We start from the raw sequence: 69201 nt of genomic DNA, 5'->3' as shown, positions 1-69201 counted from the left end.
TGAATGAATTAAAGGAGCGGATACATTAGGAGGAGCCGAAGCTCCGTTCTGCTGTTCTCCTCCTGAACAAAGGCTTCGGGACCAGCCTCACCCTCCGCTCCAACGGCGAGAGCATCACTGGAGAGACGACTGGCTGATGCCTCGACTCTTCTGGAGAGCAAATCCGCCCTCCGTCTCCGGTTGAGGCTAAGCGGCACGGGCCTGATGCAAGGCAACGGGATACACAACGCGAAGTTGCATTTTTAGATTCCCATCGGGTGCAATAATGACGGGTATGGAGTAGCAGCAGCATCTCTCCTTAAGGCTGTTAATAAAGTTCCCCTTCACCAGCTAAGCCCATTCCTCTTTCCTAAAGACTGGAAGAGATTTTATAGCAGATTCATCATCTCCACCCTTTAATTCTATTTTTGGAGTCTATTGAACTTTTGCATATGTTGAAATAAAAAGAGTCTATATTAACACAACCACTTTTTTGTTACTGTAATGAGAGCCTTGAAACCACCACAAAGAGAAACATGCCTTTTAGCAGCTGAAACAAATTATTACAGCAACTGAGTCTTAAAAGGAATTTCAAGTAAAAATATAGTATTGCATGAAGTTGTTATGGCAACTGATGTTGTGGAGTAACTGCACTGGGGCAAGTTTTCCTCCTTCATCCTGCTCAGCAAAGTCTGGGAAAAACTTTGCGATAAAAATGTGCCTTAATTAGCCAAATAAGTCATAAATATAGGTTATCCCAAAATCCTTAACATTCCAGCCTCATGCAGTGTGTGCAGTTAGTCTACTAATGAGAAAATATATCTACTAAAGCCCCACTTACCATTAAAAATCCTATCCAATATTTTTCTAATACAATTTATCAATTTAAACACATTGCACAATGTAATATTCTGCAGCATTCCATTAAAATGATAAATAGCTACGAAAAAAAACAAGGGATTAAACATACTGTAATGTAATCTAACAGTATTTAAACATAAATAAAAACTTAAACGTGGACGGGGAAGCGTACCGTATTTGAGAGCAAAAAGAGCGCAAGTCCAGCTACGGCTCTCTGGATCGGAGCGTTAATAGGACAGAGATGAGAAATGACAGTCAACTTCAGAGGATATAAAATTTCCATTAGGCTTTGTTATAAGATTACATCAAAGCAGTTCATATGTTTTAATCTGGGGAAAGAGAAAGAAACTACTTGGGGTCTGTGCCTGGGGGCTGCCTCTGTGTACCGAACCAGACAGTTTGCATAATGAACGATTTTTATTCAATCAGGATTTCAGCACAGATAGCTCCCACTCAATGGGCTCTAGCACAAAGGGGGTTGGAAATTGATGCTATTCTTCAAGCTCCACCTGCTGGCTCCGGAAGAAGCGCCGGTGGCTTTCCGAAGGGCCAGTTTTTGGAGGGACACCAAGTTAAAATCCCCGCATTAAGTTATCGGGATTAAAAAACGACAAAAAAAAAAAACCCCAAGCTCAGCTTCTACACTTCTTGCTTTTCTGAGTTTAAAAAAAAAACCAACAAAACCTCCCCCAAACCTCCAAAAAAAAAAAAAAATTAAGAAAAGCCAACAAACTCACAAACTCTAAGCTCATGATTTTTGGGGGTTGTGCCAATAGTTTAGCTGATTTAAGTTTGTTTAGGCAGACCTCCAGCAGCAACTGCTCCGAGAGCAAAGGGGCGCGAGCTGCCAAAACGCGCCTGTTGGAGCCCACCCGGTGACGGTGGGAGTCGTCCCGTGCCCCGAGCGCAGCCAAAGGGGCAGAGCAGCCGGCCGAACCGTCCCACCCAGCCTGCGCCTTCTGCAGGACAGTTACTTATTTAAATTTCACGCTGCTGGTTGAGCCGGTAGAAAACGCGCTGTGAACAAAGGTGCTGTTACGCAGACAATAGCTGAGCCGGTCACTTTTGAAGACAGGCGCAACAGTGACTTTTCTCCCAGGATGAAGAGCTCTTATGAGATAGCTGAAACGAGGTTTATAGCCTAAACCCTATTTCCAAGGGTTATTCCAGTGGCTGCGCTGCCGGATCACCTTCAGCTGTAGCAGCAGCGCAGAGCTCGCTTGCCCCGCTGCCGCAAACCGGGGTCGCTAACAGCTTTAGGGAGAGGAAGAGCCCAGACAGCACTCGGCTGCACGAAGCCGTTTGCCGAATCCTTGGGTGATGGTTTAGGGGTTGGAAATACACACCTGGTAATTCAGAGTTAATTACCGCCGGCATATTTGCGGCATTTCTGTCAGCACCTCTGGATTCTGCCTATTGATTAGGCACTGCGGCTGCTCTCCGGCTCTTAGAGAGGCTGTTGCAGTGAATTTAGCTTCCTGCCGGAATCGGGTAGGCTTTGCTTCTGACTGGCACCAAATCCCTTCTTCCTATTTCCAGGAGAAAAATAGCTACATTTTAATCTAGACCTTCCAAGCTCCTGCCATGCCTGTGACGTCCTGAATGCAGAATTATTGCTTTCCCTGGTTTTTGCTCATTTGTCTGGTGGTTGTATCTCACCCTCAGTACTTTTTGGCTCAATCCAGAAATATTCTTTTATCAATTTTCCTGACAGCGATCCAACAAGAAGGGCACGTTGGAAGATGACGCTAATCCAGACAGACTATTCTTCAGTCGGAGCATTCATGAAGTTTAATGAACTATTGGCAGAAAGGGACTTCTGGAGCTCAATTAAAACTAGCTTCTGCGAGAGACAAAAATACCACAACTAAAAGTTAACTGCGCCCAGCAAGGGAGGTGCATTAGCTCAGGGAACACAAATTGGTGAGAGAAGCCACTTCCTCCCCGCCCCAAGCCTTATGCGTTAAGCAAAGCCGAAATAATGAATATGCATCGCAAGGTGTTTGCTAGGAGCCTACTTAGAAAGCGCAGAGCCAGGAACTCCTGGAAGGGGGATTTATGGGTGCAGTCACACACCGCTGGCACGCTACGTTCTGCAAGCTTCAACTGGGACGAATGCCACCTCCCCCCCTCAAGCACTTAGCACCCACCGCGACAAACTACGGTGTAGAAGCGGAGTCTAAAGTTTATTTGCAGGAGCATCCCTTGGGGGCAATGCTAAATTTCCCACCGAAGGTTTGGCAAATTCAATGAGAAGCCTCATCTGGGAGAGGGGATGTGGCGCATCTCCCAGATGAGGTACCAAAAGTCCTCAAACTGCTCAAAAGAATCGCAGGCAAAGCATGGGAATAGGTTGCTGCCTGGGGACCGGACCTGTCATTAACACCAGATGACATCTCATTAATCACAGGAAACGACACTAACAGGGATCATTAAAATGTTGTGATCTTTTACCCGTTTTGTTAACTGGGGGAGAAAAAAAATGTTTAAAAAATACATCAGAAACTAAGTATTAAAGTTTCAAAAAGCAATTCACATTCATTGCTTTATCTTTTTGTATTTGTCTCCAAACACGGGAATTAAAATTCTAATCAAAATACAGTTACTCCTCTTCTTAAAAAGAAGAAAAAAAAAAAAAAAGTTGCTCTTTTTCGTAACTTTTGCTTAGTAATGAGCGTGCTCTCTCCGCAGTCCCATACAAGAGTAAAGTATAACGAGAGCAACTCGAGCAAAGCTTCCTACAAGGTGAGGGCAGCTCCCGCAGCTTCGGCATCAGCAAGAGCGGCGGTGATAGGGGCTTCCTACCGCAAAGGCGTAAGGACTGATGCTCAAGGCCACATCCACTGACGGGTGGTATATTAATGCCGGTTCTTTCTTCAAACCCTGTAAATCTGTATTGCTTGGTGGGAGAGGTTTGAAAATTAAGAATTTTTTTTTTTTTTGGTCTTCTTAATCTCTTTGCAGAAGCTGTACACTTGGCGACAGCAGAGAAAATAGGTTAAGGCTCACAATAAGCTGAATGAGTTAAATCAGAATCGGGCAAGTACGCTGACAGCCAGCTACTGCGACTCTTAAGCTTACGGGCCAAGGTATGAGTACGAAGGAAACTGCCGTATCAAGTCAGATAAAATGACTACGTCGGTTTTGACTAGTCTATAAGGAAGGGTCAAGTATCGGCTTGCTGGCGGGACCTATTGCCACCAGGGAATGACTGGCTGAAGCAAAGGAGGACTGACATTACTTCTCCAAATTATAAATTCTGCTTCCCAATCTATCCGAATGGATTAACCTCAAAACATGAGATCCGGAATTTAAAGATTCAGAATTCAGAAGCTATTATGAGTCAAGAGCAGGAATTAGCATTCGAGTTATAAATATGCTCTAACAAACTGACAGGAGTCGGCTTGCTGTTCCTTCCCTTCCTTGAAGATGGTGGCATCAGGCTCGCAATATTTAGAGGTACAAACCTAGAAGTGATTTTCACATCCCAGCTGGATGTTAACAACACGGCTTGTTGGAAGAGCACTGCTCCTCGTCGTCTAACCAGTGCTACTGTGCACAAGCCGTTACGGCGAGGGAGGGTGTTCCTTCCCAGCACAGGGGATGGGGTTTGGCCGAAGAAAAAGCACTTTCCCGGGACGTGAGGCCGTGGGATGCCGCCGTGAGCTCCTACAGGTCCTCACCTACCCGACAGACAGGCAGAAGAGAGGCAGACACAGGCACGCCCTGAATAAACAGGAGCCACTAACATCAGAGAAAGTCTCCAGGCAGTAAGTAATGAAGGCACTAAATAACTGTACCCGCTATTCGGGTTTTCTGCCAAACATTAGCCAATTTAAAAGGCAGCAAGAGGCCTTTTACACAGAGAGAATTTCTTTGAGCGCCGACTTAAAAGCTGAAGTTTGGCAGGAGAGTGTCTGAGAAGGATGGGGGAGAGGTAAAAGCCAATTTTACCTGGTAATCTGCTACACTATTTGTGTCCTACCCAGACCACACTTCATGCATTACGAATACGCCGCGGCTCTCCCCTGCGCCGGGGTAGCGCAGGAGCTAATGGTTTCTATTACAGGCGGGCGCGGAGGGCGGCTGTGGCATGCACATCTGTCTGCAAAATAGATGTTAGCTTTGGAAAGCGCCGAAACACCTTCGTTCCCCGGCAAACGGGGACGGCGGCGGAGCTTTTCGGGCCCCCTCCCGGTGACAGGCAGGTGATTGACAGGGCTCGGAGCTGGAAGCCGGCACGTGCTCCCACTGTAAATAGTGATGCTTAAAAGCAGCAGCCCTAACAGACTATTTCGCAGACTTAAACTCAGTTACTCTAATGAGGATTTCCACACACACACACACAAAAAAAAAAAAAAAAAAAAGTCTACACATTCTCAGTGCAGGGAAAAAAAAAAAAAAAACACCACCACAAACCCCACAAAACAGCTAAATAAACAGCTGGTGAAGTGAAATACGAGGTTAGAGCCCTCTCTGATTCAAGAGAAGATTATTAAAACAGCTATAAAGATGGTGTTGGCATCTCTTGAAATGAGTTTGTTACATTCAGAAGAGGCAGTTACACATGACAAACCATTTTCTGTTTAATTAGAGGGCTCTGTGTGGAACACTTCCAGGCGGAGGAGGGGAGCAGATTGCTACCCAGCATCTCAATTATGGGACAGCGCCTTAACGATTCGACATGCAAATGTTTTTAACTGACCGCAGAGGAAAAAAAATAAATAATTAAATTTTAAATAATTAAAAAAAAAAAAAGGCTTTGTTTGATCAGCAGGGTTAAGGAATAGGAGCTTTCTGCTAACGTTCAGCAAAGTTGGGCTTTCTTGCAATACGTATTGTTGCGTAAGGTTTATTTCTGCCCAAAGAATGGCTCCTACTCGTTGGCTGAAAGAAGTGGCTGTGGGGGAAACCACGAGAGCGATACCCGGCTGTCCAGCCCCGCTTCAAAGCTTTCAATTCTTCCGAACAGGTAAAATAATACGCGGCTCGTGAATAGAGAAGGGACCTCAGGAGTCGCACCGAAGCTCTGAAAGTAAGCAAGCGTGGAAAGGAAATTCTAGCTAATACAAGTTAAATATAGGTTATGTTAGCTGCATTTTACAAGCACTAAGAATGTTATTGGAGAAAGCTGTCATTTTTAATGACAGCACAAGCTCCAATTACCAGATAGCTGATACACTTGGGATTTGGAAGTTTTTTTTAAATCACTTGAAATCTAAAAAAACCTTCATTATCAGCTTCTGAGTTCGATGTAAATAACTTCACCTGGTGCTAAGAAGTTTAACATTTCACAGGGCACATGAACAACTTAAAGCCATTTATAAATGTAGCTTCAGCTTCCTGGCAATTTAAACACAGTTTATGGCAACTTAAGCAGCAGCAGCGACCGCGGGGCCGGGCTGCGAGCAGAACCAGGCGTGGGAGACGAGCCAGGCTAAGGGAGAGGTGGTGGGCTACCAGCCGGGGGGGTCAGCCAAAACGACGGGGATGCAGCCCCGCCGAACCCTGGAATAAGGCAGGAACACAGGCTGGGCTGCGGACCATCTGTCAGATGAAGAAGGCTGGAGCACGCTGCTCGGCTTAAGAAAGGACGTTTGAGCTTAGAACGAAACCACGTTATCACCCTGAGCCTCAACCGGAGCGTACGCTCCCCAATACACAAGTGCTGCTTTAAAAAACACAAACGCGGCCGTGCCGATGGGAAATCCTCCGCCTGACAGTACCTTCCCCGGGTCTACCGAGGTGGCCCTTGGATTTCCCACGTTTCCTTCGCCCGCCAAAGTTGGCAAAACCAAAAGCGAGTCGGAAAAAGCCAGAAGCTGCTTGGAAAAGTCGGGATTTCCCAGCCGTGAGAAAGAGCGCCGCGCGCAGGGACGGCCCCAGCTCCTGAATCTAACGCGGTAGGCAGCGGCGCTAAATGCTGAAAGCGTTATTCCCCCCCCCCCCGATAACGTGAAAGCCTTACAGTCAGCAAGAAGAACGGCAGCCTTCTAGCTTGTGGCAAGCAGAAAGGGGGGTTGAATCACTCCTTGCAGGAGAACGTGTTTCGATGTCTATAAATAAAAACCTGCGAGGCACGTTGCCAAAGAAGCGCAAGTCAATATAGCTTTTCTATATGCGCTGTCAAACTTTACTTTCAGACAGTATATTAATTACATAGTCGATAATTGTGGGTTTCATTAGTGTATTAAATACCTCAATCAATAATATTTATCCTTCTCAGAGACAGCCTTCACCCAAAAAAAAAAAAAAAAAAAAAAAAAAAAAAGAAAGAAAAGAAAGGGAGGAGTATTTTTTGATCCTGCAGTTCAAAAAGGCAGCGGAGCGTACCAGCAAGGCTTTAATGGAAAACATAAAACACTAGAAATGGACAAAAATCAGATTATTTCTCTTATTTTTCAGGCTTTTGTACAATAAGCCATGAGGGAATTCCAAGAGCTAAACCGATGGCAAAAAAATTAGATTTCTTTCTCTTAATTGCTCAGTGGTGATGTCAGAGTGGACATGACAAATGTTCACATCTTTCATTTCTCCATCAGATAAACCCAACTCTGCTCAGCCAACTTTCCGAGGATAAACTCTCCGAACAAAGAACCCATTTCTGGTGTATCTCCGCGCAGTCGTCTGCTGCAGTGCAGCTTTCGAGGTGCCTTTATCACCATCCGGACCATCCCGGGAAAATACATCCCTGGGAGAAGTTACAGACTTACGGTGGGACTTTACCGAGCTCAGACAGGCTGAGCCCAAAGAAAATCCCATCAGCCAGCAGAAAATGAGCTCAGGAGGACTTTTTTTTTTTTCCCCCCTTTTAAAAATCTCCCTTTAAAGGGCAAGAGGTTTGGGACAAATTTAAAAAAACCAAACACCTTTGCAAGTATCCAGTTTATTTTAAATAACTTGCAAGAAGGGTTGTGTATGAGGATGGAAAAAGAAAAGTACTAGAAGGAGCCGAGAAACACTCCCAAAGGCACGCTTCTGGCATGGCAGAGAGGCTGAATTTAACAACAAATCAATGCACTATAAACAGGAAAAAAACCTGAAAACAAACACCACCCCACCCCCCAAACACAGACACCTAAGTATTCAAATAAAATACACAGAAAAATACATAACAGTCCTCATGAAAAATCCATCTGGCAAGTCAAACCACCTTTTGGGTTTGTTTGTGTTTTTGTTTTTTTTTTTTTTAAATGTGCATATGAATGAAATGTAAAAACGTAAACATGAAAAAACAGACTAAAAAAACTTGAGAGAAGGTCTGTGGGCCTCTTGCATCCTTACAGATAATATATTAAAGAGAATTTCCACTCCCTGTAATAAGATTACTGATATTTACTGCGCCACTCCAACATTTATAATGCATAATACGCCACAGAACACTCCCTTCCCTCGACACAGGCTTTGGAAGTAGGCAGCCAGCTCCATTTCACGTTTTTGTCAGCCTTTTATATAAAAGCCATATAAAATTTCTCTTTCTTTCCCATCCGAGTCACCTAAGCAGCCCCACGGCTGCCTGAGAGGCAACTCCTCCAGCCGCCGAGGCCGGCCGCGGTGAGGATGAAGCCCTGCTGGGGGGGACCCCTCTTTTCCAAAACGGCCAAGAAAAAAAAAAAAAAAAAAAAAAAAAAAAAAAAGGAAGGCAAAAGGAAAGGAAAGATGACGAAAGAGGACACGGAAGGAAAGTACGTCTTCCTCCCCCCTCAAGATGTTATGCTGTATCTTGGGCAGCAAATGCCAAGATCACCGAGAATCAAAAACATCGGACTCATCAACTTCCACACTCACACCCGGTGCACGAAAAGCACAATCCCACCGCGCTGGAACAGGGAAGCCCACACACACACACACCCCCCCCCAAGCTGCCAGGCGTAGCATCCAGAGCGTAAAGCAACCAGCCACCACCAAACACACACGGAGCGGCCGCTTCTCATCTGTGCAAGACCACTGTTCCTTTTTTTTTTTTTTTTTCAACCACTCTTAGAATATACAACTGCTCAAACCTTTAACTGGGGGGGGGGAAGCCCCCAGCAAACCCCACCTGATGCATCTTAAAAAGCAGATGTGACTCGAGTGGCATCTCCCCACCAGAGACTCGTGAGGGTCACTCACAATTAATTTAAAATTCACGTACAGTGAAAACATAGTTAAACCGTAACAGTGGGAATTAACACAAGCGACAAACTACCTGAACGCGGCACGTCAGAGCACCGCTCCAGATCGTCCCTCGGCCGTGCAGAACTCGCTGTTCTCATGTAATTGCCCTTGCACCCGCCTGCTCAAAACCAGCGGTCTCCCCATTTCATCTTCGCTTTGTACATTTAATTTAAAGCGAAACATTAGCAGCCACGGGAATCTTCACCTCACAGAGATCTAGTTATGAAGCGTTCCAGCTTCCTTTCAATTGAGCAAACACATGTTCAGCCATCCTGCCTGGATAACGGTTGAAGCCATCCAGCGATAACCTGGACACTCGCAGGGGGAAGAGTTGTGACGAAGGGAAGGAAGACACAGGCTTGTTTGCCAATAAGCCCAATTAGCATTGTGAGCCCACTCGCTTCTCCTCAATTAGCACAGTGAAAGAAGCCCAGAGTCCCGTTTCCCATAGCCGGTCTCAGCGCCGACAGGGACCTGCCAGGGTTTGGGTGGCCGCGGCCACTTGGCAATGAGGCACGAGATGAGAAGGGAGACACCTCCACAGCTTCCCTGCCCTCGCTCCGCAGCCAGGTGGCTGCTTCAGAACCTCACTTTCTTCCCTCCGACAAACTATTTATTAACCAATTATCTTCCACAGTTCTAGCCTGCGATCAGGGGAAGGAAGCAAGATAGATAGATACATGCATAGATATTTTATGTAAGTGGGAAATCATATCCCCCCCCCCCGCCCCCCCCAGGATTCATTTTGCTAAATTAGCTCTTCTAGGCCCCTCCTAAAAAAGATCTTCATTCTCCTACTCAGCGATGTCGTCCTCCTCTGTACTCGCCCCAGCTGAGATTCTTTTTTGCATCTATACGTAGCAGACCAGAACCGTACATAGCATCCGAGATGAGATCTCACAGCAGAGGCTTATATAATCCTATGGTACTTGTATAGCTATACTAGAAATACCTTGCCTTACATAGCTTGATGTTTTCATCATATACTAGCTGATTAAAGCATGATTAAAACCCTCCAACTCTTCAGTCACTAATGAGCATCCACTTTATAGCAGAGGGTGTTGGTTTGGGTTTTTTTTTTTTTTATTAGTCCTCAAATAAATGACTTTTCTCACAAACTGTTTTAAGTTGATTTTCTGTTCCAGCTCTCAAGGTCATTCAGCCGATCCTGTAAGATACCTTAATACTCTGGAGTATTGATACCTTCCATCTCTAGTGCTCTGGCTGATGGCGCAGTAAACCCAGCCACATGGATGCACAGGCGCTCCCTTGGGGAGAACGAGCCGCCCCGACAGAGGTGGGTGTGCGAAGGCGCCCCATAAAGCTGCGATGCCAACAAATACACACGAACACAAACGCCCATAAAACCACCTCCTAGCGTATACGGGCCCCGAGAACTGGAAATAGCCTCAAGGAACATTTCGCGTTACCACTTGCTACCAGTCCCCTCAAACCGGGAAGGAGGGACAGGAAGAGAGGAACAGAACTAAACGACTCGTTAGCAGAGTGGAAAGATAGATTATCACCACTAACCTACCATTTGTCAATCCAGACCCGTGCGGAAGACTGTAATTTTCTAGTCAACGCTTTATAAGCAAGGTCAGAGGGAACAAACACTTCAATAAAAAATTCAAGACATCAGCAGAACCCAGTCATGATCCTCTGAATGCAAAAGAAAAAAAAGAAAAAAAAAAAAAGAGGAAGGGATTGTTTGTACAATTAATGGGCCCAGAATAACGTCCTTCATGTCCATCCATGGAAATGGCATTTGCAGTTCTTAAACATAAAGACTTAAGACGACAAACAGGAAATCACAGGAAATAAAGGGCACCAACTGAATGCATGAAGAAACAGTGCTCTACAGAGCAAAATAAATAAATAAATGTCAGTTTTGCTACCAGAGACCCACTGCAGTATTGCCTGGATGCTTGGAGCTGTGCAGCAAATGCCAAGCTGTGAGCTGCAGCCAGGGAACACATAATTAATGTGATTAGGAGCACACAGAGCTAGCATGCTCTGCTGACTGAAAAGCCCAGTAGCATAATTACTGTTTTCTGTACTAGCTCTATGTCTGAACAAATCTCAAAGCCTGGTTAGTTTTAGACTGCTGTGTAAACGTCAATAAAAATCCCAGAAGTGCCAGCTCATCAGCATTCTCAGGCACAGAAACAGTGAAAATATCACTGCATTTCCATGCTGTTAACATCAGGCAAAGAAGTCTCCATTCTTCAGTCTAACCTTAAGAGTTTGTAATAAGGTAACATCTCCCCCAAGTGAATGCTTATTATGAAAGCTAATTAATTGCTTTCCGGTAATGAGAAGTCTTTGGTGTTCAAAGAAAGCAAAATTCACTACACAGGAATTAAACAGTGTTTATTGAAACAAAGCTCCCCCCATTTAAAGACCTGTTTCTGATTAACAGCGTTACGAATAAAACCAAAGAAACTGAACATACAAACATACAAAACATGTATAGGCAGGAAATGTATGCTCAGAGTAGTCAAAAACCTATAGTATTAATTGAAGAGAAAACTAAAGCAATGCTTTGTAGTTGCCTAGATTTCCCTGGGGGATGGAGAGTCAATGCTTATCTGCCTTCCTCAGAAGAGACAATTTTGATTAATATCAGACCCATCTGACTCAGTCTATTAAACCCTGAAGGAAGGATATTCTTCAGATATAAGAGATAGGTCTTTGATTAATAATTCAACCATATTGCCATTCCAAGCATTAACAACTGCATGGCACCTGTGGAAAGCGAAAACCTTTGAATTCTACGGAAAGGAACTAACTTGCGCTAATAGACCTGTTCTCCTTCGTCCATAGCTGAAAGCCGCCTGACACTCTTCCTCCTACCCTCTGCCGAACAAGTCAAAGTGTCAAGGTTGTCACTACTTTCTTGCAAAGAAGACACAACGGGTATATAATTCAGCTTTACATAGAGTAAGAAAGCAAAGTTACTTCAGACATGCTGAATGCTTTGTCTAAAGATCCTGGCAATCTGTCTAGAGACTCCTCTTCAGTGCCGCAACAGCTTAATAGAACACAACAGTCTACAATATAGTGGCCGTTAGGGTTCACTGTCACCTACCAGAGGCGTAGCTTCAGAGAAGGGCATTAAATCACTTAGCCCACTACACTGGACTACCATGCATGGTGTAACTAATGCCAAATGGTCATACAAGGGGCAGGGAAAACATCAATGTAGGATCATCCATTGAGTTTTTCCTGGAAGTTCTGGCTTCTGTCAGTCAGCACCAGCCTCCTCACTGTAGTTGAGCATTTCTCCTGATGCTTGCGATCAACCTCTTGCTGTATTCTCTGTAGTTCACGGGTTTGATGTCCACTGCTGTAGCCTTAATACGAGATTCATCCTGTGAAAGAGAAATACGGCATGTAAAAGAAGAACGCTAAGCACTCCAGGCATTTGGTCCTAACCTGCTTCTGCCCCAATAACTTACTGCTCTCGGTATCGGGGTTGGCTGGGGGCGCAAAGTTGCCTCCCAGAGCGGCTGTGTTGTTTTCATTTGAAACAAGCCAGGCTTGATGAACCTGAGAGGCAGCAGTGTTAACAACAGTGGACCCCCTCCTTCAGTGCTCAAGACTGACAGTATTTGTGTGAGCAAGTATCTTTGGAAACTTCTCCCCAAAAACATAAGAGGAGGAAGCCACCTTCTATGGAGACAAGTAAAACTACAAGAGACACATGCTACATTATTTTCTTTTTGGGGAACACTTACGTTGTAAGTCTCCTGTTTTACTCGGATCCTGAACTCATATGTGTTGAAGTTTGCATTTTGGAACACTTCTTCAAATGCCTGCTCGTTCTGTGAGAAGGACAAAGACAGGTATCAGCTGCAGACACGCCAGGCTTCCAGTAGTACCGTAAACTTTCAGAACAGCTCATCTTTTGGTGATGTTGGCAAAATGGTGGAACTAACTGGATCACGTAGGCAGACCTGAATCTTCCAACAAATTTTAGATGCCAAAACCATAATTTAAAGTTTTTAAGAAGTTTAGTTCAAGGTGAAAACTTTTCAGCTAGCTCAACAAAATAACCTACAGTGGCACCGAGTCCGCAGCCAAGTGCACAGAATGAAAATACTACAAGTCTACACGAGATTCTCTTCTGCTGCTTCACTGCCTAATTCTGATGTTCTGCCAGGATCACAGACCCTGACAGAGGTAACTATTTCCCTGTTGACTGTCTTATTAGGCATTCTGGTTCTCTGCTTATCCATCAAGGCTATACGTATCCTTCACATCCTGACACAGACCTGTTTAAGAGGATGTTCTATAAAAAAAAAAGTGGATGCATGTTTTGAACATACTTTTATAACCATTAGAAGACTGTCATATTTATAACATAAGCGGCTTCTAATTACCATACGAACACTAATCATCATCATAATTTATAACAGACAATTTGTCAAAACAGTGTAAGAGAAGCAGACAAGTTGTGGAGACTGTGGAAAAAAAGTTTGTTTTTGTAAAAATACTGTTTTTTACAAAAAGGTAAAAACCTTTGCTGACATTCCACAAAAATCCTGCAGCCCCACGAGGTTACAGACAAGTAATTATTAATGCATTTATCTACCAGATGCACTTGACTTGATCAGTCACTCCAGCAGCAGACAGAGCATCTGATCTGGAATTGAACCCACCTCGGTTTCACTCCTATTCCAAGTGGTACATCTGCTGTTTTTAAATGCGCACAGCACTATTTTACACTACACAGTGATTCTCCCAAGGTTTAGAAAAGCACAACAAATGAAGGTGAACAGGAGTAGCTAGTTTCAGAGACCGCAGAATTTAGGCATATCCTTCCTGAATATTAAAAAACACCTTCTTCGGACCATCGTATGGATTAGAGGATAAGTAAACTCGCTTAATAAAGCATTTGGCTTCTGTTTCCATCTCTGCCACAAACTATGCTAACCATTAGTGAGTGGAAAATGCTGTTAGCATACCAGTCACTTCTACCCTACGTTATCTCCTTTGGTAACAAACACAGTGGAGAAGTAGATGAAAAACCGTGCATGCACATCTACACTTAGCATGGTCACTGGCTGTACGTGGACTCAATACATACTGTGAGCAGAGGAAAGACTCCCACCCTCTTCACAGGACACTGCATTAGGTCTTCAGAGAAAAAACACTAAGAAAAGCTTACTGAAAATGCATCAAGTACCATTTTTAAAGGCTCATAAAAGTGTCAAATCAAAACCAATTTCTCCCGGAACACAAAGCATTCCGGCTGAAGGGCTCATTCCATATTATGTTCCATTTTCTATCCTCAGCCATTTCCATTAGGCAGCTCTTCAAAAGACATTACATGTTTGTACAGTTACATAGGATCTGCTGTATCTCCTTCTCCATCCAGTTCTCTTCAGTATTAAAAGTGACTAAGAAATTTTGTTTGAGCTCTAGCAGAGATTAAGCGTGAATGAAGTAAGAAAATATTGACAAGTTAAGAATGTCTGAAAATGGAAATGCAAAAGCGCAAGCACATCTAATCAGAATGCCCTAGCAATGCATCTTCCTGCAGAACAGAGGCGTCCAGCCTTCACAATAGCACAAAAACTTTTAGCATCCCAGAACTGCAAGCTTCGTACCACTTACCTTACACAGCCAAAATGCAGGAAATTTCAAAAATGAACATTATTGTATGTAAATTACAGGAAAACTAGCCCTGCTTTGCAGAAGTGGCTCACAACAGTGTCTCTGGACAACCAGGACTACAGCCTCAACCACCCTCCTGCTTCATTTCCCTCCCACAGCCAAGCAATGTGTTAACCAACAGCTGCTGTATCTATGGAGCCCTAGCATCAACCAGCCTTAGCCTGGGAGCACAGCAATGCTCATACACAATTCAAGAACTTATGCTTTCTAGATCATCATTAAAAAAACCCACAACAAAACCACACAGTTAGTATGGCAGACGACTTAAAAACCAAAAACAAACAAAAAAACCCCTCCAAAACAAAACAAAAAAAGTCAAGATTATTTTAAAAATCAAGATTATTTTGGTATGAAGAAAAGAAAATGCAGCAGAGCACATAGTGACAAAGGGAAGAAAATACCGTCTGTCAGTCTTTAATGGCTTACAACCTTAAAAACCATTCTAATCTGCCGAAGAAATATCACTTAAGCATCTCTGCCAATGACCCATTTTACAAGTCATAGTCTTCATATGACCCACAAAGTTTCTGATTATATTTGGTGGGAAAAAAGAGCCTTCAGAAGTGGGCTGACACTTCTGAAGTGTCAGCTTCACCCATTAAAACACCCATTAGTTCAAAAAGCTTCCTGCCTACTTATAAAGATACATACAAAGTGTTCTGGGACTTTTCGGTTTTGTAAACAAATTTTTGGAACACATTAAGGATAATGTTGTTAGCATTCCTGGCTAAAACAGTTTTATTGCAGATTCTTCCAATCTAGGTACAATGATAAAACAGCCTGTCCTTTCTATTGGAGTCAACACTTGTTAAAGCTGTCAGCCCTCTAAAGCCTGTAGTACTATCGACAAGTAATCAGCTGTCTCTGGAGGTCCAGGGGATAAGGACAGGCTGATCTCCAACTTTTAACAGCCAAAAGAGCTCAGAGGTAGACAGACTGACTGTGGGAGCAAACTATGGGGGAAACCAGGCAAATCTCTGTTCTCCAGGCAGATGGCCCGTGGAAAATAATTCCAAGGAGAGTAAACAAGTCCCTGCCAAGAACTTCAGGCTAGAGAGAAGCACCAATTTGTGAACTTGTAAAAGATACTGAAGTTCAACATCTGGAGAATTATCCTGGGCTGCCGGCCCCTGAGCTGGCCTATCACTCAGAGAATGGGCAAGATCAGTTCTTGCCAAATGAAGGAAAATATCCCTTCCTTTCACTTTTGTACTTATTTTTAATAATACTGTTAATTTCCACAGCCACTACATGAACACAGCCCACTGCCTTTGCCACCTCTGCTGACTTAGGAGCTTTATATGTGCACATATGAGATCGTGCTCTCTGATGGGTCAGCACTGGTGTTCCACACGTACCTTACATCTTTCTCCGAGTTGCCTTCAAAGTCAACATTACAAGAATATTTCCTTACTAGGAGGATCAAAAAAAAAAAGCAAGACACTTCAGAGCAGCCCAACAACAAGGTGTGTGAAACATAGCTCAACTTCTAGACATTTACTAAAAATACAGTAAGCTAATTGACTGACCTTTTCCTTCAGTTCTCCCAGGAAAGCTGCGTTTTGCCCAAGAATGAATTCCGCTGTCTCTTGGAAACAGGTCAACCACTGATACTCTAGACTGTCTGCAATGGTCACCTAAAAAAAAAAAAAAAACAAAAAAAAACAGCCAACCAAAAAAACCAAGAGGTCATTTCATTCAGTTGCCTGTTCCTCAAGGAAGACAGTACAAAAGAAAAAATTATTTCACAGCTATATAGAGTTTTAAATTTCTGATAATTATCAGAGAGACCTATGCACCATAGGTACTTTCCGTCACTGAGGGTGGAAGGCAGTGACTTGCTACCTTTTTTGGTTTTTTTAAGCTCCATAGAATGTCACAGTTAATGCAAGTTAATGTCGACAGTACATTGTGTCACAGGAAAAGGCCGACAAGATCACAGCAGTATCCACTGATGGATATTCAGCTCTGTTCCGCTGTCACTGATGAGCTGTGAGCAAGAACAAGTAGCCCAGAACAACCACCAACGGGGGACACCAGCAAGACTGCAAACTACATTTACTTTGTACATACCCAAGTACTTGAGCATAAGCACATGTAATACTATGTTATGAGGAAATTATCAAAACATTCAAGGAAAGACAGAGCAGTAAGACCATCAAGTACTAGCCTCACATGGATTTCCTGGCATCTTTGATAATTAGGGATGAGAAAATAGGAGCGACACTGCTCTGAGGGCCTTGATTGTACCCTCAGTATACCCTTCATATTCTACAAGAATGATTCCGCTATGTAAAGTGCATTCCTAGAAGTTATCTGCTAGAAATTATTCAGAAGCAGTTTGTGTTTTAGTGAGACTGCAGGGATAGTTCCCTTCTCTCTGCATGCCCACCTGGCACAGCATTTCCAAGCAGCAGATACAACTCTAACTGATAATGTAAAACAGACGAAGGCTCAATGCTTATAGTGTAAGTGGGCATCACAATAATAAGCCTCAAACAACTTTCTGAAGCAGGCTCCATTAAAGCATGAGACAGAACAATACCTACCAAAAAAAAAAATGTACTAAATATAGGTAGCAGCTGTAAAAGTGCAATTACTGCTCTCCAGAAATGCCATTTTACTTCAGTTTATCTTCACTACTGAAGAGGCGTAGGCCATCTGTACTCTGCACTGCATAGTACACTTGGAAACCAGAATCAACTGAGCTAGCATCAACTTTTTGGCAAAGAGAAAAGCTTTTAATTGGAGCACTAGGAAAACAAACTGCTAATCAGCTCAATGAAACATCCCTCACTCAGGTACAGCATACAAGCCATTTAAATATCCTCTAACCCACAGGCACCACAGAGAGACAAACAGCACTCTAACACCCCATTCTCTCAAAAGATTTCTGTTTGGACTGTACAGGGAAAAGAGCGAGAAACACACTCTCCTCTAATCCATTTACTTACCAGAAGCATCATGCGGTACTTGAAGTTGGGGAATTCACGATCACACTTTTCACACCGATACAGTCCATTTTGCTGGTCTATCACTTTCTTATTGCAATCCTGAGAGGGACATGCCTGGTACATACAGTTCTCCTTGCGCAGATGTACTACGGTGGCCACACAGCTGAAATAATCCGCCTAGGAAAGCCAGTGTGCAACATTAGCCTCAAAATACTCAACGTTTTCCAATTCTGAATTAACTACAAAGCAAGGCACCCATACTTGGATATTTAGGATTAGAAAGCTTAACAGCTATGGATTATTGGGAAACTGTAAATCAACCCCTCTGTTGCAATCATTTTCAGGCTTCCATTATGTTAAATAAAGCCCCTACAGCAAGATTATTTTGTGTTTCCATTGCAGGAAACTCCAATTGCTAGGTTTTCTTTAGATAAAGCATATTTGCTTCTCCATTGTGTCTGTTCAAATCTCTACTTTTTCACAGGATTAAGATTCTGCACTTTCCTATGCTTCTTTTGGGAGCCAATACAAAAAACAGAAAGCCTACTGTGTAGTATTACAGATAAGCATTTGATTAAACTATAGCCTACAGAACAAAATACCCACTCACCATACTAAAATAATCATCCTAATGGTTTAAGACTACAGTCAAGTCTTTCAACAGATAAGCAGAGGTTGCTTAAGAAGCACGTGCAAAAATTCTCATAGAAAATAGCTGAATTACAGGTAAAGTTTTTTCCCTTGGATAGAAGTTCTTGCGTATCCCAAATGGCTTAGCACTTAAGTTGGGGGGAAAAAAAAAGATAATTAAAAATAGATCAAGAAGCAGTATAAGCCTAGAGAGGTTACTGGACTGGGATGCCAGAGAACTGGGTTTTAGTGCTAGCTTTTCTATTGACCAAGTGTGCAGTACTTGCTTGAAAACCACTTCCTCCTAATGCACCCATTTCTCCTTAGAACGCTTTGTGCTATTTACATAAACATCTTTGGGGTGAACTACCACCACCCCCCATTTATACAAGGCTTAGAATTCTCTTGCAAACACAGTATCACGTTGCAACATCAGCAAGAAGCTTGAAATTATTTTCAAAAAGAAAAATTAATTGCATGAATTCTGAGAGATTAAGCACATACTGCTCAACAACTGGACTACTTCAATAAGCAGAATGCCTGCATAAAGTCTAGCTTTTTATTTTCTCCCCAGTACCCAAGGCTTGTACTCAGTGGCCATGCTCTACCTTATCTCCTTGTCCCAAGTTCTCAGATTTGGCTTCAAACAAAGTTTTCCAATTGGTATTCGCCCCAGCTGCTGGCCCACCCCTGACATCAGAGATGGAGGCACATTCCAGAAGCTGCCCCTCGGAGTCAAACCTGGAACCACAGAGATACACTTCTATTTTTGGATAGCAGACCATACAGACTTATCAAAAGCTTACATTTAGTTTCATGTACTTAATACGTGAGGGATTTTTTATCAATGATTGCAAAGGAAACAATTAGGGTAATTTGTGTATATTGCAAACAAAAATAGCATTTCAGAATAAGTTAATAGTCCGACTTAATTAGCACAGTATTTTATAAACCCACAAAAGGAGGACAGCTTTGTTCTATATAACTGCAATTTGTTTGCCAGCTAGTGGTCAAAGCACGCACTGCATGCTTCTTAAAGGCAGTCAGATAACAAGATTTAAGGGCATCAAGATATTTCCATAATTAAAATTAAATTACATGGTACCATTATCTTCGCAGCAGCTTCAAAAGGAAAAGCAAATAGCATTGAACAGATTATGTTTCCTCTGTTGAAATAAGAAAGCACTGCTTTTCAGCAAAAGGTTGTACTGCCATCCCATTCTGGTGTTTTTTGTGATTTGAGAAACACACCAACAACACTCAAAAACTGAACTTAATTAAAGTGTGACAGTAATAGCTAAGACCCAAAATCAATTTTATCTTCAAGAATCCTCTGAAGTATGGGAGAACCACAGCTCAATGAAAAATGCAGAACGCCATTATATTTTATCCACGTTTGGATGATTTAACTAGAACCTGAAAACCCAGGACTTAAAAATCTGATGCTGCCAGCACTTCACCCTGTTCGTACATACGCCACATCTCACCGTATTAGTAGCTAGAGCAGACAATTTAGCAACTATCTACAGTAGAAGCAAACCACCAAGAAACCACTTTGTTCACTTTGCTTTCCTGACAACAACAAAAATGTTACTTTGCTATCTGAAAAATATCAGATAAGGAATAGACACTGGAAGAAGTCAACATCGTTCCTCCAGTCCATACTAACAGAGTGTATATCAGATTGCACACAATGGAAAAAGCCTGTGAAAAAAATACGGTTCTCTCAGATAATGCCTCAGAAAGTGGAGCTGGTCAAGCCTGATTTCATGCTGCCTTCCAAGGCTTTGGGTCAGCATGCACTACTCCTATTTCAATTTTTCAAGGTCTGTCATGGAATTATAAGTTTTTGAATTGAACAAGTTAAAAAGGACAGCCTTTCAGGCTCTAGTGCTTTCAAGGAAGAGAAGTTTCTATAACCCCAGAACCCATATCCTCTGCTACCTTTCTTCAGTAAATACAGAGTGCTCAAGTACAGAGAAACAGAATAAAACAAATACTCCGCAACAGACTGTAATGAATCAACATAAACACACACTCCTACCATCCTCGGAGCTTAAAAGCCTCTGGGCTATCAGGGTTGATGACAACTGTACTCGAGGACAGGACAGACAGGCTTCTACCACCGAAATCAGAGACTCGGGCTCCTTTGATGGCTATCACAGGTTGTCTAGAACCATCAAATTGTTCAGCCTGCATGTGTGAAAAAACAGAATACATTAGTAGCACACTACAGTAAAGGTACTGAACTTGCGATCATAATTCACAGGTCGTGACAAGAGACCAAACCTGAACCAAACCATCTTACAATATTTAGAAGGTAAGGTTTTAAACAGTATCACTAGGAGTTTATGAAAAGGCAGCTAAGAATTAAAGCTGTAATCCTAACACCCCATTTCCTGAGGAACCAGAGAACCCTTAAGTCACACCCCTGGTTTGGAAGAGAAAAGCATTGGTCCCCTCCATTAGGAGTTTTACACAAGGATTTTAGAAAAAGAGAGATGGGTTATGGGAATGGAGGTTTCTCCAAACAGGAGAAATTATTTGGTCAGATTAGGCTCTTCAGGAGAAGAAACGACACACTCAGCTTGACTGAGCCAATCATGTCTGTTCTACCATAACTTAAAAAGCAGAAGTGTAGGTATGCCAACCAAACGGTTTTCCTCTACTTTCCATTTTCTGTTTTTAATCTCATAAAGCTGCTTTAATGCTGTTCGATTGCCATCAGTTTGTTATCTAAGTCAAATCTGACAATAACAGAACCTCTTGGCTTGAGAGAGGTTTTGAAAAGTATAGATTTTCTGGACCCACACCACTTAGCAAGCAAGGGGAGGATCATGCGCTTAAAGATTACAAATGAGCTGGAGTTTGCAATAGCATTCACTGTATCCATGAGATGCAAAAAACAAAAAAAACCCAAAACATATCCCAGCCATTAGGGCAATGACTATTATAAAGGAGATACAGATTCTAACCCTAACGGTGCCAGCTGCAAGCCATGTCACTTCCCCTCAATGCTTGTTGCTGTCTCTGTTCTACAAGCAAGCAAACAGATTTAACTTTGTAAAATGCAGACCCTGATCTCCGTTGGAAGAGTTATACCAGGAATTGATTACCAGTAGCCTCTCCTGTAACAACTTGGTTCAACGTCAGAACTTTGTGATATTGAACTTCAGTTTACTTCATTTATATCAGCAGATGGTTAATGGTGTTTAGCTACCTACATTATCAGTGCACTTGATCATTTAGCCATAAAGCATCACTGTCAAGCTGGCAGGATCACTCCCATTTTATAGACTGGAACATAAATCCCTAAGTATCTACAACATCGCTGGAAAACAAAGTAGCCTGTTAAAAGGATAAAGCAGCAGTTTACCACAACTACTCTAACTTTCAATCCAAGGCTCTAATGCTTCAAACTCCTAGTCTGAGATACAGCCTCTCAGCCCCCTAGTTAAGCAACAATTTATGCAGGGTAACATGCATCCCACCTTACAAATAAAATTCATCTCAAATGAGACAGCCGTAGCCAACGGGCTTTTCCATAATCAAACTGCAACTCATATACTTTCCTAAACTAGAAGCCTGTTATCTTCAGTCTTTGGGCTTGAGACATAATGTCTGCAGTTGTTCAGAACGCATTAGTCAGATCATGTCAGCAGTTTGTCAGAGAAAGGTTAAGAACATCACACCTGAATGAAACCAGACAGTCTTTCACCTTCTTTCTGCCCCTGATCCTTAAACACCCAGGACTCTGTCTCAGTGCTATACCCATCTCAGATGACAACAGCACACTCATTTCCTCACCCTACACAAAGGAACCTTGGCTTAAGAACAGGTAAGAGCACATACCTCGTGTCCCCACAGCGTAGCTGTCACCAGTTTCCCTGATGTATCCATCAGATGCACGTTCCTCTTTGATACCTCCCTATTGTTAGCTTTCACTATAATTTTAGTGACATCTTCATAGCTCTTACAAATTCCAATTACATCTGAAAAACAGTCACAATTTCCTTAGTTACTCAAGGGTCACAATTGGGGAATACAAGATCACAAGAAAAGAATTCAATCCTAGTGTCAGATTTTTACCTTGTATCCTAGCTCCCTATTCAAATCAAATCTGATATGGAAATTAAGCGTATTATGGTAGGAATGCTCCACTACTGAACTCTTCAGTGCTTTAATTTTGTTGACGAATTCATTAAGGTATTCATAAATGCAAGCCTCACCACAGAGATCAAGGCATTGTACTATCTTTGCCCATCGCGTTCTGTCAAAGGACTTTAGCCCTGATACTGTAACACACACACACACTTGCTGTTTAAGCCCAAGTCTTTCAGGCAAGGGGTTTCAAAGCGCCTGTAACACAATGAAGCAACTGGCTAGTGCCTTCACTGTAGCTCCGCAATTGTAACCTCCAACTTAAACAAGTCTGCATATTCAGGTAGTAAGAGTAACACAATCCCCTTTGCACTCACTAAAAATATACCATTTTTTAATATTACAGATCTACCTTTAAAATTCCTAGCTGAATGCCTCTGAATCACAGGCATCTTGTGCCTGTGAAACCTGAGAACCCTCGCCCCCACCCAAGCCTCTGATTTTTCCGGAGTACTCTGCCCAACAAATTACAGAAAAACAAACCTCCAATACTTCACAAAGCAAGCCAAAACAGTCATGCAACTTGGACTTGAATGCAATGAATTATGCCAAAATCACTACAGAGATAATTAGATAGTGAAAGAAAGCGAGACCACGAAAGGTATGAAGTGCACACGTGCTGAGCAAGGACATTTTTCTTTCAGCCCTTTTCTGTGGAAAACAATGATCATAGTACAATAAACAAATATCATTTACTGACTTTAGTTTGAGGCACAGGTTTGAAGAAAAATCACTATATGTTGTTAGCAGAACAGAGCAAAGACATCTTAACAGGGAAGCTGCCTGAGGTATTTTTAATGGCAACCATCCCTGCATAACTTCATTTAAGCGATCATAACACTTGAAGCACTGCATGCTTACTACCTCCCCAATATTCAGGACACAAAAGTAAAACTTTAGAGCTCTAGAGCATGCCATTTTGCTACTTAGACTGACCGACGATCGAGTCTTTGGGTGTGTTCTCCAAGTCAGAGATGGATACAAACTCAAACTGAACAGATGGAAGATGCTGGGCATCATCACAGGGCACAACTGAAGTCTCATTAGTGAATGTAATCTCATAGTCATTCTTAACAGCTGTATATTGCTTGTTAGCAGTCTTCAAATTGCCTTTGGTAAAATAATATACCTACAGGAGAAAGCAATGAAACAGAGGATATTATCAGAAGTCAGACAGAGAAAATAAATGTGTTCACCTTTAAAAATCCTTGCTATGCTGAAGTTCCTCTTTTCTAGCTCACATCAGTCTATGAAAGCACAATGCTACCATACCTTGTTCAATTCAATGAGTGGAAAGAACTTGTCTGCTTGATCATTGAATGCAGTAGCTCTAATCTCGCCCTGCAGGAAAATAGGAGAGCTGGTCAAAACTGAAATTCGGCATAAAGAAAAAATAAATAAAAAGAAATCTTTGCAATGTTAAGTGGCATCAGTTCTACAGACACAGCGTGCTCTGCCAGGCTAGCTCCAGGCACGTGAGAAACAAGCAACATTCTCCTCACGTTTGTAGTTATAGCTAAAACAACGTATTGTATACCTGACCATCAAATCTCATATTCAAGTCTCATTAGTATACCTACAGCTTCAGAATGAAACGCATTAAGAACTACATATATCATATATACACCTCTGAAAAGGTACTCGTAAAAATGGCAGTAATTGCCATTACATGCAAAAAAAAAAAAAATTCAATTATATCATGCAGCTTGACAAGTCAGCAAACAGTGATACCTCCTGCTCATACATGTCAAGTCTTTAAGTAACAATTATAAAATCACTAGATATAAATATTGGGTTTTTAAAAAATTTGAATACAGACTGTATGCAGAGAAAACAAATGGCTGATGACAACATGTTACATTATTAACCTCACATTTTATACTAAACATAATCTAGCAGAATCTTGTTTGTTTTCACGACAGAAGGCTGTAATTTGATAAGAGGTTTGACAAACTGCAAGTTTAGTTAGATTAACCAGATACCATTCCCCAAACAAACCACAGATGAAATTTCCTAGTATTACAATAATTTGTACTTCGATTTCCTCACGAAAATGAAAGCTTGTAACTTGGAGGCGATGCTCCACGTTACAAAATAACATGTATCTAAGCAAGGATGAGACCTCATTCTCAATCTACAGGAAACCACCACAAACCTCAGTATTAGGTTGTCAGTTTCCATAAACAACTATATTTTGAAGCAGCAGAAATTTATTCACACACTATAGACCTTGATGAAAAATAATCAGTAATGCCATACATTTAAGACTTCATTCTGGATAAAAACTGCGTCGTTGATGCTCAACTTAATGAATACAGGAATCCAAGCTTCAGTCGTAATAAAAACAAAATTTCCTATAATACACTTTATTTCCTCTATTCTGTCTTTATGAAGGATTCATCAACATCTGGCATACATTATGTTTTTCTCAACGTGACACTTACGCTTTCATCAACTAGCTCTACAGAAAAGAGCTTTCCTTCACCACGGGAGTTGCTCCACGTGCGGATCTGGCCTTTTTGGGTAACACGAGCACAAATGGTCCACCTGAAATTGTGCAAGAAATCACTGTTCTGTGTTTTGTTTTGGGTTTTTTGTTTGTTGTTTTTTTGTTTGTTTGTTTTTTTTAAAAAGAGATTGAATTGACAAACCTTTGGAACTGGAACGTCACTATTTAAAAGCCAGAATCTTCCCACAGCACCTCAGCAACTCTACCTGCTTTTCTGCTGCTTTCTATTTTAATGGCCTAGACCATTAAAGGCAGAAAGTTGTAGAGAAAGCAACAAAGCCAGCCATAAAGCATCTAGTATGATAATAGTAGTGAACAATCCTTCTGTATAGAAGCAGGCCTCAAATCTTTTACTCTTCTAGGGTACATTTCTCATACAGCAGTTTGCCTGCTCTGAAAAGCCATGCTAGAACTCAAGAGCTCAATTATAGGATTCGCATTTAACTTGGGTAATCAAATCAGTTTGCATAACTTAAAAATGTCATTCACGAAATAATTACATCCTCATGCTTTTCAACAGAACAGTAGCCGAAGTGAATAGCTTACTGAGCTATTTTGTCATTAAGTTACCAAAAAGCAGGTTGCTTTAAGAAAAAAAGAGAAGTCAATTGATTTTCAACTAAAATATTAAAAACCTATCAAGCTCAGCAGGGTAACTTCACCAAGACAACACAAAGGCAAATCTCAGATTGTCAGTGTTGATATGAAACTAGGAAAAAAAAAAAAAAAGAAAAGAAAAAAATTACACCCACAAAAAAAAACACCAAAAAACACAAACAAGAAACAACAAAAAAACAAATGAAAACCTGTACAGCTGGTTTTATGGAGGGTCTTTTTTGTTTGTAATTTGGGGGTGGTTTTGTTGTTATCGTTGGTTTTGTTTGTTTGAAGTTAACCAATAAACTCAAAAGAATTTAAAGAATGATTTGACAGAGAATTCATACATGAGAAAGCAAAATGAAGCTGTTGTTCCTTCATGCCTGTGACATTGAGGCATGACCTGGCAAACCACGATAACTCACTTCGATTGGTACGGGTTCAAGCTGGCAATCGGCACTACTTTGGCCTGCGATCCCCCTGGTGTCTTCACAGAGCTCACGGCACTCGCTTTACCAAACTGGTTTGAGGGAGCATGGTACTTTGGGGCAGCAGGACCTTTCAAAAACCACAACGAAGCATAAAGAATTTCAGCCATGCAGACAAAACTCGGTTAAAATGAACTCGTGGTGCAAGGTCAGGCAGAACTTTTCCCACCACGCTATGGGGAGCTGCATAGAAGGCAAATACTAAACACTGGGTAGGCACGTAAAGCTCCATTCGCTGTGCTATGTGGGCACCACACAGCGGCTAAAGTTTGTTGAATCACTTCTGCTCTTGGTCACAATTATTTTCTAGGCTGCAAACTGCTGCAGAAGAGACACTCTCAGAACTTTAGAGCACTTACACTGGAAGCGAAGATGCGTCAGGAGTCAAACACTTAAACCCGGTCTAAGTGGGAAACAACTAGTTAGCAGTAAATTCTCTAAAATATGGCACATCAAACTTTAGATCTACACCATTTGGGGAAACAACTAAGGAATGGTACCTCTGCAATCAAATAAATTCCTGACATGAAGCAATATTGCTAATTCTACACTGAATTTCATTAACGTATAAATGTAGAACTCATGATCAGTTTTAAGTACAGGAAGGAAGAGCTTGTTTTCTGCTGCAGTAAGCAAGTGTCAAAATCTTGCTATTTCAAAATGCTTCTTAGGCACTGGAGTAAAGAATACAGACAGGTTAAAGCAGTACCGAGAGCTAGGACTTTGACAACTTTTTTGCTTTAAAAAAAAAAAAAATAGTCTACAGGCTGACATTTAAATTGACTACCTTCTTCAGCATCTCACTATTTCAAGTCTTGATCAAAAAACTGTATTTATAGATGTACTACCAAATTATTTCAGTCCTGTACCAGCTAAACTGTTTGGCCTCAATATCTCAGCACCAATAACACACCTGTTGGTCAGCTCCAAACTGTAGCCTACTTGGGTGTCCACAGAGCACTGCTTCAAGAATGCAAAATTGCATCAGACTGGACATTCAGTTCACAATGCTTTGTCAAAGTTGTTTCCTATTTTTTTGCCTTGGGGAAGAGGGACAGACTCCCCTCTGCCCCCTTTTTTTATTATTAAATCCAAGCATACAGTAGCCTCTTAAGAGAATTCACTTTTTTAACCTATGGTGTAGTCTTCAATGTAGTGCTTCTCGTGCACCACCATTATAGAAGGGATCCTTTTTAAATCTAAGCTGCAGCTTTGTACTGCAAAAATGGAAACCCGAATTCCCGCCCAGGATTACTCTTACCTGCTACTGACAAATTGCCATTTTGTTGCTGTGGTTTGCTGGGTGCTGGATTTGCTGCTGGAGCTGAAGAACGTTGCTGCCCTTGCCCTGGTAATGAAATGGAAAGAGACTGTGTAGTGTAGTAGGGAGCACAGTAATTAAAGCTACCCTAAAGCCGTTTTAGGAAATAAGGCCTGCACCAAAAAAAATATAATTTAAAACACAGAAAACGTACGCTAAAATTCAGGTGTTATAAGACACAGCAGTAGCAAGCCATCTGTTGAACAATATTACTATGGAGGAATTTCAGTCAGATCTCTTTCCTCAAGCAACTACTTTCTACTTTGAAAGAATTCAGGGTTGACAGTTATTTAAAAGGACAGCACTGAAGTAATCTTGACAACTTCTCCGTTTTTATAGGCTTCTATTGCTCTGACAGGTAGTTTCTGCTACTATCTAATAGCTAAGATAAAAACTATAGGAGAAATCCCTCTTAAAACTCAGAAAGGGCCAAAAACCCACTGGGTAAAGTAAAACCTGAAGTTAACACAAGACAAAGAAAACACGTGCTATATTGCATTTCCAAAATACGAAGATAGTCAATGTGGGGGTGATGGAGTCATCATCTCAGCATTCATCAGGGTCCCTCCTGAGACACAGCAGTATATTGCATAGAGAGTAAAGTGATACCATAGTAAATACATATTGTGCATTTTTATTAGATTCCAGGACTTTTATTTGCTTTATAGTGATGATAAATAATAAGAGAAAGAGCAGAGTGACATATCTAGACAAATAGTACATTAGAAGACTAATCTACAGTTCAAAAATTTGAATTCTTTTACAGAATAATTGTCCTATCATATTTTGCCTCCAGGTGAGAAAATATCCAACCTTTTCCTCTTTTGGGGCACAACTAATTCTTTAGCCATTGGTTTGCAATAAGTCCTAGACCTGAGCAGGCAAAGCCCCCTTGATCTGGGGTGTGAGGAGAAAGATGGTCAGAGAAAATGGAAAAGAACATCAGACCAAGCCCATAAGCATCACGAGGAACAAAAGCAGAGAATCCCAGAGGAGAATGGCAACGAAGGATGGCACAGAAGTAAGGTAAAGGAGCGGAAGCAACACAAGGAGACCCTGATGTAGTGTCACCTGATGTTGTATAGTCTACAGAGGTAACTGTCTGATTATTTTTAATCCAAAAGAAGGTCCTTGCACAAAACCCAATCTGCTCCTCTAACTTGCCGCAGTAGAGTCACATCGGTGAACTGGTGACAGCAGTCTCCCTGGCAACAGGGTGACGTCAAACAGCAATGTGTATTTGCTGCAGAATCCGCTAGATGGAGAAGCCAGATTTCACCCTCGCTCAGCTGCCTCAGGGACTCGGAGGACCCAGTCAGGGTCAGTGCTCAACACCCCAAATTCATTGTGCCTAAGAGGAAGAGGAGGGGAAATACCCCCACAACATAACATGTTAAGAGAAAAATATGTCTCAACAGGGAGAGAATATTCAAGAACAGGAACGTGCACATGGAACAGCAAGAGACTTCCTTGCTAGTTTTGTTCCAAATGGTTTTTCCCTGGGATTTTAATTAAAAAAAAAAAAAAAAGCAAACAAGAAAAAACCCACACCACCAAAACCAAAGACAAGACCACCACATACATCAGAACACTTGTGTATTATGAAACACAAAATCATGTTTTAATGATTGCCTACACATAGCCTGGTGTTTCTCAACGGTTTAAGACTATATTGACACATCTACGCATGTGCTCAAATATAGAAGTGGCAGAAATATCTCTCCAATTTTCTCGCTTGTAGAGTCTAGGGACTTCTAAACTATGATTTCTGGTGGCCTACAGATCACTTCGGGTGCTCAGAAAACTTACTCCTCTGCCTGGCTTTCATAGTTTTTATTAGCAGAAAGTGGAAAAAAAACCCACTTGAAATACCCGATCACATTTCTGCTATGTGTACTGGGTTAAACAAACCCAAGAGCTTTGGCCAAAGCTGGTCTACGCTCATGTAATAGCCGTTAAACAGTAGCTCTGTGCTTCCAATGATTTTTACCAAGGGGTCCTGCTACAGTGCCATGGTGACAGAAAACCTGTCCCAGAACTGAGAGGCAGCACAGGGGGAGGAAGAAGAGGAGAGAAAACACGCTTTGAAGTAAAATACACCAAAAAGCAATGGCGGGAAGGGAAGGAGAAAGAGGTGAAGTGAATGTATAAGCATACAAACATTTCAATGCTGAAAGATTAATGACAGAAGTTAAATATAAGTAGCAAGTAATTGTCATTGTAAGACGAAAGTCCAGCATCAGAGTAATCTGAACGAGATTAATGACAGTAATAACATTACCATCTAGTTTTCAACAAGAACTAAACTGCTCAATCTTAATTTTCAATACTATTACAAAATGCTGCCTGAAAAGTTTTTATGATGTGTATTAAGAAGATTGTGGCTCCAGCTTCCTTGTTAGGCAGATTAACCACCTACTGCTCAAGCGTAAAGTGGCCAAAAGTCAGCTTCTCACTCCTCAGGTCCTACTGTGGTATTACAGTCTAGGAGACAATATTCCTTAATCCTAGATCTAGCAATTTGAGATCTGTATTTCAAGTAAGACCAAAAGTAGGCCTAAACATACTTCTTAAAAATAGTTGAACATTTTTTTCCATGAAAACCACAAAGTGCTCTTATATACTCATTCTGTATTAGCTGAATGTTCCTCAAAAATATAATCTCTCACTATATATGGGAACTTAAAGAATTTGCAACTCGAAGTACACCTCTGCCATTTTATCACGGCCTTCATGACAAATCAGGCAGCCCTGCAGAGCAGAAAGGCTGGGTTAAGCTTACCTACTCTAAACTGTTACCGCCTTCTGCTACTGAAACCTTATTTAGTATCAAACAAAAGGGTATGAAATCTTCAGAATAACATCAGTGTTAAAATGAAAAATACGCATCATGTCAAACTTGACATCTCTTAACTCTCTAGTGCAAGACCACGCTTACTACGATCAGAGACCTGTAACATCTCCAAAAGCATTTAGATTTGAAAACTTCATTGCTGAATACTTTTGTAATCCCAAATGAAGACCACAACTTTGATCAAAGTCATGGTAATTTTACTAAAACTTAGACTCTTAAAGGTATATTTTCAGCTCAGTTCTGTAAGAGATCACATTCCCAGTCGTTTCTAAGCAACAGTATGACAACTGAAAAACATTATAGTTCACAAGCTCTTGTGTCACACAAGCAAGGGAGATGAGAGAAAGACACAAAACAGTCTGCTCAATAGCTGTTCTCAAAATCTTGGTCTCTACAGCAACTGTGGGATCAAACCATAAAATCTGAGATGTCAACACATTTTTTAAACAGCAATTAGCTAAGTAACTATCAAAGGAACAAAGGATTCTTTAGGCTCATTTAACAAACGCCCCTCCAATTCCCTTGGAAAAAGAAAAGTTAATGAAGAAAGATGTCTTTGCTGTTGCAATGAAGTCTAATTTCTACTTCTATTAGTAAAGTAGATTTTTAACCAGAATGGCAGCGTACCTACCACCACTGATTGTCCAAAATATCCTAGAGAAAATTGTTGCCACTAATGTGTGGTCCCTTAGTAATAAAAAAATATTAATTCACTTCCACCAGGAAAAAAAAAAAAAAATTCAAGAAGAGCTATTTGCTACTAAGTTTCAGCCATTATCTGTATATACGTCAATGACAGAGCTGTTCAAATATTTTCTTTAAGTGCTTATTATCCTCTCTCTTTTTTAGAGATCAGAACTGGAAGAACAGAACATACTTTTGAACATACCTCAGGGGGAAAAAAAAATATATATTAATTCAAAACATGTTTGCCTGAGAATTGTAAGCTCACCACATGAAAATTAAGAACAGTTACTTATGCAACATAATAGAAACAAAAGACTCACGGCAGGTCAGATTAAGGCCCACCCAGCGCATCGTTTTTCAGATGGCAGGGTAGGAACGGGTGCTTAGGAAAGTCTGTATGCAAGCCGTGTTTTCATACCCAGTCTCTCATCTGTGTACTTTGAGCAATCTAAGTTTTAGTGCTTCCTGAACCTAACATTCATGCAGAGGATGTATTGTTATGTTTAACAGCCTTTAATGGATTTTCACGTCTAATTGCTTTTTGAACCTGTGCCAATTTTTGGCACCTACCTCAACAAGTTCTATAATTTAACTATGCACTGTTTGGGGGTGCAGTACAGCCTTTGTTTTAAAACCACTAGCTGACAATACAAGAACTAAAGAGCACCAAATGAATGCAGAAAAGAAAGAGAGAGTCATCATTCTTTATTCACCCCCTCCATGCCATCTTATAGTTTCATAGATCATTATTACATCTTCCTCCTGCTGTTTTCTTTCCAGACAGACGAAATACTAATCTATGTGGTTACTCATTATGAGGAGACATAGAATAGCTTCCGCATACTTACTGGAACTCTAGGTAGAGACCACTAATGTATCATAAAAATCTGTCAATGTTATCACAAGGTATAGATACTTCCCAATACCATGTAGAGACTGAAGCTTCAGCCATAGTGTAGAGTTTATTAAAATACAAAAAAAGCTATTTTGTATTACACAAATAGAATGGATTTTTAAGATCTAGATATCACTGTTCCAGGCATAAGAAAGCTGAACATGTCTGACCGCTTCTTTTTAAGTGAAAAAACAGACAGATGAAAGGCTATAACAGACAGTCTGTTCAGAAAGGTATTTGTTTACAGAGGGCACTCACCTTCATTGTACGGCACTGGATTGCCAATATTCCCACCAACCTTATCAGCAGTTTTCAGAACATCTAAATCCATCAGTATAACTACTCTCCTACAAACACAGAATAGACAACAATAAAGACTTTCACTCCCTCTGCAAGTCTATCAGACTCTGAATATCCTTTTCGGCCAACCATTAGGGGCTGGTGCTTTGGACAGGGTTGTGGAAGACAAAAGCTCTCCACTGTCAACTTAACCCTCTCATGAGTTACAAGTAGGCTTGAAACAGTATCACATTTCATCAAGGTCAGTGGATGGCAGGCTGAATGGCTTGAAACATAGTGTTTTAAAATCTAGCACAGTTTTGATACTTTTCCAAGACAGAATATACTCCCTGTCTCAAAAGAAGTTATATTCCCTCCACAAAAACTCTGAATAAAAAGACTATGAACCTCAGTTCATATTCTCCTATACACATACATAGTTTTTCTATAATCACTCAGATCCCTATTTGTTTTGCAGTATCCTACCTCCCTTCCCTCAAATTTTCATAAAAGACAGACCAGATTCCACAACACCTAAGTAACAAGAAATCTTCGCTGTTTCTTTTCCAGAGCAGAGAATTATAAGTGAATTTTAATGAAGCTCTGTACAATTTGGAGTATTCCAACCGGAAACTAATTTAAATTACTAAATCACTGTACTAGACAAATCTGAACCCACTGCAGTCACGTTCTCTAATTTTTTTGTTTCTGATATTGCTTGCACTGTGTACTTTCCCTCCTGCACTCTAAAGACTGAGTAATCTCAGAGAATCCTAATCGAAAGCATTTGGCCTCTGCTTAGTCACGAAGGACAGAGCACCCACTAGTGCAGCTGCCCTTCTGTAGAACCGTACTTTAAAAGACATACATACCTTCCATCTTTCAGGCTGTTGACAATGAATCTGTTAACCTGGCAAATACATTGGGCTGCTAAGCGTTCCTCTTCCACCAGAGAGTTCAGCTGTGTTGCCAACATAAATGCTGCAGAAACAGAAGAGCAACATTGAAATAACTGACATGCTAGCCTTAAAAGGGGCTGCCATGGCTGGTCACAACTTTTCCAGCCAGTCTAGTGTTGCATTAGATCTACAACTTGCTCAGTTAGTTAACACATAGAAAACAGTGTAACTCCTAAGAAGTCACCAAAACTAAGCATAAACTATACCGTAGTTATTCCCCAAACTTCAGAGCGCAATGATAGCTAGATCATATATCAAAGAAGCCAGAGAACAATTAAGCTAAATTACTTTCAAAATCACCATCACAAAAACTTGTATAATTTTCTAGATTTTCATTATACCCTGTAGCAAGTTAATTGCTTAAAGCTCACAAAGAAAGTTCCAGAAGAGAAGGACTTCGTCCAAACATTAAAATGCAGTTGCACACTTCAGAGTCTGTGGTCCCCGCATATGCCATGTTCTCCTTCAATATTCATTTCACTGCTACGTGCCTAGGCACCAGACCGGAAACTTTAGCACTATTAGTATCTCCACACTGTAATAAGTTATTTAGCAAAAGAATTTTGCTTCAGCTAAAATAGATGTGTGCTCGCTATGGCTTCAGCTAAGATAGGTGTATGCTTGCTATGCGTTTGATAGATATGTGCTTGCTATGGCTTCAGCTAAAGATAGGTATGTGCTTGCTATGCGTTTGGGAAAGGGATAGTGTTAGATAGGACATCAGACGAAAGCAACAGTAGGAAGTACCAAACCATTGCAAAACAAAGGGTGGTGTGATTAGGTAAGATAACCACAGAAGTGTACGGAATGGAGAAGCTACAAGGACATGGTGATAAAGACTTCGAGCCTCCCTCCGATGACCACCAGGAAGACCCCTGAGGAAGCGTATCACCTGCGCCGCTAGAAGGGAGGGGGCATGTTTGGGGGTGGGTCGCATTCCAAGAACTCATTGATTATGCATTTGGGGGTGGGTCGCATTCCAAGAACTCATTGATTATGCATTTGGGGGTGGGTCGCATTCCAAGAACTCATTGATTATGCATTTGGGGGTGGGTCGCATTCCAAGAACTCATTGATTATGCAAACTATGTTCCAAGAAAAAACACAAGTATGAGGAATACAAAATACAAAATAAAAAAGAGCGTTTGTAAAGGAAAAATGAGCCACAGGAGGAGAAACCCCCTGTGTAACTCCCAGCACTGTAATAAATACTCTTTGCTCCACCGAATTTGCCCCAGACTAAAATTCAGTGAGCGTGTTTCTCACAACACTTATAAAAATCTCACTACAGCTTGTCATACTTACAGGAGAGTGTATTAACCCCATCACTCATCAACACTCGGTAACGGGGTGGCCCATTTCCTGTAGCAATAGCCCGTGTATTCTATGGGGAAACAACAGATTATTAGTTCTCATTTGTCCAGAAACTCATCAAAAACATGAAGCAATGTTGCTGGCAAATGACTTATCTATACAGGTCGGGTTTTTTTGAGAAGATATCACCAGCATAGTCCAAGTCACAGAAAACAAAATAGAGCTGGGCTAAATCAGCCTCACTGGGCTGCTCTGCAGAGGAAGTCTGGCTGCCCACGGAAGCACGTGCAGTGACAAGAGGTAACGGAGAGCACTCACGATGACTTGCAGCACGGGCTTGGAGACGTTCTCCCCCTGCATTATGGCCTGGAGGAAAGAAAAAGAGCCTCTCAGAGAGGTGCCACCACCTCCCTCAGCAACACCTCGAGACCCGCAGCTGTGGGGAAATTGCTGGGGAACTGCCCGTGACACGGCAACGGTCGTCACCGCAGGCCCCCTCCCCCCCCCGCCCCCGCCTCCCGGGACCCGGCCCAGCTCCGGGCCGGCTCTCTCTCCTCAGGATCGGGTGCGGGGGGTGGGGGGAGTTAGTGACCAGTCTCCTTCTCCCCAGGCCCAGGCCCGGCCCGGCCCAGGCTTCAACCTCCCCGTTCCCCCTAGGCCCGACCCAAGCCCCGTCCCCCCCAATCCCGCGGTGCGCAAGGCAGCGGCCCAGGCCCCTCACCGCGATGGCGCCCTCGCTCAGCCGCACGCTCATGGTGCTGCGTCTCCCGCCGCGCTCCACCGCTGCCGCCAAATCCTCCCGCCGCCCGGTGCCGTGCCCCCTTCTTCCGGCGCGTCTTTACGTCATGCGCTGGGAGCAGCAGTAGTACAGTGCTCCTATTGGCTGCCCGCTGCCGTACGGCGGAAGAGCTGCCGGGCGCGCCGAGCCGGTACTGCTGGGCGCCGCCATCGGTGGGGGGGGTATCGGTGATGGCGCTGCCGGTGGAGGAGTGGCGGCTGTGCGCCGCCCGGCGCTGGGCCGCGCTGGAGCCGGCGTTGCGGGAGCGGTTGGCGGTGGCGTCGCTGCACGATACGCTGCGCCTGGGCTGCGGCCTCCTCCGGTGAGCGGCGGGCGGGACGGGACGGGGCGGGTGGAGCGAAGCGGGACGGTGCGCGGAGCTGACCCCCGTGTCTCGCAGGCCCGAGGCGGAGGCGGCGGCTCTGCGGCGGTTGTGCCGCCGGGCGCGCGCGGGCAAGGAGCCGGCGGCCGCGCGCTTCTACCGGGAAGAAGGAAACCGGCTGTTCGGCCGCCCCCATTACAGTGCCGCTGTGAGGCTCTACTCGCAGGTAGGTGGGGGCGCGGGCAGCCCCGGGGACCGGCCCCTCACGGCCCGGGGCCTCACGATGAGGGGTCTGGGCGGGCCCAACGTGAGGGCATCCCTGGGGGAGGGGGCTGTGACCCTGAGAGGGTCCCGTTGAGGGGTGTCCCCCCTCTCCCTGAGGCGGCGGCTCTCTCTGGTCTCCACAGGCGGCATCCCACGAGCTCCCCGGCAGCCCCGAGGTGTCCGTCTGCTTCGCCAACCGCTCGGCCGCCCTCTTCCACCTCGGGCACCTTGAGGTAAGGGGCGGTGGGGCAGCGGGACCCATGGCAACCCGCCCTCCCCCGAGCTCCTGGGTGCCCCCCGAGCAAGTCTGTGTGCCCAGAGGGTGGCCTGGGGCCCTCCGTGTAGCAGGAGGGGGGGATTGGGGCAAGGAAGGGCCCGAGCAGCATCTGAGGTGTTACCGGACAGCGTTGGCATGGAGGTTCAAGTGGGTGCTTCTGTAAACCCCGCAATAACGGGCATTTGGTTGTTGGAACAGGAGATGACGCGTTTCTAGCGCTGTGCTTAAAGCATCCATCGTTGCTTAAACTTTTTGCAGGGCTCCTGCTTTCCTTCTTCTGTGTCAGGAGGCTTTATTTGGCCAACAGATTGGCTATGGACATGGAATTTGCTGATTATTGTAATTTCATTAAAATATTCTGGGTTCCCTAGTTCAAGAAGGACAGGGAACTGCTGGAGAGGGTCCAGCAAAGGGCTACGAGGATGATTAGGGGACTGGAGCATCTCTCTTATGAGGAAAGGCTGAGGGACTTGGGTCTTTTTAGACTGGAGAAAAGAAGACTGAGGGGGGATCTTATTAACGCTTATAAATACTTAAAAGGAGGGTGCCAGAAGGATGGGAACAGTCTTTTTTCAGTGGTGCCCAGGGATAGGACAAGAGGTAACGGGCACAAACTTGAGCATAGGAATTTCCATCTAAACCTGAGGAGGGACTTCTTTCCTGTGAGGGTGGCAGAGCACTGGCACAGGCTGCCCAGAGAGGTTGTGGAGTCTCCTGCTCTGGAGACATTCAAAACCCACCTGGATGCCGTACTGTGCAACTTGCTGCAGGTGACCCTGCTCTGCCAAGGGGGTTGGACTAGATGATCTCCAGAGGTCCCTTCCAACCCTGATCGTTCTGTGATTCTGCATCATTGATGGAATAAAAGATCACAAGTCTCAGCTGGTTTCCAAGTATATTTAAAAGGCCTTGTCTTTGTTTCTAGGTTTGTTTGGAAGATATTGCCAGGGCTGAAAGTCATGGCTATCCAGACAGGCTGCTGCCCAAGGTCTTGCTGCGAAAAGCTGAATGTCTGCTGCGTTTGGAGAGGTTACAGGCTGCAGCAAACACCCTCAGCGCAGTGGAGAATAAAATTGCTATGGATGGGATCATGACTAGTCCTGCACACCAGACACTGCTAAAAAAGTTAAGTCAACTGAAGAATAAAATACATGAGAAAGAGAGCTGTCCGCAGTCTGCACAAGAAGCATGTGGCGACGTTCAAAGAAAGTCAGAGATCTGGGAAGAGAACGACAGTATTTCAGGTGCATCTTCATCTTTGAGCTTGAATTTTGATACAGAGAGAGGACGTCACTTGGTGGCCATCCAGGACATCCTGCCAGGACAGAACCTGTTGAAAGAAGAGGCTTTTGTAAGCGTGCTTTGCCCAGGGGAGAGCCACCTTCTGCAGGACAGCAGTGAAATGGCATGGGATACTCGTGTCACTAATGCAGATCTTTATTGCCACCATTGTCTGAGGCAGCTCCTAGCCTCGGTGCCTTGCTGTGGGTGCAGTTACGCAAAGTACTGCAGCCAAAACTGTGCAGACATGGCTTGGGAGAAGTACCACAAGACAGAATGCTCCTTGGGACCACTGCTTCTCACATTAGGGATCTTCTGCCATGTTGCCTTGAGGACTGTTCTCCTGGCAGGATTTGCAGAGGTTAGCAGGCTGGTGGAATGGTCCCACGATAACGACAAGGACCTTCATAACCCTGAGGCAACATGTAAACATCCCAGTGAAGCACCAGATACAAGAACTGGTACCAGAGGTGTCCCTGGTTGTAACGACAATGGTCAGTACCAGAGTTCTTACCAAGCTGTGTTCAACCTTTTGCCACATGCTGAGAAACATAGCCCTGAACATAAGTTCCTTTGCATGCTGAGTGTAGTAGCTATATGCAAACAACTGCAAGAAGCTGGTCTAGAGGCTGATGTTTTGAATCAGGAATCATCTGAGAAGTGGTCCAAACCAGAGACACATGAAAAAACATCGGGTGAATTGTCTCCAGAGCTGAAGATTATGGCAGAAGCAATGCTGAGGCATGTGTTGCAGCTGCAGTGTAATGCACAAGCGATCACTGTAATGCAGGAGTCGGGTAAGACAAAAATTTTTAAGCCCTTCTGTGTTGTCCTTTCTCATCTAGCTTGTGTGAAGAGATTGAATTATCAGTTGTAAAAAGCTTCCATTGCAGATAGGAAGGACTTGCTTAAAATTTAATGGCCTGTCCCATGCTGGCCTATTCTTTGGTGCACAGGTAGAGGGTATTTAGCTATTATTTATTGCAGCAATATACCAGAAACCTTTCTACTGCTATCTGCAATTGGTCACCATGCCCATTGCATAAGTTGCGTGGGTTAATGAGCATTCATTCTCAACCTGCTTGTTTTTCCTCTGTCTTTAGTATCCGGAGATGGTGCTGTTGTAAATAAGAAGCCTGTGCGCCTGGCGACAGCCTTCTTTCCTGTCCTTAGCCTTCTGAACCATTCGTGCTGTCCCAATATCAGCCTGTCATTTAGTGGGACAGCTGCCACTGTCAGGGCATCACAGCCAATCCCAAGCGGCCAAGAGATTTTCCATTGCTATGGTAAGTATTAACTCTCTGTTTGTCTCAAGGCACAGACATCCTTTCACCCCTACTTGGCATGCTAACTGATTGCTATTAATATCGTAATTCCCAGTATAATGTTGCTAGAGTCTGTCTTTATGTATAAGCCTTGATCAAAGATATCAAAGCAAGAATTTATCTTCTGAGCCTACTGTTATGTTTTCAGTCTCCAGTTACATCCTCTCCAAAAGGTGATATATCTAGTCTCAATTGTAACAAAGACAGATTTAGCCTGATGTTAAGAACTGTACCTGTTCGGTGATTTATACCCTTGCCATCCCTTTGCAGGGCCTCACCGATGTAGAATGAGAGTTGCTGAGAGACAACAACTTCTCAGTCAGTACTTCTTTGAGTGCCGCTGTCAGGCATGCCTTGATGAGTTAGAGTCTGAAGTCAAGAGTGTGGTGTCCACGAGAAACTCATTCTGCTGTCCTAGCTGCCGGGCTTCAATGCAGGTGGTTCTTCCATAGTTATGATTGTTTAACTTATCGGGATGTGTAACATTTTTGTCTCTGGGAAATTCAAGAGTGAAAGACATGAGTCCATGACCTCTGCTCAGAAGGCAAAAGCCCCTGTAAAGTCAAGACAGTATCTCGCTGCTCCTAGCAGCTTCCTTGTAATGTCCTTGTATGTCAGTATTCCAGCTTTATAGAGAAAGTAATGCCTTTAGTTGCAAGTGAAAATCCCTTTGAACTTGCTAAGGGAACCTTAGAATATCAGACTGGGGGAAGGGGGATATTTAGGAAAGAAAATGGAGGCCTGGAGTCTAGAACAGAAAGGGTACTTACGGGGGCTATATACAGTGAGAGTCACACTCTCTGCAGTTCACAGAACATACATGAAAACAACATGTAGCACGGGTTAGATGAGGAGAAGTCAACATAGTATGTATCTTGTATGAACATTAGTTGTGTACTGCATGACCCTGCTTTGGCCTAATCTATAGCTCACGGTCATAGTTATTCCTGGAAGTTTCTCATAAAATCAAATAAGCTAGTAGCAATGTACAAGAAAGTCACTTAATTTCTCGGTTGCACTCATTTTAAATAATTCAGCATCTCTACAACATGACACAGAGGTAATGGAGATGGAAGTGATCACAGGGATGATTTCTACAGGGAGAAGACATGCTTTGTTGTTCAAATGAAGCTTGTGCAATCTCAGTCAGCAGAGAGAGCCTGTCACGCCGTTTACAGAACCTTCAGCAACAAATCAAGAGAGCATTAGAACTGCTAAAAGACAGGAAGGCTGGTAAGGCTCAGCTTTCTGCTTTAAGGTCAGCAGCTAATGATTTATGCATCGGGAGACGTAGTTCTAGCCATGAGATGGCACTGTTGCTTGTGCAGTTGGGGTTTTCTGGCACGAAGCCTGGTGTCCCTGGGGAGTTGAGCTTTAGGTTTTTTATACCCCTGATCCGTGTGTTAATCTAAGTCACACGTTGTTCCATGGTAACTAAAAGAACTCAGGCTAACGCTGGAGTTATGCATTCCCAGGCCTTGCTTTCCTGGAGTCAGTCTGGCTAACACTGCATTAGAATAAGCAGGATTGCAGATGAAGTTGATGTTGAGTCCTAACCAAAGCCAAATCTAGCTGTGTAAAGTACAAAGATGAGATTGGACTGATTTTAATTCATAGATCATGGAAAGCTGGAGACTGGACGGTAGGATGCATTTTATAACCTGTTTCGTTATAGATCGGGCAATCAAAATGCTCCTGAAGTGTCAGATGGATGCTGGAAACTTCTTGTCTCCAGACCATTTGTTGATGGGAGAGATGGAGGATCATCTGGCACAGGTCTATGCTAGTCTTGGTATGGCATTGTCTTCTCATTATCTTTAGTTTTATGAACTTTGAATTTAACATGACTAGCCTTTTCCCTGACTAGCCCTTTCCCTTTTCTCCTGCTGCATTTCTCTAATTTTGATGGCAGGGCTCTTGGAAAGACTGCTTTAGCCAAAACTGTGTTCCCAGCAGCCAGTGAACAGTAATGTGATCTCATGTTCTTCTAGATTCTGTGTCCTGGTTCTGAGGTCAGCAGCCTCCCAAGAATGCTGTGGATATAGTCCATCTTATTTTGCGTAATGCTGTCAAATTCTTCGGGTGGCAGTAGCTCTAGAAAGTATCTATTTATGACTCATTTTTTTGTTTGTTTTGTTGGTTTTTTTTCCATCAGGGAAGTGGCAGGAAGCAGCCAGGCACCTGCAGAGGAGTATTGAGATTGTGGAAATGCATCATGGGCCATCAAGTGTAGAAATAGGTCATGAACTTTTCAAGCTGGCACAAATTCTCTTCAATGGGTAAATTTGCTTTCATTCTCTGTCCTTTCCCTGCACCATGCCTGTGTGTCTGACATGATATGATGGCAGGTGGTCCTTTGCACCTTGCAGGGTGTTCTCGCAGGACCCTGGGCAGTCTGGCACAGGTACAAAAGTTGGCCACTACTCAAGTGCAAGTTCATTAACCCCACTGGGGTTCACTTTTACCTCCTGACTCTCTTTGCACCCATTTCTCTGTGTTGTGCCTGACTATTCTTTTCTTCTCCCTGGCTCCATTTATTCCCCATCCTATTGTTTTATTTTGACAAGTAGTCACCTTTGGTGACTATACATCAGTTATAGTGTTTCTGACATCTTTTCAAAGGAGGAAATAAAATCCTCTTGCTCGATTTTGTCCCTCTCGTCAAGCAAATCCTCTGACTGCTTCTGCAAATCTAACAGAGCTTCCCTTTAACTGAATGAATTTTAGCAGGAGCCGCAGTGATGAAGTAGTGGGTACCTATGCTTAAAGATAATGTTTCAAGTTTTTTTCCACCTTCTTACCTTTTTTTCCCCTCATCCTCCCTTTGCAGCTGAAATGCACACTATTTGCCTGGTGCTGAAAGGCAATGGAGGGTAGGATCTGTACCCACGAACAGGTTTAGGTTTTTGCTGGGGAGGGGTTGAAAGTTCTGGAAGTCAAAGGAGCTGAATTAAGTATTTTGTATACTCTATTCTTATTCTCGTCCTATTTCAGATTTGCAGTTTCTGAAGCTCTGAGCACAATTCAAAGAGCAGAGGAGATCTTGTCAGTGCACTGTGGTCCTCAAAGTACTCAGATCCAGGAACTACAAGAAATGAAGACCTGTCTGTTAGAGCTTCCCAGAAGCATCCTTCAGAGGATTTAATTTCCCTGTCAAAGGAAGCTGCAATGTGATCTTTCATCAAAGCTAAGTTTCATGTGGTAAGGTAGTCATGTAGTACAAGCTGGAAAATCATGTGTAACAACAACTTGAATGAAATCTGAAATGCTCTTTAGTGAGACTGTTGTAAATAAAATGACCAATTCTAACATGAGGGGTCTGTGTGTGGTATGGTGGGAATAGATGCTGTTGTATAATTTCTGCATGTGCATTTGAAGCAAATGTTTTAGATGGTTGTGTATGCGTCTGTTTCTAGAGATGTCACTCTGCTACGTGTGGTACCCTGTTGGTCATGAATATCCAGACCACGCTGCCTTTTATTTATAATGCTATGAAGCGCATTTCTTCTTGCCAGCATAAAATGTAAATGGTTGGAAGGGGCGAGGCAGCAGGCTGGGAAGTGCAAACTTACAAGCTATAAGAGGGAGCACTACAGAAGTTGGAGGGCTACCAGTGCAGACACGTCAGTGATGAGGGATTCAGTTTAAACAACTGGCATCAGGTTGGAGGACAGGATAGGGGGAAATACAGTATACACCACATGATGCTTGCAGATAGGACACAGAACTGCATTGTGGCTCATCTGGGAGTGTGAAGGCATATGACGTAGGCAGACAATCTTTAAAGGGAGAATACTGGGACTTACTGAGATTAATAGCAAAAGCTCTTTTATTGCAGCATGAAGGCATAAGATTTGCAAGTTGTGTCTTTGTGCAGCAGAGCAGGGAGCCAGTATCCCTCCCAATACCGCCCTTTCCATTTGGGCCCTACCATTGCAGATTATTGTGAAGGGATCTAAACACTCCTGGGATCCAGGATCTTGCCAATGAAGAGGAGGGTTCCAGTGGTATCATCTCGCAGTACAAGAAGGAAAGGTCTGTCCACGTGATATTCTATGGGGAAGGTCAGACGAGCAGCATTCACCCCAGGATTTGGTGTAGATCTTTCCCCATCTTCACTAAGCTCCAGAATTGCCTTGTGTTGCACATGAGATAGCTTAATAGGTTTGGCAGACATCTTGGTAAAATCAGGTGATGCAAAAAGTGATTGGAGCCCTGGAGAAAAGAAAGAAAAATCCATTAGCTGAAAGCATAGATTGCAGGTGGGGGAGCAGTACTGCTAATGCTGTGATCCAGGAAGGCATGTAGCTGCTCTGGTAGAATTTATTGGGGGTAACAGGGAGAAGCAGCTTACATCTGTACTGAGCTTCTCCCTCTCAATCTCAGAAGCATTATATGAGCTTGGTGGAAAGATGTGATAAAAAGTTGAGCAGTCCTGGACCAAGGTGATTTAGTTGCTGGTGAAATCTCTACAGACTGATAGCAGGACTTAACTAATAACCCACCAGCTTCATATTCTTCTGAGAGCAGGAAGCAACTTGCCCACTGCCTTGAGCCCTGGCAGTCTGTAGAGGGTGTGTGATGTACATACTTGTCTCCTTTAGTGTGCTGCCAAGTGCCTCTTCATAGTTCAGCTTTAGTTTGGGCAAGCTTAGCACAGCGTGGACTGTCTTCAGCTCCTTGTCTACGTCATGGACAAACTCAGAAGTAAGGCTCTCCTCAATCAAAGTCATATTCTGGGTCACCTTCGTAGGCAGGAAGAACATGGCACTGATTCCCTCTGTCAATGGCAGCTGGGCAATCTGCAAGGCCAGTTATAAATAAGAAAGGGTCATATCAATAATAAACAGTTTTACCTGTCCTGTACCAGACACAGGCCTGAATCTTGACTGCCTGGTGAGCCTTTCCAGTTAACATTTGGTCTTCTTCCCTGTTTGCTTTTCTTGGACATGATGCTTCCTGACCCCTCTGGTGCCCAGGCTTTCATCAGCCCATGCTGCGCTCTTTCTGCTATTACAGGGCAAGTGCTTTCTCTCACCTGCTGAATCCTGTAATGAACTGCAGTATTGCTTTAGGGGATTCTCAGCTGGAACACCTTTGGGTTTTCACTTCCAACAGTGAAAGGTTTGTTGAAAGAGGTAGAGATGGCAAAGTTTTGTGAAGTGCACCCTGCCCTTCTTGCCCAACTTTAGGTCAAGCAATACAGGCTAGTAGGACCTGTGTGTTACTTAAATTCTGGACTGCCTGTCACGTAGCCAGTGTAGAAGCAGGGTATTTTAAGAATCGCCACACTGCCTTTCAAAATGGGGATTGCAAAAGTAGCCTGATGGGAGGAGTGAGGCCATCTTCTGGAATAGGTCAACAGGTAAGTGTAGCTGAGCCTGTTCCTCAGTAGGTTTAGGAGATCTTGTGCGATATCTGCTCTCTGACCTTGCAGTTGAGTTCTGAGTCAAAACCGTATCGCAGTATGGCTTTGGGGTCTGACATCATGGACACCTTCACAGTTCTGTCCTCATCCAGATGGAAGTCCTTCAGGGCAGTCTTCTTGGTGTCAAACTTGGTTTTCCATGCCCCTATTTTTCAAAAGATAAAACGGAAGATTTTCTGGAATAATAGCATATGAAACCGGGCTTGTGTTTGTGGCTGAGTAATCTTGTGCTTTATATATTCAGTATTTGGGCTTTAAGAGTTGAGGCACAACTGAACAATGATAAAGATGTAAGTAGACTGATTGGAGCTATGGATTTTCTGCCACTCTGTGGCCCCTCCTTTTCATCTGAGAATTGTCTAAATGAGAAATAAAAAATTGAGCCAGTGTATGGGTGGAGTAGCTATTGGGAAGCTGATGACTACTTATGTAATTACAAAACTATTTTAAAGGGTAACAATTGTGTCAATGCATGTAAAGTGCTTCTCTCCCCACCCTTTATTTCGCTCCTTGTCTCTTAGCAATAATTCTCCAGGACACTGGCTGACAGCATGTTCTAGAACAGCTCTCTAGTATCTCCCGCCATTCCCTCTCCAGTGGTAAAAAGGCTCAGTACACTCTTTAAGCTGTGCTTTCCTGAAATGGTAATTTTCTGTCTCTTGCTGTGGAGTTTTGTGAGCTTAAACTTTCTTCTCCGGTGTCTTACTGCAAACAGGTCAATTCAGCTTCCCAAGAGTAATAATTCCTCCCTCAAGGACTATTTCTGTTCAGGTAGTCTGCATTTTTTCTTCTTTACTAAACGTTCTCAAACACTGTCTTCTTACACTCTGTCTCTTTGGCAGTCTGTTTGCTCTATTGGAAGTGAGCACATTCCCTCGCATCTCTTCTAATAAATGCTTAATAGACCCTCTCTGTAACCAAGTACACAACATTCTTACCCTTGAAGTAAGCAGCCCCAGCAAGGAGAATACTGACATCTGTGGGCATGTCCTTCATAAACCGCATAATCCTTCCCTTTGTCTGCTGTCGTACCCAGTTATTAATTTCTTGGAGGTCTAACTGGGTATTGCCACTTAGCGCCCTCAAACGCATCTTGTAGGACTTCTCTAGTTGGCTGTGAAAACCAGGCTTCACCCTCAGTCCTGGAAAAAAAAAAGACCAATATTGCAGCTAGCTCCCTTATCAAAACAATCTCAAGGCAGCAGATTGCAATCCAAAACCCAGCAGCAGTTCTCTCATAAAACATCTGTGTCTGTCTGCATACAGAAACCTGCTTTGAAGAAGAATGACTGAAGGCTCATGGAGGAAACTGATCCAAATCCTATAGCCACCCATGCTGGAGTATGGGATAACTCTCTTCTGAAAAGTAAAGAAAGGAGATAAGAACAGAAAGCTTGGATACAGCTATTCCTACATCAGTCTCTCGTCTTTCTCCAGCTTGCTTTATGAGTACGGCTTACTTAACCTATTGGATTGTTGGAACCAGCAGGTTCCAAAAGATAGCTCTTAGCTTTCTCGGCAGATGTTTATTGTGTGCCGAATGCAGACATTTCAAATAGTTCTGCAAGGAATTAAACAAAGGAATACGACTGAATGCTATCACAAATAGAAAATGTGATTTGTGGCTCCTAGAAGTTAGCAAAACCTGCCAGAAAACCTAGAGCGAAAGCAAAATTCTCAGCAAGTTTCTTCTAGGTCTTCCACGTGTTAGCTGCTTTGTCACCAGTGTCTTTGTGTGCATAAGTCTGATTTTCTATTTATGTGCAGACAAACTTTCCAGGCTCTTTCTGGAGCAGCAACAGCATTTCGCGCACTGTCTGCATCCTGGCTCAACAGTATGTCAGAGCCAAAGCTGTTAGTGCAGTGTTATTCAGCATGTCCTACCTGCTGCTAGTTATTTAGGTAAAATTTGATAGAGGGGAAGAAGGACTTTTACTTTTCTCCAAGATGATACGGGAGGCACTTTTCATGCTCTTCTCTGGTCCAGTCACACTGGTCAGTAGGTCCTTGTAAGTGTTGTGGACCTCAGCTTTGTTAAGCAGATCATAGAAGAGAGCGCGAGAAATCACATCTTCTGTTCGTTCTCCAGCCCCTGCCAACAGCAAGGACAACAGTGTGAGGAAAGGCTTGTCCAGCCAAAGAGCGCATGAAGAAAAGGGGCAAGAACTCACCAAGCGAGAGACCAGAAAGTGCAGTAGCCAGGCTGAATGGAGACAGTAGCACATTGGCAGTGGCTGTCCGACTGGATTGCTGACGGTACAGGTCATAGCCAAAGTTAGAGACTGCAGCTGCCAGCTTGTTTACAGGGCTCTTATAGAATGGATCTTCCTCTTCGACCTCGCCAGCATTAGCTCCATCAGTGGTGGCAGAGTTCTAACAGATACAGGGAGCGCTTTGGTTAGACTTGCAGCTTACAAGGGCGGGTACAGTTGTGATAGACGTTTCAAAGGCAAGCAATCTACAGATACTCTCCTGTGATCTACAGAAATACTGGCTTCATCTTACTGACAGAGAGTGTAGGAACAGTTACTTTAAAGTGGCAGCACTCAGATTGGAATCCACTATTTCTGCCTCATGGTCATCCCCTGATGTAACTACTGTGGTTTTATCTGGGTAAAGCAGGAGTTAGTCTCATTATGTTGCTAAATAAAATCCTAGTAACTTAGGAGGGTAGTGCTTAATCCTTCCGTAGGATTCTTGAAAAGTAAATTGCCTGCTCCAAGTAAGTATCTCTCCCTCATTCTCTGCATGTTGTCTGCTACTCACCTGCGCAGTAGCTGAGTTCTGGGATCTGCTTGGGACAGTTAAGAGACCCAGGAAAAGGAGAACCACTGGAATCTGCATGCCTGAACCTACAAAGTAAGAACATGACAGAGGTAGTTTGAGCAACTGAGCAAATACATCTCTACCACTACTATTCTCTGTGCGTGGTTGTGACAGGAACAGCAATGACACATGCGGCTGCTTGTCCTCCCCCAGGAGAAATACACACCTGATCTTTGCTGAGTTTTCTTCCTTTTTCAATATGAAGTATTCAGCCAACTTGGCCCCAATGACTTTAAAATTGGGCAAACACACGTGCCTGGGTGTGCCTGAGCACAAAAGTAGATATGTGTGGCCCAAACCACACTGATGCTGGCAGTTACTGCGTGCCAAGGTCCATCATATCTTCTGAGTTTTAGACTTTAAAAATGCAATACATCAGCATTTATAAAAGGTCACAAATCCATGTTGTTGAATGGGGCAGAAGACGAAACTGACTGGTTACTGCTCTGCTATACAAGTTACCTGCCTTGGGCAGTGGTTTGTCATGTTTCTTGTGTCTGCATGTACCTGGACGGCTGTACGGCTCACATGCATCCTTTGCTTCTTATTTGCAATTTGATAAAGTAAAAGTAGAAGAGTTTTCTTAAAAGATGACAAGGAAAGGGACTGGGAGTAACTACCTAACGCTGAGCCAGATCTAAAGAAGTGAAAGACAGAGCTTGGCTTATTCAACCTTTTTAATGGAGGTGGGAGAAAAATACCAAACTCCCCAAAGCTGTTCCTTCTGTGGAATCCACTTTGAATCACTCCAATATTGGCATATGTGGCTCTTCCAGCCAGATCTGTCTGGTCCAAAGGGCAGTGTGTAACCCAGGGTTTCACTGTGGGTAAACCAGAGCTACTGCAAAAGTGTCATGCCCCTGAGAACAGACGCCACTGAGGCTGGTCTGAAGCAATGTTTATATAGATTCCCAGAAATTAAAGGAAGAGGGTTGTATTTAACTAACCCCTGTGATCCAGGCGTCCAGTGAAGTAGGAGAAAGAACATGTGTTTCAGATTAACTTCAGCTGTAAAGAAAACATGCCTGCTGGTAGAAATACAACTTAAAGCCACGTGGCTACAACAGCCCCAGTTCAGGACCCAGTCTGTTCAGGCAGAGGTTTTACTTCAGTGAAAGGCGGTTCACTGTTTCCCTTTCCTCCCAAACCCCTTTTCTTTTGGAGGTGGTTCTGCCTTGGAGAAAAAGGTGTCACAGTAGAGGTTTTAAGTTTTCATCTATGTTTAGACAGTGTAACGCAGAAGTGATACCCTCTTTTCCCTGTGCATTTGCATCCTGTGACCTGCTGCTATCCTAGCTGCCGAGTAGATGAGGTATTCTGGTGCAGAAGATGTGTAGCAAGAGGATTTGCCATACTGGAACAAACCGATGCGTTTGGTGCTATGATAGTGGATATGATGTTGGGATGGCTCATATCGTTGCGGAGTTTTACAATTAATAGGTACCATGCTGAAAGAGAGATGACAGAAGCCCTGCCTGAGTCTAAGTTAAACAGGTCTTAGCAAGGGCTTTGTGAGGGTGCCTGCACCAAGCAGCGCTCTTGCATGCTGAGCGGAAGAGGTTTGGCCCAGTCTAGTTTAGAGATGGAAGGTTTTCCATGGAGCATAACCTTTTCTCTAAAGAAAAAAAAAATAAAATAAAAAAAATCTCAACACAACCTCTGCTTCCAACTACATTGAGCTCCTGGGAGCATGAGAGCGGAGATTGGTTTTGCAGATCTGTATTGTTTTTGCCAGTACTGTCACCAGCTTCATATTTCTCAAAATTTGCCAAAAAGCAATTTCCATTTTAGAAAGACAAAGCCTTTTGCGTTTGAATTGGCTTGAACATCTGGATTCTATTTGTGTGTCTCTTAGCACACAGCCAAAAATGCAGAGAAAAGAATTTGGTTGGAGCAGAGGTGGGATGGTTTCAGGCATGATATTAAAATCTGTGGCTGTCTTTAAAAGAGAATAGAAGGAGCAACAGCACGCAGCGTGTGATGTTACAGTCAGGAAGGTACAGGAAGAAAACTGTGAGAAATGAGCTGAGAAGGTACTTTGTGCCTGGGAGTTGTCTATTTGTGAAGGCCTGCAGGTGCAAAGGAAATAAGTTGCTTTCCTTCTATAGCGGTAGAAGTCTCACATCATTTATAAACACTTCTGATTTTAGGGGTGCTGCGAAACATCACCTGCGCGTTCAAACTGTTGGCTGTGATTGCTCTGCCCCACAGCACTAACTCCTCCTGAAGTATCTTGCAACCCTTAGCTCTAGAGGATTTGACCATCACCAAAATTGTCACCCTCGCAAAGAAAAAGCCTGTTCCCAGCTGCCACACAGGCACTAGAAGGGCAGAAAACCACCCCAGCTCCCACGCACAGTTCACCCCTGGAGGCAAAGAGGTGCCCTAGGATGCCGGTGGCTCCCATCCCTTGGTGACATCCCTCAGTTGGTGGGAATCCCACCCTTTACCACCTACAGAAGACCCGTTCTTCACATTTCCCGGGTGCTCCGAGAGCTCCCCAGCCTCGGTCCCTGCCCTCCGCTCCCCTCGTCGCTGCTGGTCACCGAGGCTGAGCTGTCCCTTACCTCGGGCTCCTCTCGGCCGCCGCCGTCGCAGGCTGCCAGCGGGTCGGGGACACTGTGGGTTTGGTGCGGCCACATCTGCTTTTTGCTGCTTCCCCCAGCCCAGCCTTCGGCAGGCTTCAGGTTACAGCTTCCCAGGGCTCTCTTAAAGTGCTCTGCTCCCATTTTCCGTGGCTGCCACCCACCCTCCCACGGAATTGTACTAATTTTTTAACCCTGCCATCCCAGTCAGACCCGCTCGCTGCTATCGGAGTGATCTGGCGGGTAAAGCACAGCTCGGAGAGGTAAATGCTCCCTTTGCCCTGTTTGAGCAAGTCCTTTATCCCCCCGCAGTTTTGCCGTATGTCACATGAGGGAATTTCTTGTGTCTCAGAGGTATGGTTAATGCAGCAGTGTTTAATGGATTTATGGATTTATGTCCAAGATTTAATGGAGAGATTTGTAAAGTGGAAGCAGGGTTCAGTTGCTGTTTAAAGCAGTTAAGGGGAAGATGTTCAGAAGTGGTTCTATCCGGTGATAGTTACTAGTTAACAAGTTATTAACATAACCGGCTTAAAGTTTTTGGCTGAAGAGAAAGAGACTAAAAAGCCAAGGACTCTTGGTAAAAAAAGATGAATTAATAGAATGTTGTAGGAACTTACAGAATGATAAATGATCTGGAGAAGGGAAAGGGGCAGAGGGGTTTCGTTATTTTTTGCAATAGAAGACTCTAGGGGAGCACCCATCAGTGCACATTTAAATCGAGAGAGTCTATTTTTCATAAGTATTAAATTGTAAAACTCACTGTAACTAGACATTGCAGAAGATGAAAGATAAATAGATTTGGGGGGAAGAAAACCAACCCAATTAGTAGAAGACAGGTCCACTGAAGGCTAACAATGGTCAGATGTAACGTCAGACTCACCAGCTGGGCGATGCAACCAGAGAACAGTTGGTTTTCCTTGTCCCTAGTCATTCTTGGCTTTTCCCCCCCCCCCCCTTTCCCCCCCAATCATTTGTTACTGCTGGAAGAGCCAGGATACTGGGCTAACTGGACATGTAGCTAGCCTGCTCCAGGGCAGCTGTTCGTCTACTTGGAAATGCTGAAAGTGAATTGTAGTGATGTCAGTGTCCCCAGTCTAGGCTTGCACGAGGACATCTCCTTTTTGGGCTGCCAGCCTCGCCGCTAACAGGTAATGAGGAGTTCCTCACTCTTGCTGGCCCTGAGCTCATACAGTCCCTCGGCAAAGAGGAAAGGATGGGTTTAGAGAAGCAGTAGCTGCTGGTTTTGCAAGCCGGAAAAGCCAATCAGGTAGTCTGCCCTGTGACTAGTCAGTGCTTCAAAGGTGACCCTTTCTAACGAGAAGAGTAACAGCTGTGCTTTCAACTGCTTCTCACCTTGCCCTGTGAGAAATCGTCTGCAGGGAGATGTTTGTACTTGTTACTCTTCCATCATCGGCCCAAGAATGGGGGTGTTGGCTGTGGAGATATCTTCTGGCGGTTTTCATCTCTTTTTAATACCTTCTTTGTGGTATTAAAATGACCTTTATGGAAGGACCACTAGAGAAGTTTTTACATCTCGTCTGTATCTTCAGATGAAAGCCCATCTGTTTAAATACTGGTTTGGTTTTAAACCATTTAAATGAGAGTGGCAGTTGTATAGTATGTTATTATAGACCAAAACAAGCTTTATTCCTGTAGATGAAGGGTATCCCTGAAACAGTGCATTATACTCATATAACTACATGCAAGGCTTAAATCAGTTTTGTTAAATCAATACAAACATTTTACTGTTGTTGTGGTTTGGGTTCAAGATAGTTGGCAATATGCTCTCTGAACAGTGTTCGCCTCTGCTATGGAAGTACTGATTGTGTTCATACAAATTTGCTCTAGTCGGGGAAAAATACATTAAAGATACTGAGACTTATTTGATATTCTCAGCCAGTTGTGCAGATGAGCTATAGAGCAGATGCCCTGTGCTAGTCATGTCTTTTCAGAGTAGAGCTCAGTCAAAATGAAAGCTTAGCAATGCAAAGTGGAAATTCCTGAGCAGAGACATTAATATTACTTTACATTTTACAAACTGTCTCTTCTGGAGAGTCGGTGGAGTGAAAAAGAGTCTTAAGGTTGGTGTAACTGATAATTTGTTGAGCAAAGCACAGTCGTGGAGGGCTGCTGTACTGTCAAATAAGATGAAATTAATAGTTTGACAAGAATAGCTTGGAGAACCAAGAACCAAGCCGTTCAGGAAACTGAGAATAAGGGGAAGAAACTTTATAGAAGAGGAGGAGCTGGAGGGCAGAGGCATGAAAAGGAAGACTTGCACTTCAAATTTTGCACAGGTTGCAGTGCGACAGGGTGGAATTCAGGGAGGTTAGCGCTGAGGTTGCAGTAGCCAAAGGAAGACTTACCTAAGGCATGGGATGGTATTTCTGAATGTTAGGAATGAATCTGTATAAACAAATAAGCTAAAATGTTCCCTGTGGGCTAGAGCTATGCTCTCATAGTAGGGCTGAATTCTTGTGGGTTTACTCGTTAAAATTACATGGCCCCATAATTACACCCTCTTTTTGAAGGGTACGTGTCATTGCATTGGTTAGAGGGGTAGACATTATCTTCAGCCATTCTTCCCCTTTTAGACTGCAAGAAATGTGTAATTACGGGTTTGAGCCAGGACTTTTTATTCCCCAAAGTCTCCTGCCTCCCCGAAATTCGTGGTTAGTGAGTCAGTCCTTCTCTTATTCCAGCAGATGGTGCAGACTATTCAGGGACGGAGGCTCCCAGAAGCATTCTGCTCCTTCCTTTGAGGGAAGACAGACTTCCTGAGTGAGGAAAACACTGCCAGAAGGATGGCCCTTGTGCTCTGTAACTGCTATTTCAGAAAAATAGAGCACCATCCTTTTTAACCAGAAGCTGAGGGAGATTGGAAGCAGAATCTACTATGGACAGCAGTTGTTTTGTACAGAAATAGCTGCAGCATGGCAGGCTACGGTGAGTTAGACTAATATTTTTAAGTGGTAGGATGGCTTGGTTGGGTGGAGGGTTTCCCAAGAATCTTTCATGGCAGCTTATTTCAGACACGCACTGCTATATCAGAACAAGGATCCAGGGAGCTGTGCCTATCTCAGACAAAAGCGATGCTGTAATGGGACATTGCCTTTTTCCAAAACAGGGCAAAAACAATGACACTCAGCTACAGGTGTCAAAATCTGCCCCTCCTTCCCCTGGAAGCTGTCTTAATCCTCCATAGCATTGTGCTGTGGAGCCAGGAATATCCCAGAAGAGGAACAAAATCACAGATTGCGGATGCCAGATCAGCACCTTTGAATCTCCTAGTAGATGTCAGCAGTGGTCAGGTTTTGCCCAAGAGAAAGGTTAAGGATGGTCACATCCCTGCCTATCACTGTATTGCTGCTCACAGGCAAAATGCTCCTGTCCCTGTGCTGCTGAGCTCATGCCCTAATTCAAGGAATTCTGCCCGTTTCACAAAGCCAGCTCTGACCCGGTTAATGTTCCCTGCGCGCTCTGTCAGTGAGATGCCCAAAGCTTGTTGGACTCGGTCCTCAGACAGTCTTTACAGAATAGCCATTTCACCTCACAGCCCCTGTTGTCCTCTGTGATGAGGTGTAGCAAAAAGCAGATCCTTTGCGAGAGCCCCTCCTATCTTTCAATTTGTCATGCCCAGACTTTTTTCCTCCCAGTCTTTGCGGTTATTGAAGTTGCGTGCCTTTTTCCTTTCTCTGTTTGGTCTTTCAATGCAACACCTTAAGCAAATATATTCTGCTTTACTCTTTATTATTCTGCCAACATAAAAATTACTAAAAAACACTTTATAAAATATGTCTCGAAAAATCCAGCATTACCCAAGAACCTAGAGTTTCCCAGGAAAAGGGCTGGAGATAAGGATCCAAAGGGGTTTCCCACTGCAGACCCTCCCACATAGATCCCAATAGCCAAGAAGTGGGAAAAGGGAATCTTTGAAAAGAGCCTGTGCCTGGAAATCTCTGTGATGCATCCTAGAGAAGACAACTGGTTACTAGCCCAGTTGATCTAAAGGTCGTTTTCTAGGTGGGTACAGACAGTTTTGAGAGGAACGCTTTGAGGGAGACGTGTTCACGGGAACTGCGGAAGGAAGAGCCATATTAATATCTCTGGCAGTTGTCCAAGCTGCCAGATGCTAATGATGATTCCAGGCTACAGGGTACTCTAATAAGAGCTTAATAAAGACTCTAATGAGAGTCTGGGGACAAGGAAGCCTCCCTTCCAGGACTGAGAGCCCTGGAAGGGAAATCCAGGCAGAAGAAGCTTTTCAGGTTCAACAGTGGCGAACCCCAGCCTGGAGAAGCTCGTCAAGGCTGGAATGGGCTATCCCAGGGACCGGTCTCTAGGGATCTGTAAAGGAAAACAGCGAGGGATTGCCTCCTGTGGCCTCAGAGGGAGGTCTCCAAGGACAGGCAGCCTCTCTTAGCTGGTCCAAAGGGTCAGGTAACAGTCCCAGAATGCTTAGGCACTTTTTCTCTTATTTGGGCATGGGGTACTCATTGACATCCATTGCTTCACGTGAGTCCCGTAGCTCTTTTATCTGGGGAGCAGCATTGGGGTTAGGGTTCTGGACACTGCCTATGAAGAGCGGGATGCCTGTTTCATCTTCAAAGATAATGAAGACAAAGGGCCGGTCAAGGCTGAAAGCAGAGACTGAGCGTGAAATCGCAATGCTGGTAGCAGCAGATGCTTCCACCCCATCTTCTTTAAGCTCCAGGGTAGACTGATGCTGTATACTGGATACGAAGAGAGGCTCGTCTGTGATCTTCTGGAGATTGGGGCTTACGAACAGCTCCTGAAGGCCTACAGAGAAACGAGACTAAGTTAACCTTTCCCAGGTGGTGCCACCAGCTGTGATTTTTCTCAAAGCTATCCAAAGAAAGGAATTCCCTAATCAGTGCTACACGTGTTGTCCACCATGGAGGACTGGAGGCAACAGAAACGAAAGCTGCAGACCAGCTGGGTTCCCCAGTCCCTCTATCTATGGAAAGCTGAGGGTGCAAAAACGAGAACAGTTTTCACATGCTTTGTCCACCTTGTTTGGAATAGTAGTTTAAGAATTTAAAGCCTTCCTTAAAAAGTAGCTGCAAGTCTGAAGGCTCTTTCTTGCTAGGCTGGAAACACTTTTACAGAGATTTTTTTTTTTTTAAGCAATTCTGCTAAACAAAGCGAACTTTTAATTTATTCTCATCTGGAAAAGCAGTGCATGGTGGTTTATTTCAGTAAGCTCTCGGTTCCAGGTTTTGTGATCTCTGTTGGCGATTTCTGTGTCCTGGACACTACGTTAAATAACAAAGTAAGAGATAAAGGTTGACGCAAGGGAGGAAGTTGGTCTGGGCCACAAATAAAGGAATACGAAGAACTCGTAAAGATTGCAAGGAACTGTGAATGCTGCCTTCTCTATAGTATCATCTTGTTGGAGCAAAACATTTGGTGCTAGGCAAGCAAAGAGTAAGGAGGAGGAGAGGAATAAGAGTTGAAGGAGTTTGGATGTTATCTGGAGCAAGCTGTGAGGCACAGCTTTAGAAACAAGGATGGCAGTTTTTAGCGTTAGTGAACAGATGCCATGTAGATTGATCAGCTTCACTTGTTCTGTGCAGATCCTCTTAGAAGCCTTACCCATTTGGCTGAGAACCTTGTTGAGTTCCAGCTGGTAGTCCAGTTTTATTTTGGGGATCTTCACTGCAGTGGGTACCTCTTTGGGGAAAAGCTTGCAGAGTTGTTTATAAGGGAAGTTCTCCAACACATGAGAGGTATTCCAAGTATACTGGTTTGGTATGATGACCACAAAACTTATGTTACTCTTAAAGGGAAACTTGGCCACCTGGAAATAAAACCAACCAGAATTTATGGAAGAGAAAGGAAAGTTCAGAAAGTGATGCTTTTAGTTTAGTCTTTCTCTAATTGGTCTACAGAGCCAGTCTAGCATCTAGGCATCTGATTTCTTCAGGGGAGAAAATTGGTTGGAATAACAGCATCAAATTTTACTATTTAGCTACTGACTGGTAAAGATTGAATGCATGGTGGGGTGGAAGCCCACGTGCACAAACATTGTACCCACTCTGGCAGTAGCTGTATTCTGAAGGGCTCCAACAGTACATTGCCTGAGGAAATTCCTTTCCGTATTTCCTCATTTATCTTTAACTCAGGGCTTTAAATCTCCATTAATTCCCACTTAGTGGGAATATATCTGTGTGGTTTTTCATAGAGATTGAGAGTGACTATTCGGCATTCTTGCTAGAAGCAAGGAAAAAGGATGCTTATTACCTTTTTGTGTGCTATGCCTGTTAAAAAATAGTTGGGTTTTTTTTGAGAGAATAGTTGCAGTCAGTGAAATACAAGAGCAAGAGAAAAATCCCAGTCAAAATTTGTAGTGCTCCTAATAGAGCCCTACCTGAATGTCCTGGGACTCCAGTGTAAACCAGCTCAGGGAGTACTTCTGGGCTTTCATCATCTCAACTGGGACCACGAACTCATTGTCAAGATGGAATACATCTGGCCCAGTGAAGCTAACATCAAACTTATTCCTCCAAAATGCTATCAAAATAAAGGTATAGAATTCAACAAAGTTAAGTTTGGGTAGGAAAACAGGAACTGCCTAGCTGACACTCCTATTGTGAGTTCTACAAGGCAGATAGCGACTAGGCAAGTAGAAATACAGCAAAGAGAAGTCAGTACAAGGCTGGAAGAGCCCTAACAGCAGAAAGCACTTATCTTCCAGAGAGGGACTATGGAATAACAAAAAGAACGAGGATTAATCCTCATGCCTCAGCGTGGGAGATTACTGAAGGCTATGAAGATAAAGTATGGATGTTTGCGCTTTGAAAAATGAAGAGCCTTTGTGCTGCGTAGGGTGAAACCATGCTCCAAAATCAAGCTAAAGCATTTGCAGATTTACCCCAGAGGTAAGCGTTTGGTCTGTGTTTCCATGCACAACCCTGCGGGAATTAAAAGAGGAAGATGTGCCTGACTGCTGTGCTGTAATCAAAAAAAGAGATCCACAGAAGTTGCCTCCGCGCTCTGTGGTTGGTGTGTAGTGAGTTGCATGGACCTGGTTAAGATAAGCAGTGATGTGCTGCTGTCTGGGATCCTGAACCACGAGGCAAAAATACTGCAGGCTCCACCTGCTGCATTCTGGCTGTGCTGTCAAGTAACATTTTTAGCACATGTGAAGCAGTTGGGAATCACTACTGTAAAGAAATCTAAGCAAGAGGAACGGCAGATGCACAAGAAAAGAACAAGCAGATTGACTAGCAGGAAGCAAAGAAAGGAGATAGGAGTCGCCATTCAGCTACAGTGCTAGCAGAAAGCTAGTAGATTTCGAACTATTCCTCTGGGTGATCAGGCTTGAAAAGTAAGGCCTGTGGAGCTCACCATGGAAATGGATCGCACTGAGCAAGAGCATCACTGTGTTTTCAGGGAGCTGCTGTAGGAAGGTGGGTATTTGCCCATTAGTTGCTTCCTTTACCCACTTGTTTATGGCTACAAGGTCATCCTCACTGATCCCAGAAAGTGTCACGGGCTTTGCTCCGTAGAATTTCTCTGAATCCTCCAGGAACTTCTCTTTCACCTCAAATTCTGGCAGAGGAGAAGAATTCTATATGAAGTCATCAGACTTTGAAAAAAAATTTGCTCAGTGGCTCAGCCAGTGGCACGCCATTCCCCAGGAGGAGTGCTTAGGGGAACAGAGACATCTCCCAGTATGGCAGCGTGCTTCCATCACTCTCTCTCACCCAGAGTTTTATTCTACACCAGTACATATCCCCTCCCAGCCCTCACCTTTCTGCAAGTACAGACGCGACGCAAGGCTGAGGGTGGATTCTGTGAGCCTTCTGTGAAGGGTGCCCAACATGTGGTGGAGACAGGGCACCGACTCCAGATGCATTGCCTCCAGCAAACGCTTCTCTGTCTGATTTGCTGCTCCTAAAAAGCAAAGTCAGATTCCTGTTAGGTCATGCCCATGTAGTGGAAAATGGGGACATTACTCTAGCTGCCTCATGTTAGAAACATCTTGTGCCTTACAAAAGAGGCTGGAGAAACCTGAGAGCAGGAGCCTCAGCAGGGCCACGGAGGGCAGCTTCAATTGTAATCGTACCTAATTAAAGCTGCAGGAATAAGATTAAGTGCATTTTGCACATTGGTTCTTAGTGCCTCCAGGAGGGGGTACAGGGGAGGGCAGAAACCGATGCTTTTGTAACTAAGAAGTTACCCAGTGCCAGGTGAGACAAGGCGAGGGCGATGCTGAGGGGTGACAGGATCATGTTGGTGCTGTTGGACTCCAGCTGGACCTCTCTCAGGAGATCGATGCTGAATCTCATCAAACCATCTGCTAGCCTGCGGCTGTTCTTCCAAGTCAACTCACAATTTTTATCTTCAGCCTCTCCTCCCTCTTCAGAAGAGGGAATTTCCCCAGATGGTTGCTGTTTGTGACAGCCCACAGCCCCATCTTTGGCTTCATCTTCTGTGTTCCAGTCATTCCTCATGCCTGGCAGGGTGGTGGTGAAAGGTAACATGGGTCCATCAATGTCCTGGAAGCTGTCATAGGTAAAGTCCACCAGCTCTGCATTCGGCAGGGTTGCGATGGCTCCCAGCAGAGCAGACTGTACAACTCCAGCACTTTTCACGTCCTGGGGAGAAACGAGAAGGATAGCGCTGGGAAAGCAGGATCACAGTGATACCTTCCAACATGGGTTTTACTGTACACCTAAATGGGTTGAGAAAACTCTCCAGCTTCTCTACTCTGGTAGTGTATTTGCTTCAGTTTGCCTTTTAACCTTGAGGATAAAAGCACCTCAGGGGGGTTGGAAAACAGGTGGTCTTCTATCCTGGGAAAATGAGCCGAGTTAGGGTCTTGCAGTGGTTCCTCCTCTACTTGCTCTCAGGGCCTGCCCCAGCCAAATGAGCCCAAAAAGCATGTTTTGAGGGCAAAACCCACCACCTGTGCCTTCACCGTTTATAGATCCATCATCCTCAACCTTGATTTCACCTCCCCCTCTCACATATTTTAGCACTGCCAATCTGCCTTGTGCATCGGTCAGCACCCTCTACTGCTGTCACAGCCTTGATCCATTTTGGCTCAAATCCTCCTCCAGGCATCTGTCTCCTCTTGACTTGTCTGTTCTATTCCATCCCTCTTCTCTCCATATTTCCTCATTTTCCAGTTTTCTAAGCTTTAGCCTATAGCACTGCCGCCACTGTCCTCACATTTGCATGGTCTTAAACACATGCTTTTTTTCCCTCAGATCTCTCTGTTCCCACCCGTATACGGATGACATTCCTCTACTGCAGGAGCACTGCACTGTCAGAGCCAGGCTCAATGGGTGGCATCAATGACAGGTCTTTCTGCCTGTCACCTTCATAACTAGTTGTTTTCCTCATCTTCCCTTATCATTCAGAAATTAAATAATCCACCCACCAGTCCCTGTACACACCAGCTACTGATGTTTACTCCGTACACTGCCCAGTTATTTAGGCTGGAGCTTCCACCACGAAGAAGCACGGTGTTGGCAGCAGCGCTGGGTGAGGCAGGGAGGGAAGCCTGCACAAAGATGGACTTTCTCATTGCACTGGCGCTGCTAGATTGCACTGTCCGGACTCATCCTATCTCAGGACAAACTGGAAAACCGTTGCAAATACCACAGCATAACTTCAGTCCCCTTGGGTGGAACCAGATGTTGCTTACCTTCAGCTCCCCATCTTTGTCTAAGAAGAGACGCTTTTGCTCAATGGCGTGTGCTGAAAAAAACTGTACGGGGGGTGGGGGGGTGGGAAGAAAAACAAAACAAAACAAAGAAATAAAGTCAGCTCCCAGATAATTTCCTCTGAATTTCCAGAGTCATTCTGCTCTATCCCAGCTCCTAACACATTCCCATGGGGCCAGGTGAGAGACTGGCACCAGCCTGGCTGCAGCAGTCCCTGTGTGGCTACAGCACAGACAGGGCTTTAGGGTGCAGACCCAAGAGGCGGTGGGGTCCACCGTGGGGAGGTGGAAGTGAGCAGGAGCTGGGAGAGGCTGCGAATGCTGGATTTGTTTAGAAAGGGACCAGGTCAGAGGGGTAGAAAATAATGTATCCTCTAGAGACACAGCAGTGCGGTTTTGCAATCTCAGATCTGACAGGGATCCAGATTTAAAATGGGAGGGGGAAGAGAAAAAGAGCTGTTATTAAACAACCTCCTGTTAACCCCTGAAGGTCGTGGCCACTAAATAGAGTTGTAGCCAAGTTTCCAAATATTTTCCACAGAAATCTACTTGAATAATGAGCATATCCACAGCTATGTTAGATGGGGAAGAAGATTAGAAACCTTGCTGCACTGGGGCACAGGCTAACCCCATGGCATAGAAGCAGTGTCCTCCACTGCTTTGCCTTCCAGGGCTTCTCATGCAGGAGCATCAGGCGGTATTTGCCCTGTGGTCTGGTGCAGGAGAGCCTCCTCACCCCCCTTGTCCTTTGCTGGTTGGGAGAGGGCTGTGCTGACACCGCAGAGGCCCCCACTGTGGCTGGAGTGAAGCGACTTACCCTTAGGTGACTGTGCAGAGCAGAGAGGCAGAGCAGCCAGAGACCCCAGAGGAACACCATATTTCTGGAACAGAAGGACCAGCCGAGAGAGAAGTTATTTCCAGCTGCCTGGCAGCAGCAGGCTGAAACTATTGAGGTCTACAGGGAGAAAATTATCAACCTGGCCAAACAGGTTGGCGCAGGAGCTTGCAGAAAGCAATAGGGAGATGAACAATGGTGCAAAGAAACAACACAGGACTCCTGGGTCCAACGCCAAGGCAGCGAAATCAGAGAGAAACAGGGACCCGCGCCGGAGCAGAGCTGTAACCACAGCCAGGCTCCTACATGACGCTCTCCTGCTTGGATCCTGCATTTCTGACCCCGTCGCTCTCATTTCTCTGGATCGCAAATGGTATTTCCCTAATCAGTCCCGCACACACTGTGCCTCTGGAAGAAGACAAGAGCCTCTTCCTCTCCTGTGGAAACCACTAAGGTATGGGCACAGCATCCTCGGCTGTGGCCCCTGGCTCTCAGGAGAAGGGATACTGACCTGCCTCAGAGGGGCTGCAGGCACTCAGCAAGTGCTGCCTGGGAGGAACTTTGCAGGTAGAAAATGCAACACCAGAGCAGTTTCTCAGCAATGTGTCCTGGAATAGAGAGTCCTCCCCTTCCCAGCACTCGCCTTCCCCCTTTGCTGGCAGACCCAGCCTCTGCCACCCCCGCACTCCGGTTCCCGTAGGGGACAGGGGGAGACGGGCTTCCAAGGCCACGGATAAAACCCCACCCATTCCCTGGCCACTGCTTCACCCAGCCACTTTTCCCTTTCAAACAGAAATAACAGATCTTCTCCTTAACATAAAGCCTCCAAAGCCGAGCCCTCAGCACAGCTGCCATACACTCAGTTCCTGGGGCTGTTTTCCAGTCTCCGAGCAGTCCCTTGCTCTCACCCAAAACTGCTGGGCTGCCATCCCAGTTGCCAAGTGGAAGAAGCAAAACTTGAGGCCATTTCATTCCCCCTCCTCCCTCACCCCAAACCCTGCAGCCACATATAACCCCAAATACCCCTTTCCTCCCTGGGGGTGCCTACTATCCTTTAACCCTCTGCCAATTCACCCCTCTTTTCCGGAGAGACACTATTGCTTATTGGAGGAGCCCCCATTTACTGTCAAATCCTCATTTATTTGCCCCTTACCTGAGGTTGTTCGTGTCCACGTTGGAGCTGGCACCTGCTTTAGCCCAGTGTGGGGCGAATGCCATCTCTTGTCCAGCCCCCAGCCCCCCTCCTACCCACCGGCAGCGACCTTCGGCACCACCCCCTGTTTGAGAATTTGGCAGGCAAATATTGACCTACAGCATCCGGTTAAACATTTGTTTGGGGGAGAAGAGTGATTTTGTGGTGCATTTGGAGATGAGGACACATTTTGGGCTGCTGTACCCTCAAGACAATGTTAACACCGAGTTTACCAGCTCCAAAACTCCCATCAGCACGCGAAGTCAGTTATCTCTAGCAGTGGCTCTGCTTTCCACATACTCCCCATGCTGGGAACGTGCTCTTTTATTCATAACCTTTAGTGAAAACGTAGGGCTTGGTATTCATTGCCACAGGGCTCACTCTGTTTTTGGAATTTTCTTTGCGGAAAGCCCCAGATATTTACTCCCTGTATCCCAGATGCTTCTGCTGCAGCAAGCGCGAGGCACCAGTTTTAACAGATGGCTGGTGCCCAAGGCCCCGCGGCCGCGTACCGGAGAGCAGGAGGCAGCAATGCTCAGGCTGGGCTGAGCCAAGAGCAGCTGGTACCTCCCCCGGGACACAGCACGCACCAGAGCCCTGCCGGGGGAGTTGGCCCTGGTGCCGGGCTCCACAGCATGCACACATCGCTGCGGCATGGAGGATGAGTCTCGGGGATGGGCAGAACTCCAGCAGTCCTGTCCTGTGCAGTTTTGTGCCTTATGCAGAAGCGATGGTGATCCCTCCTGGTTCTCTCCATGTCCTCAGTGTGACAGGAATCACTAAGGAGCAGTGGGGAACATTAATGTGATCGCAGCGCTTGCAGCAGCTCTTGGTTCCCAAACTCACCCCAGGGAGTCTGGGGTCCCAAAGAGCGGAAAGGAGGCAGGTCTGAGCTCTGCAACCAGAAACTACTTTGGGATGTGCCGCTGCAAGATGGGGAGCTACTTCCCCTTGGAAAGCAGATCCAAGTTCCCGTGTAGCAGAATCCTACCTTATATACAGGGCATCTTCACCGCATCCCCCCCTCCAGCTCACCCAGGAACACAAGAGGTATCTGAACGCAGAGCTTTAGCATTGGCCACCAGAGCGGGAAAGCTGCAGCCAGCACACCCAGCCCTGCACCGCACCGCACCAGGGCTCCTCTGGCACAGAGCTTCCCCACACGCCCGTCGCTGCATCTCTTTGAAAGAGTTTATTAGAAGTAAATATTTACATCTATTGCAAATGGTTAATAGGCAACACGGGACTGAGAGCTCCCCTTGGGTAGGGAAGGATAGCAAGGGCCAACTGCTCACCTCCTCACCCTCCCCAGAAGCAGAGGGCAGCATTCCCAGCTGTAGGTGGCTCAGATAAACCCGAACCTGGATGAAAGCCCTTTCCCCTCCCAGAACAACTCACAGCAGGCTCCTCCTCTGCCCAAGATAAGAGCTTTCTGCTCCCCTGATACTGGCTCTGACTAGGCTGAAGGATGGATGGGAAAAGGGCTGCAACAGAAGTGAGGCAACTGCTCCTACTGCTGGGTCAAAGAGCACTCTCCTCGCCCTTGGGGTGGGAACAGATGGTGCTGTCCCAAAGGGAAGGTCAGGAGACCATGCTGGATCATGCCCCCTCGCTCTCACCCTAAAAGGGCAGGAGGGGACAAAACTGAGCACCTTTTTGCTGTCCTGTCTTCCCCAGGAGTCTGAGCAGCACAAAGGAGAGTAGAGAGGATTAGGAGGATTTCTTAAGAAACGCTGCCAGTGCGTGGCACACAGGGCATTCCTCACCCCTTAGATAATATGGGCTGCAGTGCTGCTGGGGCAGAAACCAACAGTCCATCCCTACCCTACCACTCCAGAAGCCAAAATCCTCATGGAAGCATCTAGTTCCAGCCTCCCTAGAAGGTCACATTCCCATTCCAAACTGTCCCTCTGCAGCAGCCCATTCCTAAATGAACCAGCGGAGCAGATGGGGTTTGTTCCTTGGCTGATTTCCATTCCAGTCTTTGCCCTGGAGCCAGTAAGGCAGCTGAAGTGCTCTAGTTAACCTCTCCTCCTCCCATACAGGCTCAAACTCAGCTGACAGAACCTACAGGTTATAACAGAGTGCATCCTCTGGGTCTTGAACACAGACCACAGGAAGAGGAGATGCCCGGCACCATGCAGCTCCGAAGGCAGCAGTTCCCAAGCCCAGCTTATGCTATCCTAGTAAGACTGTTCAGTGGTTCAGGAGTGGAAGTGAAAGGTAAGTGCAGATGGCAGTAGCTATACTGTTGTTTTCTTGTCAAGGGGCACCTCTTACCCCTTAACTGAAGGAGGGAGGATATCTGTGGTCCCTATTACTCTGCAGGGCAGCTCACAGTCCCCTGGGGATCAGGCACACATGGTACAGAAAGCTCCAGGCCTCTCTGCAGGGGTGACAGTGACCTACAATGCCCAGTGTTTCTCCCAGCAGCAGTGGAGGTTTCTCAGTTATGGCTTTTTTCTTTCTAAAGATACAGAAAGAGGTTAGAGATGCTTTACCAAGTGCTCGCTAATAAGTACACCTCCCCCCTGCATCCTCTGTTCAGAAACATCTAACTGCCTCTTCTGTAAGCAACTCTGCAGGCTTTCAGCTCTACCACCAGCGCTGTGGGACAGCCACAAGCTCCTGGGACAGGGGTCACTACGCCAGGAGGCGTATGATGCCGTTGTCTGAGCCCAGCAGGAGATGACATTTTGTGGGCAGAACCGCCAGGCTGGTCAGCGTACCCCGAAAATTCTCCGAGCTCAACTTGGTTGTGCTGGTGGGTAGGGCTGAGGACTCCAGCATGGAGTAGACACCAATCTTGTTGGCCACAGTGCCAGTGACCACTTCGTTGCCATAGAGGTCAAATGCGTGGATGGGTTCAGATGCAGATTTGTAGTGGTGCAAAGGTTTCTGCTCCAGTTCCTTCCAGACAGTCAGGGAATGATCCGAAGAGGAGCTGATTAGCACATTGCCCTCTGCAGCCTGCAGGAGAGGAAAGGTCAGTGAACCAACACTGCCGCAATAAAAATTCCCAATCTGATCCTGCAAATGAGATTAGCAGGTAGCCACCAATAATTTGACAGTCCCAGTGCAATCCCTTGGGACAGTCCCAGCCTTTTCCAAGCAACTGATAGTACTGAGGAGTATTAACAAGGCATCCAGGTGGACACTGGAAGCTACAGAACTCTCTTGTAGCTGGCCACCTCCTCTAGTTCTATCCTCCAAGAGACAGGCTGTGTCTCTTCTCAACAATGTTCTGATACTCTGCACAACTAATTTATCATCTGTTACTACTGCAGTGGGTAAAGAGATTATCATGTGGTCTCACTCTCCAACAAACCACCTGCCAAATTATTTTCCTTCTCAGAAAAAGGAATTGTGAGGCTCTCAAAGTAGAAAACACTCCTCAGGGTAGGAGAAGCCTGGAGCTGCTTATTAACAAAACTAGTGAGAGGGTAAACAACTCAGACTGCTGAACTTTGTTTAACCTGCATTTGGGTCGAGGACATCAGACCCCAACGCTGCTCCCTCAGGGCAGGTAAATATGGACAGGAGTTACTCATTAGAGTGACGCTTTCCCAGGGGGACTAAAAGCCCTGTGGAGAAAGCAACACATTTACTTCTTCACAGTGTCTCCTCCCTGTCCCTGCTGCAGACCTGCTCAGCAGAGACTGACACCTGCGAGGGCTGATCTCCGTTCAGCACAGGTTGGACCAAGAATAGACACCTGCAGCACTAACCATGGGACAGGAAGAGTTTGAACAGCCTCTTAGGGACACAGCAAGGGATGGACAAACGCCCAAAGGATGGAGGAGACAAGCCCTGCCAAGCAGCAGATATCAGAAGGACGCTTCATGCAACCTCAGTGGATCGACGAGTGTCAAAGCCTCAACCCTGATCCCAGCTGGACTTCTCACCTTGATCTGCAGGATGTCTCCCTCATGGGCAGGCCACCCCCGCATGATGAGTCCTGTCCTGGTGTCCAGCAGCACAATGAAACCAGAGGAGAAGCCAGCCATAACGCTGCGCCCATTAGGACTGACAGCCAAGCAGCGGATGAGCCCAGCGCTCACCCCACTGGCCAGGCGGAACTCATGCTGCAAGAGAGAGAGTCCAGCTATTGGGGGACAAAGATCAGGGGATCTGGCATTTAGGAGACAAGAGACCTTGGGGTCCAGCTGGCTTTTGTGGAGTCATTGCAGCTAGCTTTGGGCCAGCCATGGTGCCATCATTAAGCACACAGATGGAGGAGGGTGGCTCACAGAGCGCCAGACTCCCTACCTGTAGTCCTGGCTTCCTGTGATCGATGAAACGCAGCACAGAGTCTGCGCTGGCCACAGAGATGCTGTGATAGGGAGGCGGCATGGTGGTCACAGCTGTGATGGGGACTTTGCTGTCTAATTCGTCAAAAGTCCGGAGAAGTTTGCCTGTGAAAACATGATGGAGAAGTTACAGCAGTAGATGCACAGAGAACGTACACAGCAAATCTCCAGTTCTGCACTGTTTTTTAGCAGGAGCCACCAAAACTCAGTATGGCCCCTCTTGTCTTTAAGGACTAGACCACTTCACTCCAGCCAGCCTTCACCCTTTCCCTTCTTACCTGTGAACTGGTCCCAGATGTGTACGGTCCCGTCACAGCTCACCACGTGCTGCGATGCCTCCAGCTGGCTCACGTAGAAAACTGACTTCTTGTGCTCAGCGTATGTGAAGCGCGGTGGCACCTCACTGGTGCCATCCCCATAGTTGTACAAGGGCCAAAGGCGGACAGTTTTGTCCTTGCTGCCACTAAGAAAGAAGTCCTCACTGCTGAGTGGTGCCACGCACTTGATGGCCCCTGAATGCCCTGAGAAACTCTGCAGCTTGATCTGGTGGAAGTGGAAGCGGGGGTCATGTTGGCTCACCCCAATCTCATACTGCCAGTAGGCCAGCCAGTTCCCACACAGCATGTGGGTGCTGCGAGGAAGGTCATGCTTCAGGGCATTCTCCTCGCTGGATGAGCTGGGAGTAAAGCCATCAGTGCCAGCACTGAGGCGAATTAAGCCAAGACCCTCACGCTGTGTGTCCACAGGGACCTGGATGCGGTTCCCTACCAGCACGCTCCCAAAAGTACCAGAGTGACTGTCCTCGTGGTGGCTTGAGAAGGGCTCGGTCCCTCGCATATCTTGGTCTGAGCCCCCCGCACTCGCTGTTTGTTCCAGGCTAACCACCTGCAGGCTCTTGGGGTTCACATTCTCCAGGTAGAGGCTAGCCAACTTCTCAACCAGCGAGTGGTTGGGCACAACCGTTCGGATAACATCACCTGAAGGGAGAGAACATGGCTTCAAGGGAAGGGATTTCGCTGTCATCATCCCCCACCATCAACAGAACAAGGGTCAGCACAGGGCTGTGAACATAATGTCCCCCACAAGCCAGCCACACGCTGCTCCCAGCCAAAGCAGCCTGAAGCCTGGTGGGCTCCCGACCCAGCAAGCAGACCAAGCCACAGCGCAGAAGCTGAGTTTCCCCCAGCAGCCCTACACCCTCTGCCTTCTGAGTTCAGGTCCAGCACGCATGCATGGAGCACAGAGCGCTCTCACAAATCCCAGGAGATGGTGGCCAAGCCATACCTAGCAAGCAAGAGAAGGGGATGTAGGTGATGTAGGCCATCTCAGGGTTAAACACCTTCTGTAACTCCATCAGCACGGCCGGATCCAGGGCCAGCAGCTTCCCATCCGAGAGGGGCACCTCCATCACCGGCACCTCGCAGCTGCTCACTGACTCCACCGTCAACCCCTGGACAAGAGAAAATAGGAGGATAGCCAAGATCAGATGATCTCACCACATAATTAACTACACAAACACAGCCTGGGCTGGACGCTGCTGACACCAGTACTGGTGGATGCAGGTATGCCCACTGCATTCCTGCAGCTGGGTACTGGGGGGTGGTAGGAGGACCTCTCCCACATCACTGACCTGGTCTTGCAGCTCCTGCAGAAGTGAGAATGCCCCAAAGAAGTTTCTCACTGTGTCACTCAAATGCTGCTGCACCATCTCCTGCCCAATCCGCAGGCAGATCAAAGCAATTAGGCTGATTGTCTTAACGCACAGGACAACACGGGCCTGGGCACCACTGGGGAAACTGAAGAGGACATCCATTACCAGTTTGCCCTCCACATATAGCTTTTTCCCCTCCTCTGTTTCATGCTTCCTGCCTTGTCAGTGTTATCAGAAGGTCCTGAGCAGCACAACCTCTACGTGCATGCCATGTACCAGCACAAGGAGGTGCACATCAGGGCGGGAGCAGCCCCACAACCCCAGGAGCATTAAGGCTCCCACAGAGCCATTTCCAAATCCCTGATTTTGAGTTGTGCCAAGCCTGGCTGAAGGCACAGCAGACTGCAGCGCTTACCCAATGGCCGGCGAAGTGAGGAAGCCCAGCACCGGGAGCAGCACCTCCTGGCTGATTTTGGGGAGAATGTCCATGAGCGTGGTGTCCGAGAGACATACCACGATCTTCTGAGTCAGCGTCACAGCAGCCAGGAGCCCTGCCTCCTTCCGACTGTTCAGCCGGCCACCACCGGACCCGCCACTGGGTGCAACCTGCAAAAGGAGTCCTCCAGTGCCAGGGCCACCATCTTCCCAGCAGAACACATCAAGGGTGATCCCAGGATCACCCAAGCTCAGCCTCAAAACCCGGCACAGTAATGCTGGTCACAACCCCTGGGAGAGGAACCTGAGCACTAAGTCTCAATGGCAACTCATGTCTTGCACTCAAGGGATGAGCCTGAAAACTGACGAACAGATGTCAGCGCAAGAGATGAGCCTGGAGAGAATGGTGCAGGACATCCTCAGGCTCACGCACATCCTCCAGAGGGCATCTTCCTGCAGGGTGCTCCCACAGCTGGGAAACTCAGAGGGTAGAGAGAGAACCCCAGACTGGCCCAGACCATCACCAGCCCGGGGAACTGCAGAGCATCGTTTGCCAGCACAGGAAGAGGGAAAACCTATTACATACACATGACTTAAAGCAAGAATCAGCATCTTCATCCCATGCCATCTTGAGCCTGGATGCACAGACTGCAGAGGAAAAGTCCTTGCATGAAATATCCAAGCACAAATTATGGGCAAACCTGCTGCTGACTTGTAGGAATCCAGCTGCTCCTAACTTCATGAGGCAGAAGAGCACATCCTTTTTTGCTGACAACGTACCGATGCTGGTTACAGCAATGCCAAAGAGTTAATAACAGCAACACTACAAGATTTCTTTCTAGATTGTCCTATTTCCTAACTCCTAGACAAATCAAACACCCAAGACAAGAGAGCCAATAGCAAAAACCACAAACAATTCCCAGTTTCCGCTATATTTCTTGTACACCTGCCATCTTCCAGCTCATCACACAGGCTCTTCCTCTCACAAAATATCCACTCTGCCAAATCCTGCAAGAAGGATTGACTTTATCCTATTTGTGACCCGCAAGTTTCATCGCTTTCATATCAGGTTGCCAAATGCTGCTCACGGGGGTATTAATCCCCCCAGTGCCCCCAAGCAATAAGTTAAGTAAAGCAAAGCAGAACAGCTGGAGCTATGATTGCAACTGGGTGGAGAATGATTTTGCTGAAAAATGGGATTTTTTCCCCTGAAAAATCTCCCCTTCAACATTGGAAAAATTGACAATGCCTTTTTGTTTTCTTTAAATGAACAGCTGTGGCCTCTTTTTCCTCTACGTTTAAGTTATCAAAAAGCTATTGAAGTTTTCCATTTAAACAAGAATCCATAACGAAAGTGTTTATAACCACTAAAAAGGGAGCAATATGAAAAATAAGCCTGTTTAAAACATTCAAACCCTTTTTTAAAATGAAAAATTGGTTTGTTTTTCAACCAGCTGCATTACACACATTTTCTTCTTGCTATTCAGCTATGAATTTCAAGCTGAAAAGTTTGTAAGTCTTGCCAGTATTTTTATACAGTTGAAAAACCTCCTTTAGCCTCTCCCTAGCTCATCCCCTATCTACCCATACAGACCTCTAAAAACACTCGCTCCAGCAATCCCGCAGCAGCCCAAGCCGCTCCAGCTGCCCATTATCACAATCCCA

General features: G+C 44.9%; 5 protein-coding genes across 5 annotated transcripts in view; 1 reads left to right on the top strand and 4 right to left on the bottom strand.

Annotated features, from left to right (window-relative positions):
- Positions 1 to 11349: 11349 nt before the first annotated feature.
- RPA1 (replication protein A1) lies at positions 11350 to 35119 on the bottom strand. Its single transcript, XM_082493176.1, has 17 exons — positions 35049 to 35119; positions 34646 to 34693; positions 34319 to 34397; positions 32927 to 33035; positions 32034 to 32122; positions 27280 to 27366; positions 25956 to 26088; positions 24869 to 24971; positions 23697 to 23765; positions 23361 to 23553; positions 22116 to 22255; positions 20308 to 20456; positions 18872 to 19004; positions 17634 to 17810; positions 16209 to 16316; positions 12738 to 12824; positions 11350 to 12371 (listed from the first exon to the last, which is right to left on the bottom strand). Exons 1-17 carry the CDS (start codon positions 35079 to 35081, stop codon positions 12264 to 12266), a joined length of 1845 nt encoding a protein of 614 aa, XP_082349302.1. The 5' UTR covers positions 35082 to 35119; the 3' UTR covers positions 11350 to 12263.
- Positions 35120 to 35281: 162 nt separating this feature from the next.
- SMYD4 (SET and MYND domain containing 4) lies at positions 35282 to 41873 on the top strand. The gene is made up of 10 exons (XM_082493177.1): positions 35282 to 35427; positions 35506 to 35653; positions 35835 to 35924; positions 36894 to 38046; positions 38353 to 38535; positions 38845 to 39011; positions 39675 to 39807; positions 40250 to 40366; positions 40730 to 40853; positions 41569 to 41873. Exons 1-10 carry the CDS (start codon positions 35297 to 35299, stop codon positions 41717 to 41719), a joined length of 2397 nt encoding a protein of 798 aa, XP_082349303.1. The 5' UTR covers positions 35282 to 35296; the 3' UTR covers positions 41720 to 41873.
- A 512-nt stretch (positions 41874 to 42385) lies between these two features.
- On the bottom strand, positions 42386 to 49529 carry SERPINF1 (serpin family F member 1). Its single transcript, XM_082493059.1, has 8 exons — positions 49396 to 49529; positions 46769 to 46854; positions 46174 to 46375; positions 45939 to 46094; positions 44941 to 45144; positions 44005 to 44147; positions 43166 to 43376; positions 42386 to 42789 (listed from the first exon to the last, which is right to left on the bottom strand). The coding sequence occupies exons 2-8, from the start codon at positions 46844 to 46846 to the stop codon at positions 42530 to 42532; spliced, it is 1254 nt and encodes a 417-aa protein (XP_082349185.1). The 5' UTR covers positions 46847 to 46854; positions 49396 to 49529; the 3' UTR covers positions 42386 to 42529.
- Positions 49530 to 53143: 3614 nt separating this feature from the next.
- On the bottom strand, positions 53144 to 60919 carry SERPINF2 (serpin family F member 2). The gene is made up of 8 exons (XM_082493009.1): positions 59931 to 60919; positions 59096 to 59158; positions 57623 to 58040; positions 57193 to 57336; positions 56788 to 56991; positions 55808 to 55950; positions 55033 to 55237; positions 53144 to 54216 (listed from the first exon to the last, which is right to left on the bottom strand). Exons 1-8 carry the CDS (start codon positions 59988 to 59990, stop codon positions 53891 to 53893), a joined length of 1563 nt encoding a protein of 520 aa, XP_082349135.1. The 5' UTR covers positions 59991 to 60919; the 3' UTR covers positions 53144 to 53890.
- A 1398-nt stretch (positions 60920 to 62317) lies between these two features.
- Positions 62318 to 69201, bottom strand: part of WDR81 (WD repeat domain 81) — a gene marked incomplete at its 5' end in the record, with an annotated part of 11590 nt that continues 4706 nt past the window's right edge. Inside the window, 7 exons of the mRNA XM_082493301.1 lie at positions 62318 to 64110; positions 65046 to 65225; positions 65410 to 65555; positions 65729 to 66427; positions 66735 to 66900; positions 67081 to 67246; positions 67517 to 67707. Of these exons, the coding sequence (XP_082349427.1) occupies positions 63784 to 64110; positions 65046 to 65225; positions 65410 to 65555; positions 65729 to 66427; positions 66735 to 66900; positions 67081 to 67246; positions 67517 to 67707 (1875 nt within the window). The 3' untranslated portion in view covers positions 62318 to 63783. The remainder of the gene's footprint in view (positions 64111 to 65045; positions 65226 to 65409; positions 65556 to 65728; positions 66428 to 66734; positions 66901 to 67080; positions 67247 to 67516; positions 67708 to 69201) is intronic.

The sequence above is a fragment of the Vanellus vanellus genome (assembly GCF_965231255.1).
Source record: "Vanellus vanellus genome assembly, chromosome: 19".
Taxonomy (NCBI): Eukaryota; Metazoa; Chordata; class Aves; order Charadriiformes; family Charadriidae; genus Vanellus; species Vanellus vanellus.
This window is presented reverse-complemented; position numbering and strand designations above follow the sequence as displayed.

Bases quoted from the DNA above. Each gene is read 5' to 3' on its own strand.
- RPA1 (XM_082493176.1), bottom strand. From the start codon at position 35,081: ATGAGCGTGCGGCTGAGCGAGGGCGCCATCGCG. The intron at 33,036-34,318 runs GTAAGTATGACA...CTGTTTCTGCAG, and splicing joins TGGGGTTAATACACTCTCCT to CATTTATGTTGGCAACACAG. The intron at 19,005-20,307 runs GTAGGAGTGTGT...CTGTGGTTCCAG, and splicing joins GCTTTTAAGCTCCGAGGATG to GTTTGACTCCGAGGGGCAGC.
- SMYD4 (XM_082493177.1), top strand. From the start codon at position 35,297: ATGGCGCTGCCGGTGGAGGAGTGGCGGCTGTGCGCCGCCCGGCGCTGG. The intron at 35,428-35,505 runs GTGAGCGGCGGG...CGTGTCTCGCAG, and splicing joins CTGGGCTGCGGCCTCCTCCG to GCCCGAGGCGGAGGCGGCGG. The intron at 38,047-38,352 runs GTAAGACAAAAA...CTCTGTCTTTAG, and splicing joins CACTGTAATGCAGGAGTCGG to TATCCGGAGATGGTGCTGTT.
- SERPINF1 (XM_082493059.1), bottom strand. From the start codon at position 46,846: ATGCAGATTCCAGTGGTTCTCCTTTTCCTGGGTCTCTTAACTGTCCCA. The intron at 46,095-46,173 runs GTGAGTTCTTGC...TGCTGTTGGCAG, and splicing joins ACTTTCTGGTCTCTCGCTTG to GGGCTGGAGAACGAACAGAA. The intron at 45,145-45,938 runs GTAAAAGTCCTT...TTTTTTTTCCAG, and splicing joins CCGTATCATCTTGGAGAAAA to GACTGAGGGTGAAGCCTGGT.
- SERPINF2 (XM_082493009.1), bottom strand. From the start codon at position 59,990: ATGGTGTTCCTCTGGGGTCTCTGGCTGCTCTGCCTCTCTGCTCTGCAC. The intron at 58,041-59,095 runs GTAAGCAACATC...GTTTCTCCCCAG, and splicing joins ACAAAGATGGGGAGCTGAAG to GACGTGAAAAGTGCTGGAGT. The intron at 55,951-56,787 runs GTGAGCTCCACA...TTATTTTGATAG, and splicing joins CAGTGCGATCCATTTCCATG to CATTTTGGAGGAATAAGTTT.